This window comes from Trichosurus vulpecula, chromosome 2 (genome assembly GCF_011100635.1).
Source record: "Trichosurus vulpecula isolate mTriVul1 chromosome 2, mTriVul1.pri, whole genome shotgun sequence".
Classification (NCBI taxonomy): Eukaryota; Metazoa; Chordata; class Mammalia; order Diprotodontia; family Phalangeridae; genus Trichosurus; species Trichosurus vulpecula.
Genome location: NC_050574.1, coordinates 41,815,424 through 41,887,512, shown reverse-complemented (window position 1 = coordinate 41,887,512; position 72,089 = coordinate 41,815,424). Strand labels below are relative to the sequence as shown.

At 43.1% G+C, this 72,089-nt stretch overlaps 1 protein-coding gene across 1 annotated transcript; it reads left to right on the top strand.

Annotated features, from left to right (window-relative positions):
- The first annotated feature begins 39,354 nt into the window (after window positions 1–39,354).
- Window positions 39,355–56,014, top strand: LOC118836371 (carcinoembryonic antigen-related cell adhesion molecule 3-like). The gene is made up of 7 exons (XM_036743683.1): window positions 39,355–39,418; window positions 43,235–43,594; window positions 47,704–47,815; window positions 50,795–50,862; window positions 53,162–53,223; window positions 55,360–55,413; window positions 55,946–56,014. The coding sequence occupies exons 1-7, from the start codon at window positions 39,355–39,357 to the stop codon at window positions 56,012–56,014; spliced, it is 789 nt and encodes a 262-aa protein (XP_036599578.1).
- The last annotated feature ends 16,075 nt before the right edge of the window (window positions 56,015–72,089 follow it).

Here is a 72,089-nt window from a genome sequence, read left to right as displayed (position 1 = left end):
TCTTTAGACCTGGCGTCAACCAAGTTCTGGATGCCGGCTTGCTAAAGAGCTGACCTCTTGAATAGGACTCTTAACCTCTTGGGGCAGGAACAGCTCTATGTCCAATTACAGCAGGAAGAAGATATGGAGGATGAGACCTTTTCCCGTTACCCCAAGATTTTGAGCCCCATTTGGTCTATGGGGAATATGACATTGTTTTATATGCTTATCTTGTGATATTCCTGTTATATTGTTCCGTAAAGTCCTGTTGACACTGGTTATTCCAAGACTCCCTTTGTCCTATGTAATGGATAAGAAAGATCTTGGGGCTGAATGTAATAGCAAATTAGATTTGAAGATCTTTCCCACCCATTAAGAGACCATGTGACCTGCTTGCATCACAGGAAGCCTAAGTCACATGTGGTAGGGGGAGCTTACTGAGAGGAAAAGGAAGTTGTGTCACAGGAAATGCTGAGAGAGCTGTTAGGACAGTTATGGCCATTAATGACAGTTGGAGCTGAGGGAAAGAGAGTTCACCTGTGATAGCTGAGAAGAATGTGGTGGCTGTCAGTGAGTGAGTTTTTGGGAAGGCCCCAGCAGGGAGTCAGAGAGGTTTTGGGATATCAAGGATCCATGTTGTGATATTATGTTTTAAGTTCCTTGCTATTATGATAAAGTGGGCTTACTGGTTGTGGGAGCAGATCGCCTCGTTATGGGATATGGTTCTCTGGTGTCTGAATAAATGTTTTAATTCTTCCACCTTCTCTATGGAGAGTCTTTCATACTTTGCAATGCAAAACTACCTAGGCATATTCATGATTATCATTGGTGTTGTGTTTACCGCCTTGCTGTTACACCCACTCATCTTGACTGGCAGGTTCACAGCTCACACTTTCAAAAAAGTTTTTAAAAAATGGACACAAAAGTGAAATTTACTTGAGTAAAAGTTAGAACCATAAGATGTTTCACCCTGTCATTCTGCCTCTGACTGAGCCAGGGCTGCAGTAAAAGTTAGAACAGCTAAAAACATTTTAGCAGATTTCTCTCATCCCAGATCAGATTAAGGGAAGAGAGTGCTGAAGAATGTTAGGGAATTTGAGTTATCCTCCCCCACCTGGCAACAGGGGGAAGACATAGCAGTTTTATCAGGGACCCCACTGGCAACAGCCCTGGGCCCCTGGGCACCCTGAAGCCCACCCTTCTAGGGAAACAGAGGAACCTCTCCACTCAAGCCCCTAAGTCCTTGTTCCCACCCTACTGGAACCTGGAGCTTCTTCACCAAGTTCCCTGAAGCTGAGCAGTCCCTATCAAGAAGCTCATAGGTTCCTCAGGGTCCTTCCTCTTTATCCACCAAATCTCCCTCCTCAATGGCTCCCCGGATCTTCAATTCAGGTGCTGGACTCTACAGCCTCCCAGCACTCTTTGGTCCATAGTCCCTCTTTCTCCCCTCTTCCCAAATCCCTGATTCAGCCACCCCTGAGTCCACAACCAGGCTCTGCAACTGTGGGGAAAGGAGAGAAGCCTCTACAATTGGTAAGCCCAATCTTCTATCAATAATTTTTATATGTAATGATTTGGAAAAGCAATTAATGTCATCTGAAGTTTTCTGTTTGTGTTATTATTGTATTTCTAAATTGTAGTAAAATTTTCCTGTATTGTAAAAACTTGAGTGACCATTGTGAACCAGAAATGGTGTTAGACAAAGCAATTTTTATTCTCAATTATGTTGAAACTAAAAGATGGAAAAAATCATGTAAAATCAGTTATGTTACTTTTTTCATTTTTTTTGGGGGGGGGGAAGACAGGGCAATTAGGGTTAAATGACTCGCTCAAGGTCACACAGGCAATAAAGTGTGTCAAATATATGAGGCCAGATTTGAATTCAGGTCCTCATGACTCCAGGGCCAGTGCTCTACTCACTGAACCAACTAGTTGCCCCCCAGTTATGTTACTTTATCAGCCTTGCTAACCCTGTCTTATAATGTTTTATAGCTGCCATTTAGACAGCTAAAATAACTTGGCTATCACTTATGAAACTTGTGAGATTGTTAAGTGAGTTCTTTGGGGTATTTAATGCTAAAACCTAAAATGGTTAATTGATTACTGTATGTGGAAAGAAGGGAATTGGGTGGAAGCCTTATCGGGTTGGTTCTGCCCATTCAGAACAATCCTCCTGTATCCATGGGGGTCGGCAGGCAGAGGCACCAGTATCAGGCCCTCCCTGGGGTCCAGGTAGATTCTCCTTATTTTATAAAGTTGCCAAGGCCGTTGGAAACCATCTGTGTGGGCAAGGTCATCAGCCCCGGGAAAAGAACTTGTTTGAATTATGTAGGTCCTGAACAATGAAGTTGACCAGCTGAGAAGTTGCAAGTTTGTGTACAATAGATAGAAAGGATTCTAATAACTGGCTTTTATACCAGGACAAGTCTAAATGTGAGAGGGAAGGACATTAAATGGAATCCTTTATGTATGTGAGTATTGGTAAAACTTTATTGCTTGTTGCAACTCCATGAAAGTAAAATCAACTGTGTCTGGCTCTAAGCTGTGATCAGTGAAGCTTGCTGTTTAAGGTTGAAGGCACTTGGGACCATAACTAATTTTGTTTGAGTTTGAATTTGGGTATAGTTGTCTGCATTAAATCAGTATCTGACAGCAATGCCACAAGCTACTCAGAGGGAATGTCATCCTCCACTGTTAACAGGTGAAGTTCTGCATTTAGGAAAAAGCCCTGGGTACAATCTTAGCCTCAGTCTAGGATAGGATCCTCCTGACTCAGTTTCCCCATTGTGTTCCCTTGGAAAGGAATGTTTCCCACCTGACAATTCCCGAGTCTGGCTATGAGGTGGAGCAAATACTACGTTATTGGAGAACTGTAACGCCATCTGAATTTAAACAGAGCCAAGGAGGTTTCATCCTGTCCTATTTGGTATGTCTCATGTCCCTGCTTTTTTGTTTTGTAGCAAATTTCTATGATCAGAGCCAGTAGTCAGTAAAAGATATAAGCTGTTTTGTGTTATTTTATTGGGAAATTTAGTATTAGTTTTAGCTAGAACTAGGACGTGTGCAGAAATTTATGCAAACTACTTAAGACTCACCTTAACATGTTCCCCTTTGTTTAAAGGGATTCTAAGAGCAGTCGTATTTTTCCCTTGATCAGTCTGTTACTGTTACCAATGTGAGATTCCATTACAACACATTTTTGCCTAATAAACTTAGTGATATCTACGAATTCTGCAATAATTAGGAATTTAGGTTGGTATAATATTTTGGGAATTTATGTTACTTAGCAATTTTACACCAAATTAGTTTTAATGAATCTCAATTTTAAAGGTTTCTTTTTGCTTTAAAGTGGAAAAGAAAGCTACCATTTTAAAAGTTTTCAACTAAATTTCTTCTGAAAAGTTTAGTGATTATTTCTGTTAACATCAGGATAAATCTTAAAACTGTTTTAAAAGAAGGGGAAACACTTTTAGAAGAAATGTTCAAAAAATCTTTTTTGTGATTTTTAGAAGGACTAATAAATTTTCATTTGCAACATAATTTATTGGTAAATTAAAGCAATGAGTTGTAAAACAGATCTTGCCATTTTGATCTGAATTTGTCATCATTCCATGGCCTAAGCAACAGTTAAATTAGTGTTTGAACTTATATATAAACGATTCAATTTCTGAAGTATCTTTCTTCCATAGTGAATATAGTCAGAGAAGGATAAACAAGTTTGTGACACAAAGATGTATATCTATTCAGTTGTAAGATTCAAGTCAGGAACCTCTGTTGTTTAAGGCAGTACAGTTTTGTTAGTGAAGAGTAATAACTTATGAGCAATCTTGTCTACGGTAGAAATATATAGGAAAGTGAAGTAATCTGACTAATGGGTTAACAAAGGAAAATTATGTAGCTTGATTTGAAAGTTGATAGTTCAATCCAATTTCTACTAGCCCATACTCACTCCACTTCTGGTCATTTTCCTCTTACTCCTTTTTGGTCCTTGTTTGGTTAATCTCTTTGTCACATTTGTCTCTTATAGGCTCACTGCCCTCCTCTTGCATATAACAGCACGGGCTGGGTACAAACCTCTGTTCAAGGCCATGACCCATCGCTTCCTGGACCTGTGTTCGGCTGTATTCTGGACACTGGCTACAGCCCCAACCTCTTGAATGAAGGACCCTGGGAGGAAGGGACAGCTCTACATATTTTCTCAGCATGAAGCAGTTTCACAATCTGAGATCTTTGTCCTTTATCCCAAATGATTTTGCATCCCATATGTTTAAGGGGGGAATTATGGGGTGCTTGAGTACCTGTGCTTGGACCCCAGTTCCAAAATCACATCTCTCCCTAGCCTCAAAACACAGTCCCTAGCAGTTTCTCTCTAGGAAAACAGGACAACATGCCCTAGCAAAACACTTATCTCTCTTCCTGATACAGTGCTGAGCTGTAACTATAGAATTTATTAGTTTGAACCTGCTGTGTACTGGCTGAACTGGCTTTATACTGGGTCATAGAGATATTTACTACTCACTGACCTATCATATGCATGCTAGACCTATACATATGTATACTTCCTTACATTTATCTTATCTAACAAGATATTGATGCGATCAGCCTGGGTGTTTCCCAGTCAGCCCTGACTGTTAGTTGACTTGGTGATGTTTCAGGCCTAAAACCACACCTCCATGTAGCCCCCCTTTGTTCTAATTCCCAGTGAATTCTGGGTAAGATCACTGCACAGTAGATACGAAAAGTGGATGTTCTTTTAAGAGCTGATCACTCCTTAACCACTCCCTAATAGCACTCTGAATCATCTAATTAACATATTTGGCATATGTCTTACTAAAGTTTAACCTTTATAAATTTTACCTGTACCCCTGTAATGTTGCAAGTTCCCTAAGAACTCTTGGCTGCTGAAAAAAGTAGTAAATTTTTGCCACCTTGACTTCAAGAATGCTTGAGATTGTGAATTCATTCCAGATGGCCGTGACCCTCTCCAGTACTCTGGTTCTTGAGGGGTTACCCCTGCAATGACTCTGTCTGGCAACTCCAGTCTTGGGGTTCCTTGACTTCATCTCAACCTCAACATTTCTATTGTGGAACAAGGAGCATCCCTACATCCCTGACACCACCAGTGAGTAAAAGTGCAAACAGTCCTGGGAAGTGTAATCAGAGATTCCATGTTATCAAGAAGGGGGCAGGTCAAAGTGAAGGCCAGCAGACTGAGGGAAAGACAAAGCTTCAAGAGGAGAGCATGTTTGTTAAATGATACAAGGACACTCTCAAGGTCTCTCTGAAGAACTTTAGTATTGATCATGAGACTTGGACTGCCCAACATGTCATGTGTGCATCAAAGAAGGCACTGGGCTCTCTGAGCGAGGCAGAATTGTATTAGCTCAGAAGAAACATGAGATGCAAAATTCAGAAACATCTCCACTCCAACTGTTTCCACCTACTATTTGTTCCCCACCTGTGATAGTGCATTCTGAGCTCATATTGGTTTGACGGGCCATAGTGGGCAGAGAGCCGGCCTTTAAGTGCCAAAGACCTGGGTTGAGGACCTCCCTAGGACATATCCTTGTTGTGTGATCTGTCCCAGGACGTTTTCCTGCTCAGCACTGTAGGAAGTGCTTGCTCAGATGACAAGCTGGCAGAAAAGGTGCCAGCCTGCAGTGGAGCAGGGAGATTACTCACCTGAGACTTCCCATGCCAGTGAAATCACACAGACCTGATCCTGAACTTGACTATCCTTGTCTTTGCACTTTCATCTAAATTGTCCCATGCTTAGAATGCTCTTTCTCCTTCTGTGCTTCTCAGAATCTCAATCTTTATCCAAGAGTCAGCTGGGGCCAACTGCTCCATGAAGCACTTACGGAGGGTGGGACCTTTTGCCTTCCCCCAGTAGAGTGGAAGCTCCCTGAGGTCAGGGATGCATTGTTTTCCTTTGTATCCCCAGCACCATAGCAGGTGTTTAATGAATTTTTGTTGAATAGTTTAATGTTGTGTATTGAAGTTATCTGCAGGTATCTTTTTTGCCCTCTACTATGGGGTATCACAGGCTTGTGGAGGATTCTAGTGGAAAGAGGAGGGACACTGTGAGGATGGGACCACTGAGGAGAGATGGGAGCAGGGGAATGGTGAGGATGAGACCACTGAGGAGACGTGTGGGGGGATACTGTGAGATTGAGGAGACCACTGAGGAGAGGTGGCGGGGCGAGGGGAAGGCATGGTGAGGATGAGACTACAGAGGAGAGGGGGTCACTGTGATGATAGGAACCACTGCAGGGGGCGCGGTCACTCTGAGGATGAGACCATTAAAGGGAGAGGAGAGGTCCTGGACAAGCCCACTTCAGGTAGCTGGGTGTTCTCTAGAGCAAGTGAGCAGTTGACTCATTGGGCAATCTTTTTATTTTTAAAATGCTGTGATGTAATCTGGGTGGGGAAGTCTCCATGAGGAAATTTCCACTGCAGGGGAAAAATTCCTGGCTCTCAGGGCAAAGGAGCTGGGCTTAAATCCTACTTGTAATGCAGAGTACCAGTGAGACCTTGGGGCATCACCTAACTTTTCCAGGCCTCAGTTTCCTCATCTGAAACCTCCATAGTTCAGACTAAATGGCTCCAATCCTATAAACCAATGCAGGTCAGCACTAGCGGCCAAGAGTAAGTCAGTTGTCCAGGGTCTCACATCCAGGATGGGTCACAGGCCGCCTTGCCCCCAGATCTCCCAGCTCTCTGTCCGTTAAGATGGGGCTATTCTTTGTGGAAAGAGAGCCCATGCACAGTTCACTGGCCTGTCAAGAGCTGAGCTAGCACAAAAGCAGTGTCAGAGAGTGGGGGAAAAGGGGGAGGAGGGGGACGGTCTTTGCTCTCTCCTCCCCCATCGTGCCATACACAGACTGAGACCTCAGATGAGTAGAGCACATTGTATTTTCGAATCTCAATGAATACTTCCACATGCTTCCTGCCAAGTCTCTTCCAGAATCAAGGCACAAGGATATGGGGTGGGGGTACTGGGAGTGAGGAGCCATTTGCATCTAAGCTAATTCTCATAGCAAAATGAGTCACGGGGCTTTCCAGATCTTAATGGGTCACAGAAGGGCGAGAGGACCTCAGAGTTGGTGGAGGCACCCCCAGAGGGCCAGGAGCAATCCCGTACCCATTCCCCAGGCTTGCACTGTGGTAGTAGAAACCCCGTTAGAATTGCCCTCATCCTCAGATTGCCCTTCGCACTCCTCAGTCACAGCAATGGGCCCAAAAGCCTGGGTGTTTCCAAGTAGATAGCAGCCTGTGATGGCTTTGGAGGCACAGCCCTGGATGCCCAAGTCAAATGAAATCCCTCCTGTCCCCAGGGAGACACAGAAAGAATTGTCATTCTAGAACTGGGGAACCAGGAGTCCAGATCCCTGGTTACCACCCCCCCAGGGACCCAGGAGTTCAGATCCCCCAGTTACCACCCCCAGGAATGCAGGACTCCAGATCCCCAGTTCTCACCCCCCAGGGACCCAGGAGTCCACACACCCAGTTCCCACCCCACATGGACCCAAGAGTCCAGATCCCCAGCTACCACCCCCAGGGATGCAGGAGTCCAGATCTCCCAGTTCCCACCCCACAAGGGACCCAGGAATCCAGATCCCCCAGGTCTCACTCCCCAGGGACACAGGGGTCCAGATCCCCCAAGTCCCACCCCCCTGATGAACCCAGGAGTCCAGACCCTCCAGTTCCCACCTCCTCCCCATGGACCCAGGCTTCCTGATTTGACTGCTTACAGTCCAATTTCCCAGCCCTCCTGATCCCCTAGCCTCTGTTCCTTCAGGATCCCAGGTGTTCTAATCCTCCAGCCCCAACTCCAGAAGGCGCCAGGTCTGGCGGTTACCTCCACTGAGCTGCAACAGTCCCTGGTAACAGCGGGAGGTGCCCTCTGGGCACAGGGAAAGAGTGTTACTTGAACAGGAGGAACCCAAGGCCACACACATTGGACACTGGAGACCATCAGAGGAAGGGGCAGCTGTTTGAGGAGGAAGAGGGTCAGGGGCTTATTGGGGGATCAGGGGCCCCCATGGTTCCCCCTACTCCCTCTGTCTCTGTCTCTCTCTGGGTCCTCATCTTCATGGTGATTGTGATGGAAAGACCCCAGGATCTACTTCCTTATCTTGGCTCTGTTCTGGGCTGATCTGTGTGACTGCTTCTCCTCCCTGAGCAACAACAGCTCTAAGATGGGAATAAAAATCTTTGTTCATTGGCTTGTGGATGTGAGGATTGAGTAATGATGTAGAATGAATGGTGAAGTACTTGGAATGCTATAGAACAGGGGATGTCAGGGCTGGGAGGGGCCTGAGGACAGGCAATATGGAACATATGAGCCAGAAAAAAATCTTAGTAATCGTCCAGTTTAATAGTGTCATTTCCCATATGATGAAACTGAGGCTTGGGAAGGGGCCAGAAATGGCCTAAATTTGCAGAGGACCAGAGTCAGGGCTCCTGAGGTCTCTCTTTGGTGATTGGCTCCCCTCCCTCAGGCCCTGGGTTACCTGTAGGAGCTGGACTCAGGATGGAAGCCGTGCTGTTGATGTCATTACACAGGTCAGAAGAGCAGACTTTCCTGTAGAAGATGATAGTCACCCCAAAAGCCGCAAATGTACTGGGGCCAGAGGAAGTGATCCCATCTGCTGTGCACCCCTTACTGCTCACAATGGTGCCACTGGTCCCTGGAGGTAGAGAGAGGCTGAGAACGGGGGGATCAAGGATCCTACACTGGGTAAGGACTGGGGGCTCAGGATGTGTGGGTCCCTGAGGAGTAGGGGAACTGAGGAATGGGGACTCTCGAATCTCTGAGAGTCTGGAGGCTAGAGGTCAGCACTACCAGGTGCCTTATGAAGTTAGGAGCTAGGGAATGAGGATTTGGGACTCAGGGCGTTTAGGATGCCTGGGTCTCTATGAGTCTTGGAAGGGGATAGAGTCGGGAGCCCCTCACCTGTGAACAGCACAGTCTCCTGACACACCTCCCCGTCCTGACAGGTGATGGTATTTTCACTTATTAGGCTTTGTAGTTGCTCTGTCTGGTTTTGTAGAATGTTAAAAAGCACCCCATTATAACAATCCAAGGCCCCAGTGCCTGGAAGAGGAAGGGTCTGGCTCAGCACCAGTGTCTCTTTCCCTTTGAGGATCCAGGTCCTCTAGCCATTATCTCCTACCCCAGGCTGACCCCCTGGGAGCCCTCCTGAGGGAAATACTGGCATTAGCCAGGAGAAGGTGGCTCTGTGGGAAATACCAGCCACTTCCATTTCTGGACTGCTCTGATGTGGATTTTCTCACACCAGCCCTGAGTCTGGGCCACTGTTATCCCCACTTCACAGATGAGGAAATGGAGATCACACAGGGAATGAGTGCCTGAGCCAAGATTCAAAGCCTGTCCCTCTGAATCTGGGCATATTGCACTAGATGACTATCTGGGGCAAGGTTGTGCCACCCTGTCCCCCCAGTCAGGGATCAGTATTCCCCAGTGGCTGTCCTGCAGAGGACTCTGAGGATCCTCTTTATTCTCCAGGGATCCAGACTCCTGCTCCTGCATCCCTCCCTGCTCCCTCTCCCTCCAACCTCTCCCCAAAGGACTAAGGCATTGAGGTCCCCAGCCTCCATCCTATCTGGAGTCAAGGAGTCCTGATTTACCAGTTCTTGCCTCCCACACAAACTAACCCACGTGCCTGGATCTGCAGCTCTACACTTTTAGGCACCAGAGGTCTAGCTCTCCTCCCCTTTTCCCTACAACAAGGATGACTTCACTCTCCAGAATCCATCTCCCTCCCCCTTCCAGGATTTTGCAGTTTCAGCTCCAGGTCTTTGCCAAAGGACCCGGGGGACCATTGATCCCGACAACATACAAGGAAGCTCAAAGGCTGCTCCAAGGAGCCAGAACAGCAGCTGGAGTCTCATGGTCTTGGAGCCTTGGTCTGGTTGGGAGCTGAAGGTTATTCTGTCACCTTCCAAGCGATCCAACTTCTCTTCTTATGTCCCTCTGCTCAGCAAACTTCCACCTCAGGGTAGGGAAAGAGAACTCAAAATAACTTAACCATTGAGTCAAAGGAAAGGCATGCCAGTGTAGAGCACCTTAGGAGCCAGGCTTCTGGTTCTTTAGGGAAATTTCATCCTCCATCCCCCACAATCCTCAGAGACCCAGGTACCCAGCCACTCCCCAGAGACTTGGGGAATCCCATTCCCTAGACCCTGCCCCCTCAGGGGAATCTAACAGCGTTCCTGGTCCTTAGTTTCCTCATCAGGTGAGGACATCTCTGCTCCAGACTTGCCTCAACTCAGAATGTGTCGATCATTTATTAAGACAGCCCATGGGTGGGGGGGAGGGAGAAAAGTTGCACAGCTTGACATTGACTTTGACCCCCCCCCCCCGGCTTTAACACAACTTTCTTCCTGTCTAGCCCTCCTTCTATCCCCATGCTTTCTCCTCATCTTTCCCAATCCTCTTTCCTTCCTTAGGTTGACTTAAAAGAATAATGATTTAGAAACAGAGAATTTTATCAGTTACCTATTGGAACCAAGGCCTGTGCTTAGTATACAAAGAAAGATGGGAAGGGAGTGAAGAACTGTACTAAGTACTTTTACGAAGATTCTCTCATTCCACCTTCACAACCACCCTGGGAAGTGGGTGCTACTATTATCCCCACTTGATGGTCGAGGAGATGGTTTACACATCTAGTAAGTGTCTGAGGTTGGATTTGAACTCAGGTCTTCCTGACCCCAAGCCCAGCACTATCTACTGTACCACCAGCTGTCTCCAAAGTGTGCGTGGGGCATCTAGACACAAGTAAGATCCATACATGATAAATGGAAAGTGATGTCAGAGGGAAGGGATAAGGGGCTGAGGGACCAGGAAAAGCTTCTCACAAAAGGTGGTATGTCAGCTGAGTCTTACAGAATGCCAAAGGAGCCTGGAGGCAGAAGGGAGGAGGTAGAGCCTTCCACATGTCAGGGACAGACAGTGAAAATGCCAGCTCTGGGGCATTTTGTGTGAGGAACAGCCAGGAGCCCAGCCACTGGACTGCAGCATGTGGAGGAGAGTCAGGTGTGAGAAGCCTGGAAAGGGAGGAGGGGGCCAGGTTGTGAAGAACTTGAAAAGCCAAGCTGGAGGCCATAGGGAGCCATTGAAGTTTATTGAGCAGGAGATGACATGATCTGACCTGTGCTTTAGGAAAATTCCTTTGGTGGCTGAATGAAGGTTGGACTGGGGTGGGCAGAGGCCAAGGGCAGGTGGGGCACCCTCCTGTTCACCAGAGGCGATCGATAATCCAGGCACAAGTTGATGAGGGAATAGATCACTATGAGGGCAGCGACAGAGCAGAGAAGCGCATTTCAAGATAGAAATGATAGGCCCTGGCAGCTGAGTGAGACAGATGGAGGAGCTGAAGATGCCATCAGAAGTGTGAGCCTAGGGGACTGGGACCCTGGACAAGAGTAGGGAAATTTGTCACAAGTTTGGGATGAAAGACAATGAGTGTGTCTTACCCTCTTTTCTCTCTCTTCGCCTCCCTCTCCCTTTCCCTCCTATGGCACAAACATCTAACCCTAACCATTCCCCAGCGGCCTTTCCACCATGTCCTGGACTTCTGAACAGAGAGACCAGACAAGCACATTGGGGAAAGGATCTGATGGGCAGATGTCATAAGGAAATAACAAGGATGGGGGGGGGGGAGTAACATCAGCTGGATCTCAAATATAGAGAAGGAACATGGCCAAGGATGATGGGAGCTTCCTCACCCAAACCAGTATCACTGAGGATCTGTGAACCCCAAGTGGGGAAATTCCTGCAAGAATCACTGGGAGTTGTGCTATGACCTGGTGAGACAATGTTAGAACTGCAAAGGATCTTAGACCTAGAACCTAGAATGAGAGAAGTAGAAGAGAGCTTAGAACACAGGATGCCATAACTAGGAAGAACCTTAGAATGTGGGATGTCAGAGCTGGGAGGGTTTTGGAACAGAGAATATCAGAGCTGGGAGGGGCCTTAGAATATTGGATGTCAGAGCTATAAGCAAAGCTAGAAGGAATCTTGAAACAGAGAATGGCTGAGCTTAAGGTAACATTATTACACAGGGTGTCAGAGCTGGGAAAATACATTAGAATATGGCATGTCAGAGCTGGGAGGGACCTTAGAACAAAGACTGTCAGAATACAGAAGGAGAATGGGGACCAGGAGGCACTTTAGTGGTAAGGGGGTTGCATCCAATGGACAATCCATTGACTTTGAAATCAGAGTAATGGGTTTCAGATCTCAGCTTTAGCAACAAGTTGTGTGACCTTGGGCAAGTGTCCTAATCTCTCTGGGCCTCATTTTGCTCATCTTTAAAATGAGGCAGTCTGATTAGATTATTTCTGAAGCTCCCTCTAGCTCCAAATCTGTGACTCTAGAATCTAGTCCAGTTTTACAGATGGGCATCTTTGGCCCAGAGGGGAATTATCCAGGGCTAGGCAGTGAGTTCTGGGAAGACCTGTGACCAGGACTCAAGCCTCTGGAACCCCAGCCCAGTTCTCCTTCTGCTCTGCCAATGGCAGCTCTGATCTTACTCCCCAGATTCAGGAGACTTGGGTGAAAATTGTGAGGGTCTTGACAGATACCATCCCCAATCCTTCAAAGGTTTTCTGTGTCTCTTGAATTGACCATGGGCTCAATAAAGCAACCTAAAACCCACTGAGATGCTGTCTAACCTCCCAGGGAAGAGAGATAGGAGAGGAGAATCCATGGGCATGGTGGACTTCCAATCCACACACTCCCCAGGGTTCCAAGAATCCTGATTCCCCCACCCCGGGACGCCATCCTCTCACATACCAGTCAAGGTCCAGGTGGTTCCCAGGACACAGAATAGTAGCAGTACACCACTCAGACGGTCCTCTTGAATTGGCTGACCTAGGGCTTCTGTCTCTGCCTGCCTCTGACTGACTTTGGACTGTTACTTTTCTTGACCCCACCTTAGAGCAATTCCCTTGAGATTATATTGATTTAAGAGCTCTGTGGAGGAAAACAGAGTAATAGGATTGCAGAATGGTACCTAAAACCCCAGAACTGAACTCTGAGTCTGATGGCACACCCACCTTTACCTCCCAGGATATAACCTCCTATTTATCCTGAATATCTTTTGCATGTTCACTGGAAAGAGACAAGCATTTATTCATTAAGCACCTACTATGTGCCAGGCACTGTGGCAAGCACTTTACAAAAGTGACCTCATTTGATCCTTACAACAATCATGTTGTTTTCTAAGGGATAAGGTCTGGAATTCTCCCTGGCTGGAGAACCCTGTACCTCTCCCATAACCATGAGGTATTATTTTGATACCAAAGAAAGAGGCCAAAGAGTTCCAGATTAAGTATAGGTAGTAGTTTATATTTTTTTATTTTTTTGGTCAGGGGGAGTTCTCTGGAGTTCTTCTTTTTTAATTTTTTAAAATTTATTTAATATATTTAGTTTTCAGCATTGATTTTCACAAAAGTTGGAATTACAAATTTTTTCCCCATTTCTACCGTCCCCCCACTCCAAGATGGCATATATTCTGGTTGCCCCATTCTCCAGTCAGCCCTCCCATCTGTCACCCCACTCCCCTCCCATTCCCCTTTCCCTTCTTCTCTTGTAGGGCAAGATAAATTTTTATGCCCCATTGCCTGTGTATCTTATTTCCTAGTTGCATGAAAAAACTTTTTTGTTGTTGTTGTTGTTGTTTTTCAAACATCTGTTTTTAAAAGTTTGAATTCCAAATTCTCTCCCCTCTTCCCTCCCCACACACCCTCCCTAACAATGCAAGCAATTCAACATAGACAACATGCGTATCATTATGTAAAACCCTTCCACAATACTCATGTTGTGAAAGATTAACTATGTTTTGCTCCTTCCTAACCTATCCCCCTTTATTGAATTTTCTCCCTTGACCCTGTCCCTTTTCAAAAGTGTTTGTTTTTGATTACCTCCTCCCCCCATCTGCCCTCCCTTCTATCATCCCCCCCTTTTTTGTCTTCTTCCTCCTTCTTTCCTGTGGGGTAAGATACCCAACTGAGTGTGTATGGTATTCCCTCCTCAGGTCAAATCTGATGAGAGTAAGATTTACTCATTCCCCCTTACCTGCCCCCTCTTCCCTTCCTACAGAACCACTTTTTCTTGCCACTTTTATGTGAGATAATTTACCCCATTCTATCTCTCCCTTTCTCCCTCTCTCAATATATTCCTCTCTTATCCCTTAAATTGATTTTATTTTTGATATCATCCCTTCATATTCAACTCACCCTGTGCCCTTTGTGTGTGTATATATATATTTATATATGCCTACATATGTACATACATAGACACACACATATGTATATATATGTATACACACACATATATATATGCATATTCCTTTCAGTTACTATGATATTGAGGTCTCATGAATCATACACATCATCTTTCTATGTAGGCATGTAAACAAAACAGTTCAACTTTAGTAAGTTCCTTATGATTTCTCTTTCTTGTTTACCTTTTCATGCTTCTCTTGATTCTTGTGTTTGAAAGTCAAATTTTCTATTCAGCTCTGGTCTTTTCACTGAGAACATTTGAAAGTCCTCTGTTTTATTGAAAATCCATATTTTGCCTTGGAGCATGATACTCAGTTTTGCTGGGTAGGTGATTCTAGGTTTTAATCCTAGCTCCAGTGACCTCCGGAATATCATATTCCAAGCCCTTCGGTCCCTTAATGTGGAAGCTGCCAGATCCTGTGTTATCCTGATTGTTTTTCCACAATATTCAAATTGTTTCTTTCTGGCTGCCTGCAGTATTTTCTCCTTGACCTGGGAGCTCTGGAATTTGGCAACAATGTTCCTAGGAGTTTTCTTTTTGGGATCTATTTGAAGAGGCGATCTGTGGATTCTTTCAATTTCTATTTTACCCTCTGGCTCTAGAATATCAGGGCAGTTCTCCTTGATAATTTCTTGAAAGATGATATCTAGGCTCTTTTTTGATCATGGCTTTCAGGTAGTCCAATAATTTTTAAATTATCTCTCCTGCATCTATTTTCCAGAAGAGTGATTTTTCCAATGAGATATTTGACATTGTATTCCATTTTTTCATTCCTTTGGTTCTGTTTTATAATATCTTGATTTCTCACCAAGTCACTAGCTTCCACTTGCTCCAATCTTGTTTTTAAGGTAGTATTTTCTTCAGTGGTCTTTTGGACCTCCTTTTCCATTTGGCTAATTCTGCCTTTCAAGGCATTCTTCTCCTCATTGGCTTTTTGGAGCTCTTTTGACATTCGAGTTAGTCTATTTTTATAAGTGTTGTTTTCTTCAATATTTTTTAAGTATTTTTTGGGTCTCCTTTAGCAAGTCATTGACTTGTTTTTCTTGGTTTTCTCGCATCCTTCTCATTTCTCGTCCCAATTTTTCCTCTACTAATCTGACTTGCTTTTCCAACTCCTTTTTGAAGTTTTCCATGGCCTGAGACCAGTTCAGGTTTTTCTTGGAGGCCTTTGGTGTAGGCTTTTGGACTTTGTTGACTTCTTCAGGTGGTATGTTTTGGCCTTCTTTGTCACCAAAGAAAGATTCCAAAGTCTGAGGCTGAATCTGAGTGCGTTTTCACTGCCTGACCATGTTCCCAGCCAACTTACTTGACCCTTGAGTTTTTTTGTGGGGGTATGACTGCTTGTAGAGCAAAGAGTACTTTGTTCCAAGCTTGAGGGGATGCACTGTTGATTTCAGAGCTATTTCTATACAGCCAGCTCTGCCACCCCAGCACTCCTCCTTCCTCAAGAGTCACCAACCCAGACCTGATGCAAATCTTCAGCAGGCTCTGCACTCCTGCTCTGATGCGCCACTTAATTCCTCCCACCACGTGAGCCTGGGGCCGGAAGTAACTGCAGCTGTAGTTCTGTAGCTGCACCTCCCTCGCTGCCCCTGGGGCAGTGGCCGAACCATGAACTCTGTGCCCCGCAGCTTTTTCCACTAACCTTCTCTGTTGTCTTTGGTGTTTGTGGGTTGAGAAGTCTGGCAACTGCCACAGCTCACTGATTCAGGGTGCTAAGGCCTGTCCTGCCCTGCTCCTGGTCTGGTTGGTCCTGCTGCCTCCCATGCTGAGCTCTGCTCCCCTCCATTCCAGTATGCCACCTAGTCTGTACTGGGCTGGATCCCTGCTTCCCTCTGCTATTTTGTGGGTTCTGCAGTTCTAGAATTTGTTCAGAGCCATTTTTATAGGTTTTTGGATGTACCTGGCGGGGAGCTCACACAAGTCCCTGCTTTCCAGCCATCATCTTGGCTCCACCCCCAGAAGTCTAGGTAGTAGTTTAATCAGTTGGGTTACTTCTCTTGGGGGCCAGTGTGATCTATCCCTGCCAAGAGTTCAGATAATCAGTGGTCTGGGGTGGCAGCCAGAACAGTGGTGGATCCCTTCAAAACAACTACCAAAATCCCCATGGTAATTATAGAAACAGACAAAGCAAAAAGGAACTAGGAGTGTATTACTATTGATCATTGGACATTTGGGGTTCTCTGCTTAATAATAAGCCTCAGAAGTGGTCCAGGATCAGGGAAGCAGGTAACCAGCCCAGAAGTGGGAAGGGATAAAGGTTGAAGAGCAGCAGCAGCCAGCCTCACAGCAAGGGGCCTGCAGCAAGGCCCCAAACCTGGGGCAGTTCACCAACAAGGCCTTGACCTCATTGCTGACCTGTATTGAAGCCCCTCCTGCCAGCAGAGAGATCTTGTTTCCATAGCAACCCAGTATCAGGGCCCCCATCCCTGGGGCAGACCAGTAATAAGAGTCCTCCCCCAGGGCCTGCTGGCAGAGAGACCCTGGTTTTTTCTTTTCTTTTTGTAAATAGTATTTCATTTTTTTCCAATTACACATAAAGATAGTTTTCAACACTCATTTTAATAAGATTTTGAGTTCCAAATTTTTCTCCCTCTCTACCTCTCCCCCTTCCCACCCCTCAAGAAGGCAGGCAATCTGATACAGGTAACATGTGTGCAATCATGGGAACATATTTCCGCATTAGTCATGCTGTGAAAAAAGAAACAGAACAAAAGGGAAAAGCTACAAAAACCAACCCCCCCCCAAAGTGAAAAAGTGTGCTTCAGTCTGCATTCAGACTCCCTAGTTCTTCCTCTGGATGTGCCCAGCATTTTCCATCATGAGTCTTATGGAGTTGTCTTGGATCATTGTATTGCTCAGAAGAGCTAAGTCTATCAAAGTTGATCATAGAACACTGTTGCTGTTACTGTGTACAATGTTCTCCTGCTTTTGCTCACTTCACACAGTGTCAATTCATGAATCCTTTTCAGATCATAATGCATAAAAATTACATTCAATAATCGACAGTGGAAAGAGAGATTATAAATTAATTGGAAATTAAATAATCTAATCCTGAAAAATAAGTGGGTCAAAGAACAAATCGTAGAAACAGGTGATAATTTCATTAGATAATTTCATTTTTTAAAATGGCAAAAATGAGACAACATCCTGAACTTCATGGGATGCAGCCAAAGCAGCACTTATGGGAAAATTTGTATCTCTAAATGTTTACACAAGTAAGATAGAGAAAAAGCAACTCGATAAATTGGGCGTGCAACTAAAAAAAACTTGAAGAAGAACAAATGAAAAATCCCTAATTAAACACCAAATTAGAAATCTTGAAAATCAAAGAAGAAATTAATAAAATTGAAAGTAAGAAAATCACTGAATTAATAAACAAACAAGCTGGTTTTATAAAAAAAACAATAAAATAGATAAAGCATTGATTAGTTTGACTGAAAAAAGGAAACAATAAAACCAAATTACTAGTATCAAAAGGAGTGAATTCACCATCAATAAAGAGGAAATTGAGACAATTGTCAGGAGCAATTTTGCCCAACTATACACCAAAAAATTTGACAATCTAATTGAAATGGATGAATATCTACAAAAATATAAACTACCCAAATTAACAGAAGAAATAAAATACTTAAACGAATCTCAGAAAAAGATATCGAAGAAGCCATCAACGAACTTTCTAAGAAAAAATCCCCAGGACCAGATGGATTCACAAGCAAGTTCTACCAAACATTAAAGAACAATCAATCTCAATGCTATATAAACTGTTTGGAAAAATAGGTGAAGGAATCCTACCAAATTCGTTTTATGACTCAAATATGGTGCTGATACCTAAATCAGGAAAAGCCAAATCAGAGAAAATTATAGACCAATTTCCCTCATGAATATTGATGCAAAAATCTTAATAAAATACTAGCAAGTAGATTACAGCAATATATCACAAGGATCATACACTATGACGAGGTGGGATTTATGCCAGGAATGCAGGGCTGGTTCAGTATTAGGAAAATCATCAGCATAATGGGCCATAGCAATAATAAAACCAACAGAAATCATATGATTATCTCAATAGATGCGGGAAAAGCCTCTGACAAAACATAGCACTCATTCCTATTAAAAACACTAGAGGGCATAGGAAAAAATGGAGCTTACCAGGCTTAAAACGGTAAGTAATACTTATCCAGAACCGTCAGCAAGCACTATCTGTAATGGGGATAAGCTAGAAGTCTTCCCAGTACAATCAAGGGTGAAGCCAGGATGTCCATCATTGCCTCTATTATGTAATATTGTACTGGAAATGTTAGCTATAGCAATAAGAGAAGAAAAGGAAATGAAAGGAATTAGAATAAGCAACAAGGAAATGAAACTATCACTCTTTGCAGCTGATATGATGTCATAGATGATATGATGTCATACTGAGAAAATCTTCAAGAATTAACAAAAAAAATACTTGAATATTAACAACTTTAGCAAAGTTGCAAGATACAAAATAAATCTACATAAATCATTTACATTTCTATATATTAGCAACAAAGTCCAGCAGCCAGAGATAGAAAGAGAAATTCTATTTAAAATAACTGTAGACATTATAAAATACTTGGGAGTCTATCTGCCAAGATAAACTGAGAAACTATATGAACAAAGCTATAAAATACTTTTCACACAAATAAAGTTAAATCTAAACAGTCGGAAAAATATTAATTGCTCGTGGGTAGGCTGAGTTATAAGAAAAATGACAATTCTATGTAAATTAATCTATTTATTCAGTGCCACCCCAGTCAAACTAAAAACAATTGCAGAATTCATCTGGAAGAACAAAAGCTCAAGGATCGCTAGGGAATCAATGGAAAAAAATGCAAAAGAAAGTGGTCTAGCTGAACCAGATCTCACACTGTATTCAAAAGTGGTAATTATCAAAACAGTCTGGTGCTGGCTAAGAAATAGAATAGTGGATAGGTGGAATAGGTTAGGCACAAATTACATTGTAGTAAATAGCTATAGTAATCCAATATATGATAAACCCAAAGACGCAAGTTTTAGGAACAAAAATTTACTTGTATGATCTCTTTAGGACATAGCCCTAGAAGTGTTATTGATGGGTCAAAGCATATGCACATTTTTATAGCCCTTTGCAAATAGTTCCAAATTGTTCTCTGGAATGGCTGGATCAGTTCACAACTCCAACATTGTAATGTTCCAATTTTCCCACATCTTCTCCATCATTTATCATTTTCCTGTTTTGTCATATTAGCCGGTCTGACAGGAGAGATATGGTACCTAAGAGTTGTTTTGATTTGCATTTCTCTAATAAATAGCAATTTAGAACATTTTTTCATGTAACTATAGATATCTTTAATTTCTTCCTCTAACTGCCTGTTCATATCCTTTGACCTTTTCTCATGGTATGAAGATTTATAACCCATGGTGCATAGTTCCAAATTGTTTTCTGGAATGGGTGGATCAATTCACAACTCCACAAACAAGCTTACAATACCTTTAGCAATATAGTGTTGGTTCAGCATAGTTCATGTGATTTTATGCACAAATGTTTCTATGTTGGAAGGTTATATAATGACACGCAAGGATAGTAAAACTGTTTTTAGGTCAGGAAGCTGGGAATTGTTATTTAAAAAGAATAATAAAAATCCACCTTACACAAACTAAAAATCCACCTTACATACATTCCACACCGCCAGGATCCTGGCCCTTACTTTTCCTTGTCAACTGTAGTACATATTCCCTTTTTGCTCCATATGTTTTCAGCCTCTCCTAGATTTGAACTGTGCCGGTCACCACAATGATAGGCTGTCCCACATACAGGGCTAATATAGCCATTAAGGGACCCAAATGGTGGGAGGGTGCAGCAGCACATGCCGGCTGTAAAAATCTCCTCTGGTGTTCAAATTATATACAGTATTTTCCATACCGAGTTCCCTTATCACCTGCTGTAGGTCAGCATAACCCTGCCATCAGCTAGGAGCCAAAGGCAAATTCTGATTTCACCAAGCTGCCTGAGTAGCTGCCATCACCCATTCCAGCAGGGAATGATTCTCTTGGGTGTGGAGAGTTTCCTGTAAATCCTGGTACAGGGTGAGGTGAGTAGTTAACAGAAGCTAATTTAGCCATCACCATTCCAGACAAAAAATATCATTAACAGTCCAGTAGCCACATCAACACGTGAAAACACACTGATACCCCTGAGAAAGTGGGAGTGGCCCAATATAATCAATTTGTCATCTTGCCAGGGGTCAGATTCCCCATGTCCCGGTGCCATCCACCTGCAGTATGTACTAGGGGCCCTGTTTAGAACAGGCCATCACATTTAGCCACAACAATTTCTTCATAAGTCAAGGGCAAGCCCCATTGCTTAACAATCTTCCACATGGCATGGGACCCCACATGTTGCAATCTACAATGCAACCATCGTGCTACATCTGAGGCTAGGGCATCTTCAAGCCACCATACTAGTGCCTCATCATTCCCTAGGGAAGCCAGGGGATCATGCCCAGTTACATGATACATGGTTATCACCTTCTGCTGTCCTACAGACCACAAGTCTTTCCACATGTCCATGCCCCACAATGGCCAATGGCTCACTAACCATTGGGAAGAATACATATTGTTAGGCCACAGAATACTGCCCAACTGTCAGTATATATAGTTAAAGGGCCTTTCTCATGGGTCCCTGCAAGCCACATGGCTTGTAACTCAGCCCTCTGACTGTTTTGCCCTTCTCCCACCTCCATCCATGTAGTTTCAGTCTCTGGGTGGAAGGCCACAGCTCTCTACTTCAGGGAATGCCCCCTGATGGACCCAGCCATGTACCAGGTGGTAGGGGATGTAGGTCCCTTGCCATCTTTATAGGGGCTTTCCAACACACTCAAATCAATAGCCTCTTCTGCCTTATCAGACAGATAGGTAACAGATCCCAAAACTGCCTAAAGCTCAGGGCTCCGCAGACTGGTGGACATTGAGCTTCGCTGCTGGAGGTGGTAATCTCGCTGAGCCAAGGTTGGGGTCTGTGCTACACCACTTCTTGGCTTTTGATTCCAATCATGCACCAGCTATGGCGTAAGTGGTGCACACTGTAACCGGTGCCCCTTCTGTGATAGGTTCTGTTGCAAGAAGGTGTGGTACCCAGCACTTGACTGCTTTTGAATCAAAGAACATCGCACCTCTGCTCCCTTCCATAATTGTGACCAAAACCATATTGGTTGCCAGGTTCTCTCCATTTTTTTGCCAAAATAGGCAACCATTTCCCTCTGGGGTTATGTGAACATCCAATTTACAAGCACATGAAGGATGAAAGACACTTGTAGCCTGTACACCATAATGGCCATCTTGGCAGTAGTAAAGGCTTGGGTACACTCCACATCCCAGTCCCACTGTATACCTTTATGTGTCACACCATATAGGAGCTTCAGGATCTAAGCTAAGTGAGGGATGTGTGGCACAGATGACTAGTTGAAGTCAGAGGCATCTCAGGTAGAAAGTAGAAAGGAAATTTTATTACCATCCCGTGGGAAAGGGCAACTCAGGCACCAAGAGCACCTAGGGTCCCCTCAGGGTCAGAGCGCACTGGACACAGAAAATTCAGGTGTTTTTATAGGCCCTGAACCACAATTCCCCTTCCCAACCTCTTTCCTCTCAGCTTGAAGACACAAGCTTTCAGGATACAATGTGGACGTGATAAATCTACCCCAGTGACAATGGCAAAGAACAAATGGTATGGTTATTTTTGACAAGCAGGTGATGCACCATTCTTACATCTTAAGTGATAAATCTACCTCAGTGACAATGACAATGAACAAATGGTTTGGTTATCTTTGACAAGCAGAAGCCAGTTGTTGGTTACCTCACCTTCACATCTGTGGCAAACTAGCCTTTCCCACCACCCTTGCTTCTACAACAGATGCCTTCTATCACCCTTACATCTGTGATGGATATCTCCCAGCACCCTTACATTTGTCTCCCATCATTCTTATACCTAACTGGCCTTTCTGACCAGGTCTTGCACAGCTACATTGCACCTGGCTTTCCAGCTTTTCATCCATTCCTCTTTCAGAAGCCCCTTGCACTTGGGTAAATACACAGGATGTGAGCATCCTGTGTCCTATTTTTATTCTTGGGGCATCCTATGGTTAGTAACTTGTCTTCCCACAGTCACTAACTTGTCTTACAGAAAAACTTAAGTAGGAAGCTGAAGATTAGATTTCATGAGAGGCCTTACCATCTTCCTTATTTTCTACTTATTCAATTTGTCCTTTTTATGGGAGGTCCTCACTCCTTCCACTCAGGGAAGAACACTTTCCAAAATCCCAATAAACCTTAAAAATTCCTGTAATTGCTTTGCAGTTCTAGGGGTGGGGTAGGATTCTATCTTATCAATAACTGCAGAAGGCATGATCTTCTGCCAAACAACACCCAAGAATCTGACACATAAGCCAGGCCCTTGGACCTTGTCTTGATTGACTGCCCATCCTTTCTCATGTAGACGAGCCACCAAGGTAGGGGCAGCCAAGTCAGTGGCCACCAGGCCATGACACAAAGTGGGGCTGTGCAAATGGTCTTGGGATAACACTTGAAATATCCACTGTCACCCTTCCCCTGAAAAGGCAAACTGTTCTTGACTTTCTGGGGCAAAATTGAGATTTTGAATGTTACTATTTGTGATTGTAAATCCACATTCGATTTAGTTGAAGTTTTTCCTGAAACGAAATCATGACATGGTCTCATTAACATTGAGGTATGTTTTTCTATTGGGGTAATTGCAGTAAATCTGAACTTAGTGCAAAATACGTTTGATATTTGGCATTAAGGTGATGTGCTTGGAAACTGCACGGATCAGAAAAATAGAAGTTCAAATCTGCTTTCAGAAATCTATTAGCTGTATGAACTTGAGCAAGTCACTTAACTTCTGTTTGCCTCAGTTTCCTTATCTGTAACATGAAATAATAGCAGTCACTGTCTTCTGGGTTTGTTGGGAGGACCAAATGAGATAATTGTAAAGAGCTTAGCATAGGGCCTTGAACGTGGTGAGCATTATATAAATGTTAGCTATTATTATTTTGAAGAAGTGTAATTACTCTATGCTCTTTTTTGAATATGCTTGGCACAGAAAGCCAAATTGATAGTTATCTAACGGGATTTGGAGATGCGTCCAAATGAATTGGTATTATTTAACTGGCAAAAAAGTATTCTGTTATAAAACTCCAAATATTATTTATGTTATTGTTAGGCTTCTAATTTTTCTTGTATTGTGATTTTGGAGAAATAAGATATAAGAAATACTGTTAATTTGAAAATGATACCCAAGAGGGAGACAATTGTATTATTACAAAAGTAACTTCTCCTTTAAACTGATGTGTTTAGATTATTAATTGAGTTGTTGAAGAATATTGTAATAAAGTTTAAAAGTGAAGTATCTAATTATATATTGCATTATGATGTATTTTAATAACAATAGCTTACTGTTGACAAGTGCATGGGGGTGGGGGAAGAGCACCACAGGCCACTTAAGTTGTCCTTATCTTGGAGGCTCCTTGGGACCCTCTTTTTTGTGGAGGGAGTCATAAGATTTTATCAAATCTGAGAGAAGAGGCTGACAGCAGCTTGTGAAGTTCTAAAGAATTTATAAGTTTCTTTAAGAGTGAGTTTGATCTGATAGATTGTTTGACTGTCACTTATGAATATCATGAAATTGTATCTGTTAATAAATAATATGTATTGAAGTTATATCATCGAGCCAACTTAGAAACAATAAGCCTTAGATTCGAAGATTTCAGTTTTGCCTTAGGAGTTAATAGGCAATACAGACACATGTTAGTCTGGAGGCCTACAGTAGCCACGATTTTTCTAGGGTTTTGGATCAACTATCATGTATTCACTATATGTGCAAAATTCCAAAATGTAAGTTTTAATGATGGATTTCTGCTCCAGGATGGATGTAAATTAGAAAGGATGAATAAGATAAGGCCTTATTTATGTGTGTGGGTTGGGTTTTTTTTGAGACAACTGGGGTTAAGTGACTTGCCCAAGGTCACACAGCTATTAAGTGTCTGAGGCTGGGTTTGAATTCAGGTCCTCTTGACTCCTGGCCTTATACTCTATCCACTGTACCACATAGCTGTCTGTATGTATACTTATTGCTAATGGTTATTGCAACACGAGAAAAATAAAAATAATAGTCCTAAGCTGGGATTAGTGAAATTTTGCTATTTGACATAAAATCTTTTGGTACTCTAATCTGATATCATTCTGAGTTTTGATTTCAGGTAGGATTGTCTGGAGTGTCATTAAACAAATAGTCCACTATTCAAGGGGAATGCTATGTGCTGCCCAAAGGAGTTCCATTTGAGAACTGCTACAAGGGGATAACTGTTTCTGGCAAAGTGGAAGGGACAATATTGCATAGACAAAAGTAAGATCCTCTTGACTCAGTTTCCCCATTGTGCTATTTCCTTTCTAAACAGGAAAATTTCCCACCTGGTTAATTCTGAGCCTGGCTATGATACACTGTGAATAATGTAGAACTTTGCTTCATAATTGACTGTTAACTATCACAATTACCGAGAATCAAACAGAGCTATGGGAGCTCCCCCCCATCCCCCGCCCCTGTTCATATCAGGTCAGCCCATTCCCTTGGAGGGATCTTGAAGATTATTTTTATATCCATGACCCTCCTTTTTCCTGTCAGAACAAATTTCTATATTTAAGGAAGGTGAACTATAGAAGTTTTTTGTCATTTCCACATTTAAATCTATTAATTAATACATTAACACTAAAACATCTCTGAGTTACTATAGTAGCATGCAAATATAAAAGATGTTACCATTTTTAATCTGAATTTGTGATCAACTCCATATCCTAACCAATTAGGCAAATGGGTTCTTAAGCTTTCCATCTACAAGATTAGGTCCTTAAAGTATCTTGTTCTTTCAGGATGATATGAACATAATATATATTCTCAAAAGAGGGGGATAAGATAAAGATGTAAAAGTTGTTAAATTTAATGGAGTAGTAAACTTGGACAAAGCAACAAGATTAAAGTGTTTTCTCTAAAAACATATGTGTGTGTCTATACATCTATGATTAGTTTCCAAATGTTTCTAATGGGATATACAAGTTTTGAGTATGTTTTAGTAATAAGTTCTCAAAATTGAATTAAGGATTTTATGTACAAAATTGCATTAATAATTGTAAAGAACTTTAAAATAATGAGTTTTTCATGTTTTGAAGTCTTCAATAATATTAAGTGACAGAAGGACTCATTTCACAAGTCTGGCTCTCATTGATCCTTTTTTTTCTTTTTTGAAGATTTTTCCTTCAGCCTGTTGATGGCATCGTCCATATCAGGCAAAGGTTCAAGTAAAGCTGGGAAGAGCAAGTGGTATATAAAAACTGAAATTCTCAGAAATTTCAGGTGACTTATAGGTTTCTAATTTAATGCTCCTCTTATAGCTCTGTCATTAATAGGATTATCTCCATAAGGTTTAACATGGTTTTCACTGCATGAACTAGTTACTGGAAAATCAAATTTAGGAGGTTGTACTAAATTGTATTGAGTCTTGTTACTTGCAGATTTTAGGAACATTAAATAGGGAATCTCTGCAAGTGACTCGTGACCAGAAAAGTCAATCTGCTAAGAGGAGCCCCCTCCAGAGTTGCCCTGTGAATGAGGCTTTTTCAAGAACTTCCCAGGGAAGATGTTTCCAGGGATCAGATGACTACATGGGACAATTGGTACCCAACATGTAGTTTCTGATCAAATGGACATTGGAACTGAGTAACCAGGAACAAGGAGATGATGTTATTTAATATTAAAGATCATTATTATTAGTTTCATGGTGTTTATATTTGCCTGGAAGTGGCAAATGTTCTAATTTCTTCTATTTACTGTTCCAGCATCAGGACTATTCCTCTGGCAACTTTTGGTCAATTGAAAGCCTGTCTTGTGTTTCTATTAGCCTACCAAAACTTGACTTAGGGAATAATACTGTTAATTGTTTGACAAGGGGAACTTTGATCTTCCTAAAGCAATTTCATTATTTCTCAGCAGCCCTAATTGGTAATATATAAATCTCTTCTCTCAAAACTATTTATTGGAACCTTGTTAAGTAGTTTAAGCTTTAACCTCACCTGGCTTACCTATAGAGTCTGTTTAACAAGATGTGTCTCTTTAAGGGATATATGAGGTTATAACTCTGCTGACCTAGGTTTGCTCAAGAAAACACGGGATTATGATTTTTGTGATACTCATGGCCACAGCAGATGCACTTCCCAGTGTATGTTTAAGTCTCTTGACTTACAGCCACTGAGACTTTCTCAAATTGATCCCTCTGGCTATAGGACAATAGGATAAAGTTTTTTCACCACTCTGGCCCTATCCCTCCTTAAAGGAATTTTATCAAGCCTTGGACAAAGTAGATGAGGAAGACATTTTGATTGATTCAAATTATTTTAATAAACTCCATTTGAATCCATAACCTAGCTTTCTGCTTCTGCAATTATGCTTTTGCTAGTATGAGAATGTTGGACAAGCCCAAAAATGGGGATTGTGCATTATTATTTATCACCTATCAATATCATTTGAACCTAACTTTATGTGACTAAAGATTGTTTCAACTCAGAATGTTACCTTGACATCAGTAACTCCCCACAAATGCTAGAGATGACTACAAGGTATTTTAGGCTCCACCAAGTCCTGGATCCACCCAAAACATTCTTATTTTCAGTCCCACACCCACATACTGTTTTGGGTTCAATCAAGCTTGTGTTTTGGGCTCCTTTGTGTTTTGGCTTCACCCAAATTTTATCGAATGCTTATATTCACTTATGTCTATCTCAATCTACCTTCCTTTCAAGTTGCTCAACTGTGAATGTGTGGTTGTGTGTAGAGAACCTTATGTACATCCCATATAAAATAAACTCTCAGATGCGCGGACAAGATGGAACCACACCTCCTCTCTGGCTCACTCTTCTTTACCAAGTGAACTAATCAATTTCTTTCTCAAACTCTTTTAGATTTTGGCGTTTGTTCTTGCAAATGACACGTTTTAGAGTCTTCGGTGAGCAGCATCTATGTCTTGAGTGTCCCTGACACCATAATAACTCATTATGATGGAGTTCTTTTTCTATTTGCCCATCTTTGCAGCCAACTTTCTGATGTGAAATTTGGTGTTAGGGCTGGGCTCTGTCACACTTCTGGAGGGAAGATCTGGACTGGTCCTGTTGCTACTTTCTTGAGTACTCAGTACGAGTGTTGTGCTATTCCAGAATTTCAGGGGCAGCCTGGGCACTTGAAAGACTTCAACACTTCCAAAGTGATCTGATCCAGGGCAAAATCTGATCACTACCCTCTTTGTCTGAGCTCTGTAAGTTCCTGACCTGGGTTTGGGCTTAAGCAGGAGTAGATGCTGCTGGACTCTACCCCTATCAGCCTGCTGGGAAGTTCTGTTGTTTCAAAGGGGCAGAATTGTAGGCTTCTCTTTGGTCTGAGATTCTTGCGTTGGTTATTCCTCTGTAGCCTGGACTATGGGCTGGACAATGAATGTGAAGAATTCAGAGAGACTTAGGGAGACCTGTATTTGAACTGGTGTGGAACAAGGCAGACAGCTTGCACAATGACCACAGTAATGTAAAGGAAAATAACATTGAGAGACATCAGAATTCAAATAATGAGGGACAAAGCTTGGCTCCAAAGAATGGCAGTGCTCTCCTTTTTGACATCAAAGAGGTGGTGGGCTACAGGTGCTGAATGAGGAATACACTACCAACATGGTCAGTATGCTGGCTTGTTTTGCTTAATGATTCTTCCTTGTTATAAGGGATGTTTCTATGTGGAGGTAGATAGGCTGTGGGTGGGGGAGATCGCTGTGAAGTGCCAGCAATGTACATCTTTAAATATTTCTTTTTTTATAATTACTTTAATTGTTAACAAACTAAAACATTTCAATATACAAAGAAGAACAAAAAAGGGGACTTGTGAACTGTTTCAGGGCTTTTAAGTGTTTATGAAATTTAATGCAGACACTTTAATACAACAAATTCAGCATTATTTTTAAAAGCACAACTAAAGGATTTCTTTTTAAAAGTTTACATAAGAAAGTCGTTGAATGATAAAACTAAAAATCATTTCCAATACCAGGGTTGGGGAATCTGCCACCTATGGGCCTCATTTCAGTCAAAGGGCCACACTTGAGGACCTAGAGGGACACATGTGGCCTTGAAGCTACAGGTTCCCCACTCCTGTCTAGTAGTGAGGTGGTGTTGTTCTTTGTTTTTTATCGTTAATGCCTTCTGAATGCCCTCTTGACATATCTGACTGTACTTTCATGTGGCTTTTTAAGTCATCAAGTCAATTTTAAACAGTTCTTTGGAAGGCTATGAGATCCTAATCCCAACTCTCACTTTCACAGACAACTTGGATGCCCAGAGCTATTGTTCCTCTCCAGGGTTCTCTGGGTACTGGATAATAAGATTTTTCTCTCATGCTATCAGTTTGAGCTCCCATCCCAATGTATTCTCCTCAGCATCAATTACTGATTATGGTTTACCATTTCTTTTACAAAATAGCTACCTTCCAGGGATTGTTCCTCAAGTTTCATTCAACCAATTAAGAACAATTCGTTTTTACAAAGTGGTATTTATTGAGGAGGTATAGGAAGATAAGAAGTACAAATCATCATTCTGAATACACTCCCTATACCACCTTAGTCCTTAGGGGGGAGTGGGTTCACACTAAAGCTAGAGAGGCAAAGAATGGAGTCTGGAATTCAGGGACTACTTGCAGACTCTCTCTTCAACCAAAGGCTTGCAGCACATTTTTCTCACTCAAAACGTTGAGGCCAGAAAGAGAAGCTTGAGTTGCCCCTATGGAAGTCTTTCGTCTGCCTGTTGTTTCAGCGACCAACCAAAAAAGTCACTCTTCAACACAAAGCAAATAGCCTGGAAACAATGCCTGCTCATGCTCTGAAATCTGCATGGCGAATTCCATGGTGTTACAGAAGCACCTTGTTATTTAAGATTCCATTTTGGGCTGAAATGGGTCACTTACAGGTCATTGAACTGTTAAGGAAAGGAGGTTATCTTAGCCCTAACATAACAAGCATAGCCAATTTAGTTTTGATAAAGATGGGGCCCTCCCTGCCTTCTTCTAGATAAGGAACTATATTTAGTCATCAGGACAGGTGTGGTGACTGCCTTAGTCTTGGGATAGCCACCAAGTCTGAAGGGTGCTGATCCCACATGGGTGGCTCTCTTGATGTCCTTAAGCAACAGGAAGCTATCTCAATACAGTCAAGGAAGCATGATTTGAGCCCTGCCCAATTCCTCCTCCCCCCAATCATATCCCAACTTTGTTACCTTTTAGGAAAAATCTAGTCTCTATTAGGGAATGAACATTTATTAACCATCTATTATGTGCCAGGTACTATGCTAAGCACCTTATAAATATTATTTCATTTGACCATAGACCTAGAGCTGAAGAACTTTAGAGGTCATCTAGTCAAGCTTCCTCATTTTGCATGTGAGGAAACTGAGGCCCAGAGAGAGAGAAAAAAATGATTTTACATAGGTCACACTGGTGATGATCAGCAGAGGCTGGATCTGAACCCAGATCCTCTGACTTTTACATAAGTGTTCTTTCCCCTGAGACTCAGAAAAGTAAAGGGAAGACCACGAAGATAGTGGAGAGATGAGTCAGGATTCAAACCCAGTTCTTCTGGTCCTCAAACCCAGTGCTTTTCCTTGTGAACCACTCTGCTTTATGGAGGGATCATTCTTGTTGCAACCTTGCTTAATCCAGATTTGGGTGTTGACTTGAGTTTACAAAGCACTTTCTTCACAACTACTCCTTTGAAGTAGAAAGTGAAAGTAATAAATTTCCATTTTACAGAAATGGAAACTGAATCTCAAGGAGAGGGAGTGACCTGTACAAAGTTATGTCACTTGTAAGAGGTAGAGTGGGGATTTGAACCCAGGGTTCTTGACCATGGCACTCCTTCTGCTGTATATATAACCTGTCTCCCAAGTCTGCTGTTTGTTCAGTTACTTCCTAAGAGCCTCCTGAGAGAATTTACATGATTTCTGGGGTTTTCTTTTTTTGCTATTACAAGTACATGTAACTGCAAACATACATGTCCTGATTATTATTTTGTGCTTCGTTGTTACCATAATGAGGCTGTCCCCACGTGTAGCATAAGGATGTCTTCCTGAAGCAGAATAGACACATGTAGCCTCTTTTCCCACCACCCTTTTCCAAAGGAGATGTCAATTCCTGCCAGGAGGGGAAGCAGGAGGGTGGGGCCTCTCCTCAGAAACAGGGGGTACTGGGCTAGAGTTATATCTATCTGATCCCTCCAATATATTAGCCTAGAAGATGTAGTTTTCATCATTGGTAGATGGATAAAGGATGACCTCAAGCTTCACATACAAGGCTTAACTCTCTTCTCACCTAATACCAGTTTCACAATGAACACAACGTAGCAAAGAGCAAGGAAGCTCATTTACAGAAATAAGTAGCAAAATAGAAATCAGTGAAGATATACATAGGAGAATATGTACCAGATATATACCGTAGAGGAGGACCTGTCCCATCGGGAGCAAGAAAACTCAGTTCAGTCGAGAGAAAGAATCCTAGATCTTACGCAAGGGGAGAGAATTCCCTGAAGTCTCCAGTGCAGGAAGCTATAAATAAGGACCTGGTTGAGTTGTACATGTCTGCTTTTTTCCACAGTCATTGCTTCCCTTAGTCAACCTCAAATGCAATTGGCATCATCCATTTTCTCTGTCAACACTGGAAGCCAGAAGATGAATGAACCCAAAGGAACTGAGGAGCCCAAAGAGATGGAATCTCTTTTCTCTCCGCTCTCCCCAACACTACCTTGTTCCCCATGCAGATATGCGACACTGATCTCCACCAGTGAGGAGAGAGACCTATACAATAGAATTTGAGGTGTTGGGGTACATTACTCTATTGGGATAAGTTTCTGATACTGTGGCTATGGGGGTCATGGATTCAACTATCCTCTCTATACAGATGTCTCTCAACTCAACATACATGATCCTCATCTAGTGCCGTGATCACTAACTGTTGGACAGTTCTACCTGGATGTTCCCATAGCACCTTAAACTCAACATAGCCAAAACAGAATGCATTGTCTTGAGAGGAGGCTACCAGCACAGCGGATGGGATGCTGAACCAGGAGTAAGAAAGACTGAATCCAAATCTGGCCTCAGACACTTCCTAGCTGTGTGACCCTGGGCAAGTTGCTTCACCCTGTTTGCCTCAGTTTCCTTATCTGTAAAATTGGGATAATAACAGCTTCCCAGGGTTGTTGTGAAGATCAAATGAAGTGGTAATTGTAAAGCAGTTAGGACAGTGCCTGGCAAACAGTAAGTGCTTATAAATATCAAGTATTATTATTTGCTGTTGTTCCAGTCATTTTCAGTTGTATTTGACTCTTTGTATCCCCATCTGAGGTTTCCTCGGCAAGGATACTGGAGTGGTTTGCCAAACAGGGTAAAGTGATTTGCCCAGGGTCACACAGCTAGGAAGTATCTGAGGCCAGATTTGAACTCAGGAAGATAAGTGTTCCTGATTCCAAGCCTGGCACTCTATCCACTGAGCTGCCTAGCTTCCCGCTATTATTATTACTACTAATAATAGTACTTGCCTCCCACATTTAGGAAATGGTATTCGTACAGTGCGTTATAAACCTTACAATACTGTATAAATGCTAGCTGTTGGTATTATTCCCCTCCCCCAAACCATTACTCTTCCTAACTTCTCATTTTCTTTCAAGGACACCATCATCCTTTCACCTCCTCAGGTCCACAACTGTGGGGTCATCCTCCGCTTTTCACCCTTCCCACTTCCTTTTGTATCCAATCTGCTGCCTCCTCCTTCATGTTGTCTAGTTACTTCATTGGTGTCTGACTCTTTGTGACCCTACTTGAGGTTTTCTTGGCAGAGACCCTGGAGTGGTTTGCCATTTCCTTCTCCAGCTCCATTTACAAACGAGGGTACTGAGGCAAACAGTGTTGAGCAATTTGCCTAAGATCATACAGCTAGTAAGTGTCTAAGACCAGTAAGTTTCTGGTCCTCACTTGAACTAAACTGCCAAGCATTCAAACTCTGCTTCACAGAGCGTAACTCCAATGGGCTGGCCATGTTGTTCCAATGCAAAATGTATACTTGCCAAAAAGACTATTTTATGGAGAACTCACACAGGGCAAGCATTCATATAGTGGTCAGAAGAAGTGATACAAGGACACTCGAGATCTCTCTCAAGAACTTTGGAATTGATTGTGTGACATGGGAGATATTGGCACAAGACCGTTCAGCATGGCATGCCCACATCAGAGAAGGTGCTGTGCTCTATGACCAAAGCAGAATCGAGACAGCTCAAGGCAAACGGAGCATGAGCAAGTGTAGAGAATCTACCTCAAATGTTCACCTGGACTGTTTGAGCCCAACCCACTGTAGAGCATTCCAAGCTCATATTGGTCTGATCAGCCACAGTCGGACACATTGAAACTTGACTCCAGAGTAGGGATGTCATTCTGGTCCTCCTCAAGAGCAAGGACAGCAACCAACCAAATGATAATGGTACTTACCTCCCAGCTGTGTTCTGAGGATAAAATGGATCTATATTCGTAAAGTGCTTTGCAAACCTTAAAATACTATATAAATGCGAGCTATTGGTATTCTAGCCCCGCCCCCCAAGCCATTACTCTTCCTATTTTCTTCAAGGACACCATCATCCTTTCAGTTTCCCGAGGAACTCCACAACTCTGAGGCCATCCTCCACTTTCCACTCTTTCCCCTTTCTTTCATATCCTATCTGCTGCCTTGTTGTTGTTCAGTCATTTCAGTGGTATATGACTTGGCATGACCCGACTTGGGGTTTTCTTGGCAGAGGCACTGGGGTGGTTTGCCATTTCCTTCTCCAACTCATTTTAGAAATGAGGAAACTGAGGCAAATAGGGTGAAGTGACTTGCTTAGGGTCACATAGCTAGTAAGTACATAAGGTCAGATTTGAGCTTATGTCTTCCTGATTCCAGGCCCAGCACCCCATCCACTGTACCACCCAGTGCCCTAATCTGCTGCCTAGTTTTGCCATTTCCCACAATCCCATCTCTTGCACCTGGCCCCCATTTTCTCATCCCCTCTGCCAGCCAATTGACATCCTCACCTCCAGCCTCTCCTCTCGTTAATCCACCCTGCCTGCCTGATTTTCCTAAAACGTAGGTCTAACCATTTCACTTCCTTGCTCAAGAATGGATTCCTGCTTGCCTCTAGGATAATATACAAACACATCTGCTTTGCACAGAGAGCCTTTCACAGTCTGGCTCCAACCTCCTTTTCTTAGTCAAAATTGTATTATGGCCCCCATCCCCCACTCTTTCTTTCAGTTGAACTGCTCTGCATCTACTCCCTGCATGTGGCTTTTCGTCTCCCGCCTCTGTCATTTTGCACAAGCTGTGCCCCCTGCCTGAAGTGCCCTCCTTCTTCACCTTTGCCTCTTGAAACACCTGGCTCCATTGGAGACTCAGCTCAGGTGCTCCCTCCTACAGGGGTTTTTTTCTAATTTCCTCGGTCTCTTCTCAATGGCCTCCTCCTCTTCCCACAATGCTCTGCTTCTCTGTAAATAGCTTTGTATTTATTCTGTTTTTCTCCAGTAGGATGTGAGTTCCCTGAGTGAAGGCTTTTTGTCTTGTCTTATTCCAAGGGCTATGACATTGCCTTATACAAAGTAGGTGTTTGTTGAAATGAACGTTGAACTTGTCCTTGCTGCCACCTTGTGGCCACAAAGGGAGAGTGCATGTCCCTAAATCTTCCAGGAGGTGGACATTCATCCCTTTAAGGAAAATACCTGAGGTAGAAGGCAGAATCTCTGGGCCTTCACTGACACCCTGTGTTTGGCTGATTCAGAATCTGGATTTCTGGCTGGACTGGAATATTTGTAGGGTGATATTGATGCCACTTCTTAGCTGGGTACTCCAGTGGCCAAGCTCTAAAAATCCGAAGGGATTAGAAGGCAGGGGAAGAGGGGAGTGATTCCAGGTCACAGATTTGGGGAGCTGAAATCCCCTTCCTTTGATCCCCCGAGAGACAGAGGGAGAGAGAGAAAGAGAGAAAAAGAGAGAGAGAGAGAGAGAGAGAGAGAGAGCGCGCTGTCAGCTTTCCCTCTTCCTCCTGGACTTTGTCTGCTGCCCCGTCTTGGGCTCTATGGCCCCCATCTGTCTCTGCCTCTTTCCCTCTCATCTCCCAAAGTCCTAGGCTTCTACATTTTTCTGCTTCTGGCCCAAGATCAAACACTTCCCTCCCTTGCTTTGCTTCCTTGCTGCAAGCATTCGAGGCCCCATGCCATGGCCTCAGCCTTCCCACCTTACCTCGTTCCCCATGCCTGCTTCTCCATAACCCAGCTGAGATGGACAGTGGGCCACTGTTGAATACACTGGGCTGTTGGCTTTGGTGATGCTAGGCTAGGACTGACGGAGGTCAATGACTCTGTGTAGACAGGAAGACAGAATTTCCCTCTCTGTCTATAATTATTCATCACGCCTCCCCCCTGTATCATTAATTTGTATCTGAATGCTCTTAATGTTGACATTAGTGGAGTAGGTGAGGCTAGGAAATTAGTTCTCTTTGTGTGTGGCAGAGTATGGAGTGATTGTGACTAAGTCCAGGAAGTATGAGTAGGGAAGGGAACAAGCATTTATTAAGCACCTACTGAATGCCGGGTATTTTACTGGTGTTATATTATTTCATTCTCACAACAGCCCTTTGCTATTATTGTCACTGTCTTACAATTGAAGAAACTGAGGCAGACAGGTATTAAGTGACTTGCCCAGGGTCACACAGCTAGTAAATATCTGAGGCTAGATTTGAACGTGGTCATCCTGATTCCAGGCCCATGGATTTCTCCATTGTGTCCCCAGCAGGCTCAGGTATAGTAGACTCCTAGTACAAGAACATTATAAAATTGTCTTTCTACACAGGTCCTTGGCCCCAAAGGATGTTCAGTCCTCCTTTTAACATTTCTACCACTCAAAAGTTTCTTCTTACCTTTTCTCTGAAGGTCCTCTCTTGAGGTGCCCCTACAACCAACTGAGATAAGTCTATGTTGTGCTCACCATTCTCTTAGCCAATCAGGAGTCACATTTCCCTTCACATACCCAGCCCACTGATGCACCCCCAGGCACTGAATAAAGGGGTGTATTGGATAAGTAGCAGCTTCTTTACAGAAATGAGGAGTCTGTGGGATAGAAATTTAAGTAACTTAAGTAACTGGTTTGTTGTTTCCAAGCTAGTGGAAAAAGAACATTAGATTTGCTGTCTGAGGCTTGGGTTTGAATCCTGACTCTGTGTAACCAGGGACTTGGTTTCTTCCCCTGCAAAATGGCTCAGCTGACCTCTCACACCCCTTCCAGACCTTAGACCTTTATTCTGGATTCACTGTTACTGGGTTTTCTTAAGGCTATCACCTGAATTGAAGCATTTTTATCTCTTTCTTTTTATTTTTTGGAACAGTAGCTAATGTGGAAATTTGTCTTACATGAATATATATGTATATGTGTATATATACATACACGTGTACACAAATATACATACATATGAATATACATATGTGTGTACGTATATATATGTATATTTATATATATAAATATATGAATAATAATTTGTAGGGCAGTTAGGTGGTGCAATGGGGAGAATGCTGGGCCTGAAGTAGGAAGACCCATCTTCCTGAATTCAAATTCACACTTTTGCTAGCTGTGTGACCCTGGGCAAGTCACTTCATCTTGTTTGCCTCAGTTTCCTCATCTGAGGATAATGAGCTGGAGAAGGAAATGGCAAGCCATTCTAATATCTTTGCCAAGAAAAACCCAAAATGGGTCACAGAGTCAGACATGGCTGAACAACAACACATATTTCTAATGAGCTTTGTTTTTCTTGCTTAATCAACGAGTAGGGGAGGGGGAAGGGGAAGGTAAAGAATTTGAAACTGAAAATAAAATAAAATTGAATTTTAAAAAAGGATATTGTGTGGCTATTATTACAAACAGGGGTAGCTAGGTGGCGCAGTGAGTAGAGTCCGGGCCCTGGAGTCAGGAAGACCTAAGTTCAAATCCAACCTCAGATACTTGACACACTCGCTAGCTGTGTGACCTTGGGCAAGTCACTTAACCCCAATTGCCTTGCCTTCCCCCCTCCAAAAAAAAACCCAACCTTACAAACAGAATCCAGTCTAGGTGACTTCTTGCCCTTAGGAAAAAAGTCTCCGCTCTTGGGACCTTCCATTAGAATTTAGCTTAGGAGTGGAAAAGCAGCCAGAGCAGTCTGGGTTGACATATATTCTTTTGTCTACATTGCTAGAGGCAGCTAAGTCCCATGATTAGGTCATGTTCTTTTCAGGAGGAAATGAACAATTTTTGCCCATCTCCTCATTAATATGTCCTCCCCATCATTGATTGTTAACCAGTCAAAGTTGATGGAAATCCTCAGGGACACCCACTTTTCCACAAGTATTTAAACATTCAAGCAGCCTCCATGAGGGTCTTTGGTTTATGAGAGGTAGCCACTGACCACATTTTATTAATTATTTGCTAGCTATAATTAATGAAATGATTGTTAATTACCCAGAAATCATGTCTTTTGGACTTTTCCTTTGTCACACTGGTAACCTGGATAAAGACTTAACCAGCCACACCTACAGTAGGGGCCCAGGTGTAGAACACAAGGGTTAATAGGGAAATCCTATGTTCTCTCAGGTGGGGACTCCCTTATGTCAGAGGACTGTCACAGAACACTAGCAGAGTGATATTCTGAAAGTGCAGCTCAGACTGTGTCACTCCCCTGCTCAGGAAGCTCCACTGAGTTCCTATTGCCTCTAAGAAAAAATACAAATGCCTTTGTTTGATATTAAGGCCCCTTTTCACCCTGGCTCTAAGTTAATTTCCCAACATTATTATTCATTCCCCCTAACAAACTCTTCAGTTCTGCCAAACTGGTCTTCTTGCCATTCTTCATACGTGATACTCCGTTTCCCACCTCCATGTGTTTGCATGGACTGTCTCCTCTGCCTGGAATGTTCTCTCTCCTAATCTTTACCTCTTAGAACCCTTCAAAGGTCAGTTCAAAATCTGCGTTCTTTAAGAGGCCTTCCCCTAGTTGTCAGGCACTACTCTCCCCCAAAACAAATCACTGTGTATTGATTTTGTAAATATCCTCAAGAAGCACCTACCATGGTACCTGGCACGTAATGATGATGGTGATGAAAACAATTATCAAAAACAATCGTATTTTGGGATTTGCAAAGCACTTTACATATGTTAATTCACTTGCTCCTCAAAACAATATCAGGACATCGGTGCTAGTATTATCTGTGTTTTACAGATGAGGAAACTGAGGCACAGAGAGGTCAAGTGACTTTCCCAGATGACACAGCCAGTGAGTTTCTGGCACTTAACAAATGCTTGTTGACTGACTGACTGATCAGCCACATCCAATGACGCCAAATGTAACCAACCCACCCCTTTCTGTGTGCTCACGTCCATTTGGAGAACTCTTCCCTACTTTCTTCATACTTGAGACCTTCCCTGGGTTCCCTTAACATCCATTGCTTGGTTACCAATGGAGGGCATGGTCATATGACCAGCCCACATTTGTGGTTGGTAGCACTTTTCTTTGTTGATGTCCATCCCACCATTTCCCCAGTTGGATCCCTTTTTGAATGTGTCATTACCTGCTCACTCTCTCCGTGCACCCCTCTGTGGTTGTTTGTGGGGATCCCCAACTTCAATTGGGTGGAGGCTGTCCTGTTCCATGTCTCATAGCCTTGTAAGGTCACTGGAAGAGTACCAGTTTTGAAAAGATGGGCCATTTGTTTCAGGGAAAAGGTGGAGGTTATTTGGTGAGCATTGTAACATCCCCAAAGCAGGCCATTCCTACCCTCCTCCTTCTGGTCAATGCTGGGCCTGATTCATTGTCCATGGGCACTCTGTTTGAGATAGGCTGATGGACAAGGTGGTGTTTTAGCCAAGTGCACATAACTGTGTGTGGTAGGATAAGCATTCTTCATGCACTGGGTGAGAACACACTGAGAGAAACTGGAGAAAACACATGGGGAGAACCTAGAGAGAGAAGTCACAGAGGGAATCAATGGATGGACCCATGGAAGAAAGATGGTGGTGAAGCCTAATCCTGGCAGCTCCTCTAGTCATGACTCTAGATGACTCCTGGTCGTCATCATGACCGTCTCCTCCCGGTCCCCCCAGAAGCATCTATATCCCCTCCCAGGTGCCAAGGGGGAGAGAAAATTCTCTACTCGGCCCTGCTGTTGGGGAAGGGAGCCAAGTCTCCTTCTCCTTCAGACTCACAGGGAAGTCCCCAAGAAAGCCCATCCATGGTGCCCTCTGACCCAGATGGGTGTCTATCCTAGCACTAGGGATCAGTATAGGCCCCAAGCCTTAGCCTCACAGAAGCATCTTTGTCAGCCCTGAGGCCTCAGACCCAAAGGAAAGAACAGATATCAAGGCCAGGAGGGGAGGGAAGGAACCCATTCTGTTCTGGGCAAGGAGGCTTCTTTATCCTCTGAGGAGGAACTCAGAATGAGAATTTAGGAATGGGCATCACCCCCTGCCTCCTGGATCTCTCCAGGTCTGAGGGGCAGTCAGGAGAAGAGGTAGTAGTGGGGTCATACCTGTGGGAAGTCCTGGGTGACCATGGGGCACTTGCTTCCCTCCTTTTCTGTGGGTGGAGGGAAGAGAACATTTCTTAGGGGAGGCAAGAAGCCACTGTACCCATCCAACAGCGTGGGCAGAACCTAAGCCTTTTTCTTAAAGAGCCCATGTGATCTGACCTTGAGGAATTAAACAAGTGGGGGAGTGAACCAGAGGCAAGAACGGTCCCAGAGAGTCAGAGGCAGAGTTAGAGTCTGAGGTGGAGTTGAAGGCAGAGCCAGAGGCAGAGACAGAGCCAGAGGCAGAGGACCATCTGCTCTGTGGGCAGGGTAGGAGAGAAATCTCAGCGTGGGGAGGAGAGCACAGGCCCATGGAGATGCCCTGGGACCTTCTCCGTGACTGGTCCAGCTGTTGGAAAAGATTCCTGTTCACAGGTGAGAGAGAAGCTGTGGGACGGTTCCCTGAGATATGGGCTAGGACTCAGGAGACCCCGACCCCAGTTCCTGCCTGGCTTGTGACCTGAGGTAGGAGACAATGGTCTTCCCTTCCCTGGACTTCTGTTTTCTTAAGGCTGTACAATAAGGGGTAAAGGTGAAGAGGTGGGGAGCTTTAGGATTTTGAATGAATCGATTAAGGAAGGAAGGAATGATAGAAATAGCATTTAGTAACTACCTATGTACCAGAAAGGGCTGCTAGGTGGTGCCATAGTGCACAGAGCATCAGGCCTGGAGTCAGGAAGACTCATCTTCTTGAGTTCAAATTTGACCTCAGATATTTACTAGGTGTATGACCTTGGGCAAGGCCCAATTTGCCTCAGTTTCCTCATCTGTCAAATAAGCTGGAGAAGGAAATGGCAAACCACTCCAGTATCTTTGCCAAGAAAACCTGAAATGGGGTCACAAAGAGTCAGACACAACTGAAAAACAGCAACATGTACCAGGCACTGTGCTAATTGCTGGCAATACAAATACAAAAAGACAAGACAGTGCCTTCCCTCAAGAAGCTTTCATTCTAATAGGAGAAGACAACATATAGAGGCTCCCGGTGGCCAGGAAGGGATTTTGCTCAGGGCAGCCACAGGGACGGAGAGGGGAGTCATGGAATAACTGATGGCTTGTCCTTTCCAGGAGTTGTGGTGTCCATTCAGTGACTGTCCCCACAACTAGAGTCAGAAGCCATGGGTGGAGGAAGGAGTATAAAGGTGGCTTGGGAGCATCGTGGTGGTCCGGGTTAAGAAGTGATGAAGGAAGCCTTGGGCAGGAGCTGGAGGGCCATTGGTCAAAGACGCACAAGAATCTGGGTTTAAATTTTAGTTCTGCTATTTACTAGCCCTGTGATATTGGGGGTTTGGTCACTATTCCTCTCTGGGCCTCAGTTTCCCCATCTGTGAAACAAGAGGTTTAGACCAGATAGTCTTAAGGGTCTTTCCAATTCTAGTGCATAGAATGCCAGCCTTGGAGTTAGGAAGACAAGGTTAAGTGCTGCCTTTCACACATAGAGCTAAGTGACACTGGGAAAGTCGCTACCTCTCAGTGCCCTGCTCAACTCTCTAAGACTATAAATGGCAGAGAATGGGCTTGCCTGTCTCAGCGAAGGGAATTTTCTCACTAGGAAGTTCCCTAGACCAGTGAAGTCACAAGTGTAGACCCCATGTGTATCGACAGACTCTAAATCCTGGGGTCCTGTTCATAAGCTCTTATCTAAGGGCCTTGGATCACAGGGAGGAAAGCCATCTCTGGGTCTTGAAGGGGCTGTTGGAGGGCCCCAGGCTCTGGGGAAGTTGGGTCCTAGGCTTGAGGAGGACCTGGCGAACCCAAGTCTTCTTGATTTGGGGGCAGAGAGGAGAAGAGAATGGAAGGGAAGGAGGAGGGAATAGAAGACAGGTCAAGGATGCCCTGAGGTAACTGCCACTGGAAAGGTAAAAGACACCCAGAAATCTGGAGTCGGGAAAAAGACAGGGTTCTTAAGATGCTCTTGTCTAACCTCCTCATTTTACAGGTGGAAAAAATGGATTTATAGATGGGAAATGGCATGCCCCAGGTCCCATAGGTAATAATAGGGAAAATGACCATCCCAAGCGGGATTATTCATGGCTATATATAATATTACTATATTTTTGCAAATATGGGGTTGTTTATGTTATTAATTTATATATAATTTATATATTATTGATATTAATTAATAAATTATTATATTATACATGTTAATATGTAAAATAATTTATATTATTACTTATATTGTATATTATTAATTATGCTATGTATATTGTTAATTACTCATCTATTTATTATTAGTATATTGCTAATACATTATAAATAATGTAAATGGTATTATTTCTATTTTATATAGTATTTCTATTTAGATATCATTTATAAATATAAGATTATGTATATTTATCTATCATTAATAACAGGTGAAATAATGAACCCAGATCCTCTGCTGAGTGAAGGCTTTCTCTCCCATTCCACTGCTCCTTTAAGGGGAGGCCTTGGATGTGAACCTCATTAAGAAGAGCAGGAAGACGGGGAGGGGGTTAATGATCCCTCCCTGTCCCTCCCTCTGGCTCTCTGTTACCTTCTAGTTCTTTGAAGTGAGATAGCTGGGCTATCCCACCCAGCAGGGTCACTCAGAGATGCCCAAGGGGGTCAGGCATTTCATAAGGAGGAGCGGGGGTGTCTCCCTCAGGTACTTCTGATGGGAGTCCCACCTCTGAGGTCACAGGCTTGGGGGTAGTGGTGTGCCACTTATTGAGGTTGGGATGGGAGATCAAGTTTTTGGAGAAGGAAGATCCCAGGTTTGGGGATTCAGATTGGGGATGGGGTCCAGAGGATGAGTGAGGGGATATCGGAGAAAAGGAGGGGGCATCTCTAGATACAAGAGATACCAGAGATTTTCCTGGGTCACTTCAATAACCTTAGACAAATCACTGAACTTCTGGCCCTGAGTCTCCTCCCCTGTATAAGGAGGGTACTGAAGGAGGTATCTCTAAAGGCCTTGGCAGCCTGAAATCCTCAGTGCAAACCCTGGGCTCATGATCTCTCTGGCCAAGTGTCAGGGAGGGAGAGAAGAAAGGAGAGAAAGAGGGAGATGGAGAGAGAAGGAAAGGAGCAGAGAGAGAGGGAGAGAAGGAAAGAGGGAAGAATAGGGAGAAAGGGAAGGAGGGGGGGAGGGAAAGAGTAAAAGAAGGAAGAAGGGAGAAAAAGAGGGAGAGAGGGAAAGGAAGAAGGAGGGAGGGAGAGAGAGAGAGAGAGAGAGAGAGAGAGAGAGAGAGAGAGAGAGAGAGAGAGAGAGAGAGAGAGAGAGAGAGAGAAAGGAAGGAAGGGACCAGCTCAAAGACAGTGAAGCTGAGAATGAGGAACTCCTTGGGCTTCAGTTATAGCTAGGCAATGATCTTCAGGGAAAGTCCTGGGTCTCATTTTCCTCCCCTGCAAGATGTAGAAGCTGGACAAAAGCATCTTAAAGGATCCTAGCCCTAGGGCTGGGCCAGCCCTGACAGGCTATCTAGTCCACCCCCCTCATTTTACAGATGAGGAAACAGAGGCTCAGAGAAGTTACACAGCCAGTCAGGGTAGGGCATGAGGCATGCCACCCTCAGTCATCTTACAATTTTTTTATAATCCTTTCCTTTGGACTTGAACTAGACCCAAGAGAGCAGTTCTAGAACCCTGATCCATGATTGGCTGAGGGCCCAGAGCCCAAGTGCTCATCTCCATGTCTTGCCCAGGGTGACACAGTAAATGTCAGAGGCACATTTGAACCCTGGTCTTCCTAATTCCTAATCAAGACATTTAATTAGAACCAGATCACCAGCACAGGTCTTTTCCATACCAGGAAGTGTCAGAGCTGGAATTTGAACCCAGGGCTTCTGGCTACAAGTTCTCAGCCCAGGTGAAAGGTAGACCAATCAGGGTTGGTTCTAAAGAGATGGCTTTCCCTGAGAGAAGCCCCAAGGACAGGTGGCAGGTCCCACCCTTCTCTGGGCTGGGGACGGGGCATAATTCTGCCCTGTGTCCATCCTTGTCTCCTGGGTATCTACTTTCATCAGTCCCAAAATATCTGAGCAAAGTCACATGGCTGATTAGTGACAATTAGTGATAGTCATGTAATTGTCAAACTATCTCCTTTCCCCTGGTCCCTTAGGAAGTTAAAGGAATGAATGAAAAACATTTATTAAACACTTGCTACAAGCCAAGCACATGCTTAGGAGGGGGTCAGTGGTGCTGACCTTGTCTTTCTCCCTTCCTTCTCAGCCACAATCCTCAGCTCTTCTATCCAGCTAGCTTCTTTGGCCCAACTGAGCATAGCACCCATTCCTTCCTATGGGTCAATCGGAAGCAACGCTACCCTGTCTGTCCGTGGGATCCCAAAGGAGCCTCAGAGTTATTCCTGGTTCCGGCAGATGATGGAGGAGTCCAACAAGATTGTTAGCTATGCAGTCCAGTCAGGAGAGCAGACTCGAGGACTCAACCACACTGGCCGGGAGAGTATTTTCCCAAACGGCTCCCTATTTATCACCAATCTTACTTCCAATGATAATGGTGTTTACATCATAGAAGTCACCACCACAGATTTGAAGCCAGTATTGGGACGGGGGCATTTGCAAATCAATGGTAAGACCATTCCCAAAGACTAAGGTCATCCAACCCACTTCTGGAAAATTTTCTCTTCTTCTCTCCCAGTGTCTGGGGGTAGGAGTGGATTTCAGAACCATGGAGATGTGTCCTGTGGATTCCTGACAAACTCCTGGAATGCGCCTATTCTGATGGAATGTAAATTCCTTGAGGGGAAGGGTTGTTCCAATTTTGCCTTCTCATCTTTAGTGCCTAGCGCAGTGCTTGGCACAGAGTAAGTCCATAATAAATGTTTTTTAATTGACTGGCTTATTCATCTGAGGATGAAGCCAAGAATTAAGAAAGGGTAGGGGAACCTCTTGTTCCTCTTTACACTTCAATTAAAAGAATTATTAAGCACCTATGGTGACTCGAGGCGGGATGGGGGTGGGGGCTAGAGGACTTCCTTTCCAGCTACAGCAGGAAGGAATAAGAGTGAGCCCAGAGAACCAAAGGACATGAAACTGGAGATTTGCCTTTTCCGTTCCCTACCCCAGGGGAGAAACATCTCCTGTCTTTATAAAGATACACCAATAGAGTACAAATCCTTGTGTCTGGGCACTAGGGCAGCTGGGGCCAGGCAGCCCAGGCCATGTCTTAGGGTCTCTCTCAGAGAAAGGGCACATCTCAGCCCAGAGGAGCCAACTAAAGCTGGGGTGGGGGTAGGGCATGAGGCATGCCACCCTCAGTCATCTTACAATTTTTTTATAATCCTTTCCTTTGGACTTGAACTAGACCCAAGGCCTCATCTGCCCCCTGGATTGTGATGGGATCTGAGCAAGTCCAGGAACTTAGAGGGTCCTTGAACCATAGATTTAGAGTCAGGAGGGACCGCAGAGGCCCTTTTATTTTACGGATGAAGAAACTGAGGCACACATGTGACGACCTTATCAGGGTCACACAGTTAGTAGGTGTCCGAAGTAGGAGTTGGACCCTGGTCTTCATAATTCCTAGGTCCAGTGTCCTAAGGCTTCTTTTCAGTACTTCAGGACATCAAAACTGGAAGGAGCCTTAACACAAAGAATTATGGTGCTGGGAGAGTCAGAGACTCAGATAATAACAATAGCTAGTGTTTAGAGAGCGCTTTAGAAATATTTCATTTGATCCTCACAAGAACTCTGAAAGGCTGTTGTTGGTGGTTGTTGTTCAGTTGTTTCTGTCATGTCTGACTCTCCATGACCCCATTTGGGTTTTTTTTTTTTTGGCAAAGATACTGGAGTGGTTTGCCATTTCTTTCCACCAATCATTTTACAGATGAGAAAACTGAGGCAAACAGGGTTAAATAGCTAGTAAGTGTCTGAGTCCAAGTTTGAATTCAGGAAGATAAGTCTTCCTAACTCCAGGTCTGGCGCTCTATCCATGCCACCACCTAGCTGCACTAACTCTGGAAGGTAGGTTCTATTATTATCCCCCTTTTTACAGATGAGGAAATTGAGGCAAAGTGATTTGTTAAGGGTTAGACAGCTAAGTAACTGTCAGAGGCAGGATTTAAACCCTGACCTTTAGGCTAGAAGTTCATCACTCTATCCATGCCACTTATGGGTGGCTCTGTGTGTGTGTGTGTGTGTGTGTGTGTGTGTGTGTGTGTACAAGTACAGGTAGCTAGGACTTTGTCTCAGGCACTACTATCTGATGATTTGAGGGTGCCATTTCCTCAGGATGGAGGATGAAGGCAATCTCAGTATAGAAAATGGGGTCACTAGTAGTGGCAGAAGTGGGGACTGGAACTGGAAACTCTGGAAGCAGAAACCTTGACTGCCCCCCTAAGTTGGGGGGCACCCTGAAAGCAAGCCTTTCTCTCCTTTCTTACAGCCATCTCCCCACAGTTTCTAGCACAGGGTGCTCTCTTGGAGGTACCTTAGAGAATGTGAGAGATGAGAAGAGCCTTAGAACAGAAAACATCCAAGTTGGGAGGGTACTTAGAAAATACATAGAATGCAGAGGTAAGAGGGTCCTTAGTATTTTGAGTGTCAGAACTGGGAAGGACCTTAGGACAAAGAATGTCTGATCTGGGAAAAATGTGGAGTTCATTTAATCCTAAATTTGAACATAAGAAACTGAGGATAAAGGAAGACAAGGGCATTTACCCAAGAGAGGAAGTTTAGTCCATACAGGGTTGGCCTCCAACCCAGTAAGGACTGGGTTCAAATATTACCTCTGAACCATCCTGGCTGTGTGACTCTGGTAAATCATTTCAATTCAGAGTGGTCCAAGCAACTCTCTAAGAGTGTAAGTTGGAGAGAAGGTGCTGACCTGCACTGGTAGAAGGAGTTCTCTCTGCCAGTGAAATGATTGGTCTGGTCCTATCCCACACAGCTGGCCAAAGTAGAACGGTTCCTCCAAATCAGGTTCTCTCCATCCAGTCCCAAGCTCTTAAAGTAGATACACCTAAAGAGTATTGGAATTTAACTTGGCCCTCTCTCCCCTGAAGCCAAGCCTTATCTTTTCTTGAGTGGATTCTGCCCCTAGCCTGTTCACTGGCTTCTTGGTCTCTGGTCTCTCATTTTCTTGTCTCCTCTGCCCAGGTGCTCAATCCTTCCCTTCTGGCCTCTGCTCAGAGCCCTCTGGCCACCAACTTCCTGTTATTTTCATCTATAGCTTTAACGAGGGAGGGGCAGATGGGGCTTTTCCCTAGGGTAGTGATACTGGGGTGGCCACTGCTTCTTTCCATCAGTTTTCCCACACTTGCTGGTCCTCCATCAGCCCCATGCCATACAGCATGGTGAGGGACCTGAACCTTTCCTATAGCCTGCATTCTACCACAAGTTTCTCACTCCTCTCAAACCTCACTACTCTGCTCCCTTCCTCCTGCCTCTTTGATGTGGTATCCGCACCCCCCCCCCTCCCGCCCGGCCCCTAGAGCAAAAGCCATAGGATTATAAATTTATAGCTGGGAGGGACCTTCAAGACCATGAAGTCCCACACCTTCATTTTAGAGACAGGGAAAATGAAGCACAGAGAGATTTTGGTGACTTCACTGGGGTCAGACCTCTAGTAACAGTCAATCAAGAAGCATTTATTAAGCAGTTACTGGTAAAAGTGTCTGAGGTGGGATTTGAACCAAGGTCTTTCTGACTTTAAGTTCCATCATCTGTCCACCACACTGTGGTGCTGCTCAAGTGTTGCCTTGCATGACCACACCTGAGACTTGGAATAGAGTGTTATTTGCATACCTCCCCTCCCACTCCTCCTGGGTGCCAGGATTCCTAGCTACATCTCTGTTAACAACAACCAGAACCACCACTTATATAGTACTTACTATGTGCCAGGAGCTTTGAAACAGCCCTGGGAGGTAGGTACTATTACTACCTCCATTCTAGAGGTAAGTAAACTGAGGCAGACAGAAGTTAAGTGACTTGTCCAGGATCAGAGCTTGGAAATATCTGAGGCTGATTTGGTCTTCCTGACTCCAGACTGTCTACTGTCCTATGTCAGATTCTAGCTGCCGTGTTCTGCTTGTGCTATTTATCCTGATGTATAGAAGCTGCCAAGACATGTCCCAGACCCTCCTCCCAAGCCCTGTTCTCCAGCCATTCTTTACATTTCTTTTGCTGGAGAAAACAGCTCAGTCTTTGTTTCTCCCCTCCCTTCAACCCTCTTCCATGCACTTCCCTGCCTCTCCCTGACTTTCTGGTTTCTCCAAGGTTCAAGTCAAATGCCACCTTCTCCAGGAAGCCTCACCTCTGACCACCTTAGTGTCCAGGGTACTCTCCCTTCCCTGTCATTCAAAGCCCATCTGAAGACCTGTATCCCCTAGGAGCCTCACCCTGAGCACTCTCCCACGGGGAACTCTCCTTGCTCTGAACTGATAATACTAGCAGCTCTCCCACAGGCCCTTGTACCTAGTTATCTGCAGTCCTGCCTTTCTTCCACCTCACAGAACATGAGTTCCCTCGGTTTAAAGTCTTAGCCTTCACTGCCCACAGGGCTGAGAACAAAGGGTCCTCCAGACACCAGCGTTCAAGTCTCAGCTCAGTTGGACTTGCTGTGAGACATTGACTGAGTCCCTGCCTCTCTTTGGGCCTCAGGGTTGGATACCATAACCCTAAATTCAGGGACTTGGGTCTTCAGGCTTCAGTCTCAGGGTGCCCCCTCTCTTCTCTTGGCAGATTCTCCCAAGACCTCCCACTTTGGGTTAGTCGCCAGTATTGTCCTTGGAGCCCTGGCTGGTGGGATTGTCATGGGTGTCCTGGGCTACTTTCTCTTCAAGCGGACTCGAGGGTAAGGATTCTTTAGAAAATGGACTCTGCTGGGACCCATTCTTTTCTCAGGCACAAGGATGAGCCCAGCCGTGTGTGTGTGTGTGTGTGTGTGTGTGTGTGTGTGTGTGTGTGTGTGTGAGTGTGTGTGTGTGTGTGTGTGTGAATATGAAGAACCTTAATGATGAAAACCTTGGAGGGCTCAATCAAACTCTCTGGAGGTCTCTGACCTCACAGCCAAGTGCTAAGGATAAGGCTCACCTTGTTACCCCAAGTCACAATCCTGGACTGGCATCCACTTTCTAGAAAGTTGGAACCTTGCCTTGTTCCCACCCATCCTCTTGGGGAATGGAGTCTTGCCCTGGGCCCCATCCTTTGCCTTGGTTTCTGAGTCCCAGTTCTAAATCACTGTGCTGCTGTGGCTTGTGCTTCCCCATAGGGTCCCCATTGGGACACCTCTCCCTTAGTCGGTCAGAGAGATCCCCTGGCTGAGCCTTACTGATGGGCTTGCTCTGACTTTGCACTTCCAACCGGGACCATGTTGCTCCCACTTGTAGTCTTGGCCTTGATGTGCTGCCTGGAACCTGGTTTTTGGACTGTCCCCTCCATTTCTCCTGGAGTCCTGCTCCTAAACACCAGTCCTCCCTACCCCACACCCCAAGCTGGTTTTTATTCTAAAAGGAACATTTTTTTTCTAAAGGCCTGCATGCCTCATCCCACATGCCTGTTGAGGCTCCCTTCCCCTCCTCCCTCTAGCCCCCATGGTTTCCCTGTTTCCAGTTACCTACAGATGGACTCCCATGATGCCATAGTCAATACACCTACTACACCCCATGTGTTGTTCCCCGCCCCACCCCCGCCTCATTTTCTCAATGCTGACTGGCCACTAGCTAGACCTTGTCCTTTTTCCTGCTGCCTGATTTCTTAATGTGAGCTGCTTAGATTTCAGCCTACATATTTATGTGAAGTGTTTAATATACATGTGTATATACATATATACACATAAATATATAAAACAATATATATTTATAATATATGTAATTCCAAATTTAACCAAAAAATGAACATTTTCCTATTCAAAGTAGAATACAGAGAGAGTTATTTGTGAAACTGTACATCTCTACTACACACAGTCTGCTGTTTTAAAAAAGTAAATTTGTATTGGTATTGTTTGCTCTGACCTTGCCTAAAATTCCTGCTATATTTCTTGGGGAGTATATCCCTATTATGTTATATCCCTTATAACAAAGAATTTTTCTTTTAAGAAAAAGGAAAGCAGACAAAAACAGTCAAATTGATTGATACTGAAAAAAAAAACAACCAACAACCAACACTATGTATGTAGTGTTCCACTGACCCCGCAGTGGCCCTTCTCCCCCTATCCCCATCTCTACAGAGAAATGGGTGGGAAAGTGTCTTCTGCTATCTCTTCTTTGGGAATCATGGGTTGATTTTTTTTAAAGTATCTAATAAAATCATCATGTTACTTCCAAAGCTATACTCTTTTGTGTATTTTTAAAAATGTTTCCAAGACTCTCTTCTCTATTTTTTTGGCAACACTATCTCCTCCCGTCATTCCCTGATGAAGAAGAAAAGCTCTTTGTAACAAATTAGCAGAGTCAAGCAAAATACTCACACATGAGTTAAGTCTGAAAAAATCTGCCCCTGTTGGTGGCTGAGTAACAAGCTGTACCAGCAATCCTCCAGAATCACGGTTGGTCATTACATGGATTAGAGTTCCCAAGTCTTTCAAAGTTGTTTGTCTTTACCAGATTGTTATTGCATAAGTTGGTCTCCTGGTTTGACTCACTTTACTCTGTGTCAGTTCATGCAGGTCTTCTCAAGTTTCTCTGAAATCTCCTTATTCGTCATTTTCTGCATTCCTCCTAACGTGCCTTTCTCATATCCACTACTGACTGTTTCTTTCCTGACCATCCCAATGCCTTACCTCTGCATGCCTACCAGGCTTCCATGCTGCCAATTGCCTCCTCTCAATTGATTCCTCTCATGACTTACCCTCCACCCCATACTCCTTCCAGGATATACCCTGGTGACCGTTCTTATATTGGCACTACCTACTGTAATGGCAAGCAAAGTGGGACTTTTCACTGTTTTTTTCTTTTGGAGTGCTTCTCAGCACTCCAAGGCAATCAAGTGCCTTTTATTAAATCTTACCTTTGTTTGAATCAAGAGTCTTTGATTGAATCAAGAGTCTTTGATGACCTACTTAAGTCACATGGTTGTGACACCCTCTGACCCTGAAGAAGTGTATACACTGTGAGGTTAGTATTTTGCTTGGAGGCTCACTCATTGGAAGAAAGTTCCTGTGATTTCACCAGACGAGACTCTGGGTAGCTGTTAAAGAGCACCTCACCCCCCCCCCCACCCCAGGCTTTGAAAACACAGGTGTTGGTGCTTCTCTTTCTGGTATATGTATTGCTATGGACAGACAATTAGAAGCCCTGTCTGCCAATTTGTGTTATTTGTTCTGTTTGTGTCTTCTCTGAAGTTCAGGGTTCTGACTTTTTCCCCTCAACTAAGTGAATGATATATGTATGTTTAATTAAAGTGAGATTGTAAAATCCCTCAAAGTTGCTTTCCTTAGAAAAGCAGATCAAAGAACCTGTACTAGCAGCCCTCCTGTGTGCTGGTGTTATTGGCCTTACACCTCCACAGCAGCTAGTAATAACATTGTTGTTATACCTACTCCCAGACTCTCCAGAATTCTACCCACCTGTTAGAAATTCCTCCCACCTCCTACTGCCAGGATGCCCACTTGTTTTCCTGATTACATGCTCACTCCAGGAAGTCTTCTCCTCCCAGGGTTGGCCTATGTCATTGCCAACCAACTGTTGGCGATGATAAGATCTCTCACTGACCCACTGGCTTGGCTATGCCCCTTTGGCTTTGGCAGTTATCAGCATGGGAATTGGAGTGTGGCTGGGAATAGAGAGTTGTTTTCATACTGGCACCAGTGCTCTGCCCCTTCCTGTATCCTCAGGTCTTCACAGAGAGTGAGAGAAAATTCTGTCCGAAGACGAAGGCGTCATCCTGTAATTCAGAATAATGGTGAGTTTCTGAGTTTGGGAAGGGAAGGATCTGTTGGGGCTGTCCCTTCCCTATCGGAGAGTAACCAAGGTGGCTTAGTGGGAGGAATACTTTAATTAGAGTCAGGACTTTGAGATCTGAGTCCCAGCTCTAATGCTCACTGTGAGCTCTCTGAACCCTATTTTCATTGTCTATAAAATGGGGGTGCTCATACATGTCCCACCTTCCTTCAGATTTTTGTTGCATCTTTGAACTCACTTGGTTGTACTTTTCCTGTATATAGGTCACAACAGGAAAATTCACAAGTCATTGGAGAATATTCCCATAGTTAAGATACTCATGGCAGGCTTAATGCAGATATGTCAAGTTGAATGAATCTATGTTCTCATTGATAAGGGTGTTTCCTACAGGGATACAAGCCCCAGCCTCTCTGTGGACTCTCTTCTAGGATCAGCTCACCACAAGAGAGGTCCACCCAACATATGGAGGAGGGGGGTGTCTCCTTGAACTTCTTTCCTCATCCAAGATGTCCCCATGAAATATGAGAGTTGTCACTGAACCACAGAGTTGGAAAGGACCTCGGTGGCCATCTAGTCTAGCCCACATGAGAAAAAAAGACCCAGTATAACATACCTTGACAGGTGGTCCTCCAGCCTTGATTAGAAGACCTCCAGTCAATGGCAACGCAATACATCCCAAGGTATCATCATCATTCCACTCTGGACAACTCTTACTGGTAGGAAGCTGTCTCCTGACCTCATACCTCAATCTGCCTCTGGGCATCTTCTACCTATGGCTCCTGATCCTGCCCTCTTGGGGGTCAAACAGGTCAAACAGCCCTTCAAATACCTAAAGATAATTCTCATGTTCCACCCCGCCTCACCCATCAGTCTTCTGTTCTCCAGTCTAAACAACCAATCCTTGTATGACATGGACTCCAGGCCCTTTGCCATCTGGTTATCTTCCGCTAGACACTTGTGTCCTTTCTAACCTTTGTCAGTCAGAATTGAGCACAACACTCCAGTCAGTACGTCCACCAATAACTATATATTAAGTATCTACTATGAGCTAGTCACTGTGCTAAGTGCTAGGGATACAAATATGAAAAAGAAAGTCCCTGCCCTCCAGAAATTCACAGTCTTTTCTTTTCTTTTCTTTCTTCCTTCCTTCCTTCCTTCCTTCCTTTCTTCCCTCCTTTCTTTCTTTCTTTCTTTTTCTTTCTTTCTTTCTTGGAAATCAGAGTGAAGTGACTTGCCCAGGGTCACACAGTTTGTAGGTGTCTGAGGCAGGATTTTGAACTTGGGTTCTCCTGATTCCAGGGCCAGTGCTCTATCCAGTGTGCCACCTAGCTGCCTCAGGAGCTTCCAATCTAATAGGGGAAAGAGAACACTCAAAAAGAATACGATCTGACTGGGTCAGAGTCCATACAGCACAATCACTATTTTCCCCCTCATTCTTGAAGGTTGTGCCTCTCTCAATGCAACCCAAGATGCCATTCATGCTTTTGGCCACCACATCACCTTGATGACTTGAGGTCCACAGAAACCCTTAGATCTTGTTTAGACAAGCTATTGTCTATCCATCTTTCTCTTGAAAAGTTGATCGTACCCAAATGCAAGACTTTTCATTTATCCCTATGATAGTTCATCTTATTAGCTTTCACATAATGCTTGAGCCCACCAAGATCTTTTCTGGATACTGACTCTGTCACCTAATTTGTTCCATTTCCTGGCTCTTGGATTCTATGATCTTGTTCTTGGGTCATTAGCCCTCATTCTTGCTATCTAAGAGAATAAAAGATGTGTCTATGAAGCACTCTTTAAAATAGCATGGAAATCCAGTTATCATTGTCGCTGTTTTGTTCTGTACTTGTGCTTTTATCGATGGTCCAGGCAAGGGAAAAACCCTTTCCCAATGCAGACTGGTACCCACTCCACAGCTGAGAAGCTTAGAGAGCTGTCTGGGACACTGAGACTTGCAGAGAGTCACACAGCCAGGCTGCATCTAAGGCTGGACTAGAACCCTGATCTTCCTGACTCTGAGGTCAACTCTCCAGCCACCACATCAGTGTACCACTCAGACTCATTGCTACTGATGACAATGACAAGCAGCTGCCAGTCTCCATGACTATTTTCACATCTCAGATATGTTCCCTCCCTCCTCTAACAGCCTAGAAGAGAGGAGGTATGTCCAGTGGCCTTGCTCCCTGGGGTCCTCTCCCCATTCAGCAGTTTACATCTCACCTTGGAGGGAGAGATAGAGACAGTTCTGGTCCTTGAGGTTCAGAGAGGACTTCCTGTCTGGGTTTCTCCCCCTCCAGGTAGAGAAGATATCGTGTATGAAAATCACCAGTGGTATCGATGCAAGATCTTGACTGGCCAGGTGAGAACACTCCCATTCTTAGCCCCAGGTCCCTGGCTGTGCTCAATCCCTCCTCTCCCTTTCTCTCTGACAGAGATTCCCCAACCCAGGCCTCATAGAGCAGGGTGTCCTCATTAAAAATACCCATGGACTCTAGAGTACTAGAACTGGGATGGTTCTCAAAGCATAGACTGTCAGAGCTGTCTTTAGAATAGGAAAGGGCAGCACTGGGAGGGACCTTAGAATGGAGAATGTAGGCTCTGGAAAGAAGCTTAGAATACAGATTGTCAGAGCTGAGATATACCTTAGAAGAGGGAATTCTAGAGCTGAGAGGGACTTGGAAGTTATCTCATACAATCCCTTCATTTTACCATCGAGAGAGCTGAGATCCAAAAAGTGGAAGTGACTTGCTCAAGGTATCACAGACAGCGAGTAGGAGAGTCAGAGTTCTGTTCCCACTCCCTCACCTTGGAGCTTTCCCAGGTAAATAAGTGATGCTTTATCCAAACAGAATAGCCCTCAACCTCATCCCCCACCAGGAAAACCGACCCCTCCTCCCTGGAACATCTGTATGTCACAGAGTCCTAAGCACATGAGGAAAGCATATCTTGTGAAAAGAGTCTGCCATGAAAGCAACCAGACAGGCCTACTAACTATATACAGTGTTTTTACTCATAGCCATAGACTCAACAAAAGGGAAAAAAATCACAACATATTTAAACATTGTCTACAGCTTTTCCCACGACCAAGCAACCAATCAATAAACATTATTAAATGACTACTGTCTGCTAAGCACTTTGTTAGGATCTGGGAATACAAAAACAAAATTGAAACAGTTCCTGCCCTCAAAGTGCTTACATTCTAAGGAGGAAGACAACGTATAAACATAAATATATGCATATAAAAAGTGTATTTAGGAGGAATAAATATATGGCACACATAATATATATATTTATGGAATAAATATGTGCATATACAATATTCATATAGACAAAAAACAGGAGAGTTCTTTCCCTCAGGAAACTTACCTTTTTGGGTGGATGGAGGGTAGGAAACAAAGAGTCTAAACAAAGAGTCTAACATGTAGATAGACTATTTAGGAAGACATAATGTGTATACATACATATATTTTATGTATACTTATATGAATATGTAGCACTCTGAACACTGTGTACATGTATTAAAATATTATATATGTTCATGTACAATACATATCAATATATATGCATATATAAATGTTGTCTCACCATTAGAGGGAATGAATATTCTGATATATGCAAAATGGATTCAAAATGGATAGAGGGTAATTTCAGGAGGGAGGGGGAAGAGAATAAGTATGTATGTATCACCTACTGGGTGCCAGTCACTGCTAAGTGGAAGCTGAGTCCTTTAAAAATGCTCAACTCTCAGAAGTTTTAGGAAAGCTGAAGGCCAATTGTTCAATCCCATCAACCATCTCTGCCACCCTTCCACAAGGAGGGAGCAAAGTGAATTCAACCAATAAAACATGCATCCTAAATGCTGTTCTACTCACAGACTTCAGGTGGATCATTGTCAAGTTCCTGAGGGACTCAGGAGCTCAAGGTGATCCTTCAGCTCTTGCCCCTCACCGTGTGAACCAGCTGCCAACCTAAAGGCCACAGTCTCACAAGGGAAAACTGGAGTTGAGGCTAGAGAATTGTCTTCTTATCTCCACCACCATCTCGCTTTTTCTTACCTCAACATTGAATCATAGATCTAGGTCTCAGAATTCATCCCAAGGGTTAATATAATGCATTTCCTTTGTAAGCTTGTGTATCTTATTTTATACATTTAAAATCACATTTCTGGACTTCACTAGATTGTCAGTGGCATCCATCACACCAAAAAGGTTAAGCAACCCCCCAATTCTAGTTTGTCTCCATCATTTTACATTCCAGGACAGTGAGAGTCCAGAGAGATTGAGTGACTTACCCAATGCCACACAGGCAGTATCAGAAGTGAGATTTGAACTCAGCTCCTTTGACTGAGGAGCCAGTGCTCTTCCCACCATGCCACACTGCCCATTATCACATTGGTGCTCCTTGGTGCTCTTTTTCTTCTCCATCCCTGAAGTCTCAGTGAGATGATGGGATGGAGAGAGGGTAAAGCTACCCGTGTCTCTTATTTTTTTCACAGGGAGGAGGCTTGTCATCCATTTCCTCTCCAGAGATTTTGGAGGCCCCCCACCAGGTACTGTGGGTGTGAGAAAGTGAAGGATCATGGATTTGGAGCTGGAAAGGGCCTTAGAGATCTTATAGTTCAGCCGCATCTTTTTATTTCCAGTCAGTCCGTAAACATTTTTAAGCCCCTACTATGTGCTAGGCATTGTGCTAAGAGCAGGGGTATACATGAAAAACAAAAAGTCTTTGACCTTGAGGAGCTTAAAATTTAATGAGAGAAGACCACACACAAAGGAATGTTGAAAAGGGGTGGGGGGAGAGGTACCTGGGATGGGGGTGGGGGTCATGATGGAAAGGTCAAAGGAGTACAGCTGGGTAGGAAATAAAGAGATGCCTGGCCTGGACTCTCTCCTTCAATGGAGGTTTTGGGAGGAACTCATTGTCCTGCCCACCAATCAGAGGGGCAGAAGGCATCAGGAGGAAATGGAAGCTGAGAGAGGTCATCAATTTGTCCATAGTTATAACAGAAGCAATCAGCAAAGCTGAGACTCAAGTCTGGGTCTTACGACTGCCAGTCTCACCTGTCTCTCCTTTCTTCACAGGCATTGGACGTCAGCAAAATGGATGTTTATGATGAAGTCATGGTCTGGCCAACAGTCCAAGCCCCTTAGGGGAGAAGGGAGCTCCCTGAGACAATGAGTCTGTCCTGTTTTTCCCTTCTGGGATGACCTCCTTCACTTGGGATCCAGGAACATTCCACAGAGACAGTGTGCATTTCGTGGTGGAAAAGAGCATTTATTCAGCAAACCTCAGGAGAGCCTCCACCTGAACCCCAAAGAGTACCTGCCTCTAGTGTGTCAATGAGCCTGAGTCCCTCCTAGAGATCCTGCCACAGCCTTGGGCTTCAGATTGAGAGCTTGTTGTCCAGTGGCAATGAGGACGATGTAAAATGAGAGCATCAGAAAAGGGGAGACCAGGGAAGGGCCTTAGGATATAGAACATGGGATGGCAGAACTGGGAGGAACCTTAGAAAAAGAGAACATGAGACCTCCAAAGGAATTGTAATGTTCTAGGTTTTGTTTTCAAGGGCTACCTCCTCCCTCCCCAGCACTGATTGTCTATGTCTGTGCCTGTGTCTAAGGTCCTTCCCAGCTCTAGAACTCTAGATTCTAGATTCCAAATACAATCTGATTAATGCAGACTGTTATCTCCCTTGTTCTAGACACTTTATTTTTATGAATTCAGCACAAAGATGGCATAAATTTAATTCCACTCAATAAGCATTTAAGTACCTACTACATGACAGATATTGTCTATTTGTCACATAGTAGATACTTAGGTGTTGGGGTAGAGTACTAGGTGCTGGGACCACAAAGACAAAAAAACAGAAGAGTTCCTGCCCTCAGGAAGTTTACCTTTTCTTGGGTGGGTGAGGGGCACGCAACATGTACATAGACAAAAATAAATACAAAATGATGAGGGTGGAGGAAGGAGAGAGCACAAGCAACTGAGGTGGGGGGAGGGGCAGGGCGGGGTGGGTTGGGAAATGCCCTGTGAGCAGAGCCTGAATAGGAATTTGGGATTCAGAGGCAGAGATGAGGAGAGGTGAGGGCAGATGAAGTGGGGGCATCACTCCAGGGTCAGGTCAGGACAGCGAGCTGGGCAAAGACTCAGGTATATCATCCTCTCTCCCGCCTGCCACAACTCACTCTGGTGGTTTCCTCTTTCACTGACTGACACCTGTCAGTGTTTTCTCCATATGACCTGCTGTTAATGTGATGCTTGCTTGGCTGTTTGTCCAGTTTCCTTTTTTTAGCCTAAGTACAAGACTTCACATTCATATCTATTAAATTTTGTCTTGTTCACTTGGTAATCCTTTGCAAAGATCTCTTTTTAAAAAAAAATTATCTTGATACCTTCTTTTTTACATTGCATTAATTTTTCTTGAAAGCTGTGGTCCAAAACTCTTTGCAAATGAACTTCACGATATCTAACTCATCCTTGAACCTTGCAGTGTCCTTTATAAACCTTTGTATCAAACCTTGTCCTGCTCTAAAATGCATGTTTTCCAACTTAGTGATGCACTTCCACTTTCCAAAATTTGGGGAATGTAACCAAAGCAGTCCATAGGGAACATGTTTTTTTTTCTATCTCCATTTTACAGATGAGGAAACTGAGGCAGACAAAGATTAAATGGCTTGCCCAGAGTCTTCCTGACTCCAAGCCCGGCACTCTACTGCATATCTGCCCCAAGGTTAAGTGTCTTACCCAGGGCCACACAAGTGGTAAAACTGAGATTTGAACTCTGTCTTCTGACTCCAAATCATGCTACCCCCAAAGCAAGAGAGTAAGCAGACTGGAGATTATATCATAGAAGGATTATTTGAAGGACCTGGGGTTGGCTAGCCTGGAAAAGAGAATACTGTGCTGGTTGCAAGTGGGTTATTCTGAGGAAGCGAATTTAAACATAGCCTGTTTGGTACCACAAGTCAGGACTAGGAGCTGTCCAAGGGTCCAAATGGGTTGCCTCAGGAGAGATTGGAGGAGAGATAGACTTGCAGTCTTCAAGCAAAGGCTTGTTGGTGAAATTGTGATGGGGATTCTTGGCAAAGCATAGGTTGGGCTAATTGGCCTCCAAGGTCCCTTCCCACCGAGATTCTGTTGCTCTGTGATACTATTTTTCATCCTAGATTTTTCCATCTTGCCCACAAGTTTCCCATCAATGACAGCTGGCAACAGAGTGGTTAGAGCACTGGACCAGGAGTCAGGAAGACTTGAGTTCAAATCAAGCTGCAAACACTTACTAGCTGTGTGACCCTGGGCAAGTCACTTGACCCCTTTGTCTCAGTTTCCTCAACTGTAAGGCATAATAATAGCATGTAACTCACTGGATAGTTGTGAGGCACAGTACTTGTAAAGTGTTTAGGCACAGTGCCTGGCACATAGTAGGCTCTGTATAAATGCATATTCCCTTCTCTTTACCTATCTGTATAATGAGGTACCTCAATTAGATTATCTCTAATGTCTCTCCTTGCGCTTCATGGTTTTTGTTCTATTTTTTCTGTTATAAGACCTGGAGCCAGAAGGAACATCAGAGACCATTAATTCCAATGCACTCATTTTAAAGATAAATAAAATGAGGCCTGGAGAGGGGAGGGGATTGGCCAGGGTCACATAGATAGTATCAAGAGTCCAGACTTGAACCCAAGACTCTAAATCCTCTGTTGTTGTTGTTGTTAAGTCATTTCGATTGTAACAGATTCTCTGTGACCCCATTTGGGGTTTTCTTGGCAAAGATATGGGAGTGGTTTGCTCTTCTCTTCTCCAGTCATTTTCCAGATGAGGAAACTGAGGCAAATACAGGAAATGACTTGCCCAGAGTCACACAGCTAGTAAATGTCTGAAGCTGGATTTGAACTCATGAAGATGAGTCTGATTCCAAGCCCAGTGCTCTATCCACTGAGCCACTTAGCTGCCCTGAAAATCCTACGTACTTTCCATTGTGCTAATGCTCGTAGGTCCTCATTCATGTAGTCCTGTGTTTGTCCCTTTGTTACTCCTACTATCCATTTCATGGGATCATGGGATTTAATACTGGAAGTGACTTTGGACCTCACTTAATCCAACCTTCTCATTTTCCAGATGGAAAAACTGAAGGGTCAAAGAATTTAAAGAAAGTAACCAGGTGGTGCAATAGATAGAGTACCATTTGTAGTGTCAGGAAGACCCAAGTTCAAATCTGGTCTCAGACCAGATTTGATTACTAGCCGTGTGACCCCAGGTAAGTCACTTAACCTCTGATTGTCTCAGTTTCCTCATATGTAAATTGGAGATAATAAGAACACCTACTTTCAGGGTACTTGTAAGGCTCAAACAAGATAATATTTGTAAAGCTCATAGTAGGCACTTAATAAATCTTGTTTCCATCTTTCCTTCCTTAAAAGTCATGCTCCAGGTCACATAGATAGTAATCAGCAAAGTTGGGATTTGTGAACAGCCCAATTCCATCCCGTAGAAATACGAGTTATTATTATTCTTTTTGGTTCAATTGATCTGGGTCCTACAAAAGGGAAAATGAAGGGGTGGGAGCTGGGATTCTACCTCTGTCGAACTAAGATTAGCATTAGGCTCTAGCAGCCTGTGTCTTTGTTCCCAGTTCCTGGTCCCTGGCCAAAGATTTCCTAGAGTCCTCTGGGAGCAAGAGCAGGACACCCAGAACCATGCGTCCAGCTCTGACTTTCCCTATCCTACGTTCTGAGGTTGCTGCTGTCCTTCCAGCTCTGACGTTCCATGTTCTTTTTTCGAAAGTCCTTCCCATGAAGACATTTTGTGCCATAAGGTCCTTCCTTGCTTTGGCATTGTCATCTATTGTCTAAGATGTCTTCTGAAGCTGACATTTCATGATCTATGCACATATAGCCCTTGCATCAGAGACTCATTCATGACATGGAGGGCAGGTCTGTTACGTAACAGCAACAATAATGACAAAGATAATTATAATAATTTATATTAGTGCTTTAAGATTTCCAAATCTCTTTACACATACATCTGACTTTATCCTTGCAACGACCACGTGATGTAGGTGCTTTCGTTATCTCTGTTTTAGAGTTGAGGAAATTGAACCAGCCGGAGTTAAGATTTGCCCAAAATTTCCTCTCCCTTCTTCCCTTCCTCCTTCCCCAAGATAGCAAGCACTCTGATATAGGCTATTCATGTACAATCATATTAAACGTATTTCCACATTAGTCATGTGCTGAAATAAGAATCAGAACAAAAGGGAAAAACCACGAGAAAGAAAAAAAAACAAAGAAAGATAGTATGATTCGATCTGCATTCAGACTCCATAGTTCTTTCTCCCGGATGTGGACAGGATTTTCCATCATGAATCCCTTGGAATTGTCCTAGATCATTACATTTCTAAGAAGATCTGACTCTATTAAAGCTGGTCATCTCACAATGCACCAACATATTTCCAACAGCCCTTTTTGTGGTAGCAAAGAATCGAAAACAGTAGATATCCGTCAATTGTGTATATGGACTAACTACTCAGAGTGCAATCTCTAAATCAGCCACCAGGTGGCGCCCTCTGCCCTGAGCTACAAGTCTTTCTTGTCCAGGTTCCCTAAGGTATGAAAATTCCTAATGTCATAGTTATAAAATGGCTAATGCCCCCATTACCATAAGTTTCTCATCTCCTTTCCAATTTCATGAGACGTAATGGATTACACGCTCACATTATAGAGTGGAGCGCATTTGCCAAATGGAATCTAAGGCAAAAGTTATACCCTGAAACTTTTGAGCAGCTGACTTTGTTGCTCCTAGAAGAGTTTGAAATCAAAATCTTCCAGCAGCTGAAGGCTCTCCTGGTAGCATCTATTTTTACCAGGGGAACAGATGCCCCAAGAGGCCACTTGTAGAGGGGTGGGTTTCAAGTGTTAACTCTCTCCTTATCAGCATTATAAGGCAGGGAAGGGCAGCCATCCCATTCACCCCGTGGTGGGTATGGTGTTTCAAAAGCTTCGAGAGACATAATTTGGGCATAATTTAATAATTTTATTAATAATGCCAGCATTTTAATAAAAGAATGGGCATTTTTGGTCATCTCTCTCTTAGACCAAAGACAATCCTGGCAGTGGGTTCATGGCTATATATGCCCTTTTGGAAGAGGTGTGTTCCCCAGGGTGGCAATCAACTCTGATTGGCTAGCAATTAAATATTACAATAAGGGGCTGGACCTGAACTTTGATTATGTCATGTACTTAAGTTATCCCCCCCCCCCCCTCCCGGCCCAGCCTTGGGCAATCTATTCAAAGAGTTTAACCCCCACCCAAAACTGAGTAGAATATAATAGCTACCCCACCTGGGTAGCGTCTGAACAAGAAAGTTACACCAATTTCATTATCAGTAACGTCCATCAAGAAACTTTGAAAATCAAGACTTTAGAAAATATTGGTTATTAATAATGATTTCTCTCACAGGAGATGACCTTCACCCCAACTACTGAAGGGAGAGTAATTGCTTTCTGGTTTATCATCAGGTACAAGTTCTTTGCTCCCTATGATCAGCAGGATAGTCAGTGGAAGGTCTCTGGCGTCTCCAATATCATCTGAAACTGCCTGTTGGTTCAAGGTTACTTCCCCACCCCCTGACCTCATGAGGCTGCAAACTCACTATCTATACTCTGACTCTCTGGAGTGGCTTCCTTTGTGTCCTCCTGTGGCATCTTCTAAGGTGTTTCTCCTTAGTTTTGTTAAACCTGAAAATTTGGTTGAAGGAAACAACAGAGCTAGGTGATAGAAAAATCCATGTTGTTTATTATTTTCCCTTAAAGCATAGCGGAGCTAGCTTACTTGTACGTACAAGGAGTCAGAGTATAACTCTGGCTGCTTGAACAAAGCAATGAGAAAACTTATATATGTTATTTTAGCAGAGCTAGCAAGCCTGTATGACCTCATTTCTATGACCCCCATGTATGTTCAACCATGATACAAGAAGAGTATTTTCCTTAATGGAATAGATTGTAAATACAACAAATTAGATAGTTGTCAAAGTGTCAATTGGATTTACAACCCCAGGATCTCTGTGTTTAATTGGCCATTAACATTCCACAACATAGTATATGCCCATAAAATATTAGGATAAGGAAAAGTCACATAATTCAAGATAGTGTCTGGGCTCAAGGTTTCACCCTTAATGGCCATGGACAGAGCAAGGAATACTCCATCTGGATTTGTTGATACAAGATAGAGATGTCTCTGAGCTTACTCAGAGAACAAAGAGACTGTTAGGATCAGGCTTTTCTTCTGGTTAAGTAGTTCAGGCCCTGAGTCTTATTGAAATTACAAAAATGATATAAAATAGTATAATATTTTCCACATTTCCTCCTTTTGGTCAAAGGTAAGCTGAAAGCTTCACCTGAAGACCAATTAAGGTATGGAAAAACCTCTATCTTCCTCAGGGGTAAAGTTGTAAAAATCCTTATCTAGGTGGATTCAGGTTTTTTTTCTCTTTCTGTGTTTGGACATCCCCAGAGATGCACAGTAATTATAAACTACTTGTAAACAAGCAGGGGGAGCAAGTTGCAAGGGGTATCAGTAGGGAGCATAATGGGGAAACTAGAACACCTAAGTAAAATAAGCTAAGACACCAAAGGTACAAGTAAACAGTCTTGGGAACGCAATGGACTCAGAAAGGGAAAGAGCAGTTCTTCGTTCAGGTTCTGGTCCAGGCTCTTGGGAAGGTTGCCTGCGTCTGATGCTGTCCCCTTCAGGCTCTTTGAAACCGGAGGGCAAGGTGTCCTATGGGCTCAGATGTCCACTCAGGAGCACGGGCAATCATCAGATGTGATAGAAGGATCAAGGAGTCCATATCCACAAGTTGGCAGCTATAGAAGTAGTCAGATCTGACAGGAGCTCTCAGAACACATGTAATTTGATAATTGAGAGAAAAACAGCACACCATAGGTCCCAGCCACTCAGGGCTAAGTTCAAACAGTACAAATACAAAGTAGCTTTAAATCCCAGTTACATATTTCCAATGTCCATTTAAAGCAGAAAAAGAATTTTTTTTTTCAGATGCCTGATTTCAGATGTCAGATTTACTATCTAGGTTCCTAGATAGTAAAAGAGAGTTCTGCTTCTCTGGTTCAGATCTAGAAATCCTCAGACAGTTCTAACTTAATATAACTTAATCACTTAAATTTGGCTCTCCTTCTTTTAACTTCAGAGTATTTCAGTTCATATATCATCTACTGTTTCTAACCTTACCTAAATTTTGTACCTGGTGTAAGAGTCCTTTAAAATATAAAGGTCCAACCATAAATTGAATTCATCTTCCATTTTTTTTCTTGTACAAAAATCCACATTTAAGATCTTACTACCTAAACACACTTATTAGCTTGAATTTCCAAGACTGATGAATTTTGGAGCCAATCATACACATCTGTATATAATTTTTAGAGGAATCAATTGATCCTATTGCTTCTTCTCAAAATTTGCTATCCTATTTAATTAGACATTTATCACATTACATCTTTGCCTTATTACTCTGTCTAATCATTTCCTCCTTTTGGAGGATGTTATCTCTATATCCTTCTAATCTTTATTTGGTCATGAGCATAGGTTAAAATTGTAAGCTATTCATTCCTGCATCCTATTATAATAACTCAGAGATATTCCAATATTCATCTATTACCTAATAGATTTAGCATTGTGCTTACAAAACTTCTTGATAATATAAATTTGCTATGAAGAAAAGAGGGACAATTTCATACATCTAGAAGGAAAGAACTTCCTCAGCTCTGTTTGATTCCAGGCATGAGTCATATCTGATAGCCAATCATATAGTCACTAGATGCTGAAAGCAGGGCTTAGGAGTAATCAGGTGGGGATTTTCCTTTTCAGAAAGGAAATAGCAGAATTGGGAAATAGAGTCAGGAAGATCCTACCTAGGTTGTGTCCAAGGTCGTCTTCAAGACTTTCTCCCAGGCATAGACATCCACCTTTAAGAATTCTCAGTCTGTAATGCCTGCCATTCCACTACTGGCTTCATGTGACCTAAACCTGTAATCAGAGCTTAAAACAATATTAAATTGTAGTCCCATAAAATCTTAAATAGCAAATAAATATCCTTCAGATAGGACTGTCCCAGATTTCATGGAGCTAATAATTATCAAATCAAGCTACATAACTTTTCCATCTCCTAAAATACTTTCTCACACTCTCAACTTAACTTAAACCATTTGAAACTATCATTCTCAGGACAGGGGAGGCTTAGCTAACTCCCATTTGTCCCCTAACTTTCTCATCTGCCTTTCGTATCCCCTCAAGCTTTTATTTACCTTTCCAACCTATTACTCAGTGTCCCTTTACGTTTCAACCATAACACAAAACAACTCATAAGTTAGTACCTTTTACTGACATAACTGTGTATACTGGAATCCCATTCCAGCTTGCTTAAACAAACAAAAGAGGTTAATGACTGACCTCACAAGTCAATGGATTTGTCCCTGTTAATTCCTTCTGGAGGGAAAAAAAGAACACTTCAGGAATTGAGTCTTATACACATTGTTAAGCAATAACTCTCGCTTAAAATCACAAAAACATTTTCCAAAATACTTCTAGAATTGTTTACCTAAACTGAAGATGTCTCTGATTTAGTCACAGTAATTAATTACACTATTTGTGTCAATACCCAATTGCTCTTCTATCACTTCACAACATTCAAGAACTCTATCTTGCATAAATACAATACAACTTTAAAATCCCAGCCCTAGTCCATGGGATAATGATTCAACCCTACATCATAAAACTTCTCTTCCCTTTCTAATTATTCTCATTAACACTTTAGAAACCATATTTTCTTTCATTTGACTATACAAGAGTACCAATATAACCAGTCATTTGATTAAAACAACAAGATTTTACATATTTGCATTTATCCAATTTCCCATTTTTTCAAAAAAACAACTTCTTTCACAATGGTAACAGATTCTGGCAGATAATTTCCCTTTTGTCACTACCTGCTTATTTCTGATTAAAGAGATCTGCCACATCATCTCCCCCTGAGGGTGGGTTCTTTCCCATCAGATGGCAAGCTTCACTAATAAGAACTGTATCCTTAAGACCCACATCCTCCTCGAAACCTAATCTTATCCTAAAAACATCACCTTTGCTGACTTTAAAAAGCCAGGTTTTTTTAGCCTTCTGACCCCTACTGTTCTTTCTTTCAGTAAAAACTCAAATCCCAGTAATTGCCTCTCCCCTTTCCTTCCTTTCTGACAGGTGGGCTAAGGTGAATCTTCTTATCTAAACTAAGGGCGGGGAGGAATAAGGAATTCAGACTGTGGTTTCCAACCTCCTTACTCAAAAAAAGAACCTTGAATAAAACATTGAATGAGCGCTTCTATAGATAAGCATTAATTCTAATAATTCTAATTAGGTTCTCACCCAGAAACTCCGAGAACTCACAATAGGTTTGAACTGCAACCAATTGGCTTACAGGTGGAAATTCAGCGGGCCTTCCAAAATTACAAAAAGATTTTACAGAACATTTTCCAAAAGTACTTTCCTTAAAGCAAATTAATCCTTAAATGCTGGAATTCATTAACTAAGTTGGTACCAAATGTCCTCATTCTCAAATATTGCCCAGAATTTCTAGATATTACAAATTCCTTAGTCAAAAAGTGTTATAATGTGAGGACACTTAGTTTCTATAAATTACATACCCAATTAAATTTACCTTATCACAATAATAACTTTTACCAGGACTTTAAAAAAAAGCTTTTCCATAAGAATTCCTCTACACAGAAAACCACACAAGATTGATAAGAATTCATGACTAGATGGTTTCAAAAGTTCTTGTTTCAGTTAAAAACCTCAATTTCTTAAATAACTACAATTCTTAATCTAACAACATCCAGATTATAAGAGAAATTATTCTCTAACAGCACAGGTAATGCGATGTTAACCAATTTGTATATAATAACTATCTTAGAGATAAGTATACCACAAGCAATTATCATGTATCTAAGACTTGAAACAGATTCCAATTAATTACCAATCTAGTGATCATAACTGAGTTGGATAAGCAAATCAAATCTGATTCCTAACCACTGGTGGTAACATTTTAATTTCTAAGGCCCAATACTCTTAGCACTGTAAAAGATTACCACATTTTTCAATATTGCTGTTACATCTGTTTGTCAAATTACACAATTTAGAAATGTAACAGCGCCCTAAACATAATTATGCATTTTAAAACTTGAAACAACCCATTTATCAGTTAGGTGAACATATTTCTAAATCTCCATGCACAGAGAATCTTTCATCTCATCATTTGAAACTATAACTTTAAATCACCAGATATATTCTCATAATAGAAAACTTTTTCACACAGAAACTCTGTTCTCATGGTTAAATATCAGTATTATTAATTATTTACTTGTTATAACCACATATAACAGTTCCAAATTTTATCACATCCCTTTAAAAACCCAATTCACATATATCAAAATCAAAATCAGCTTAAAATTGCTATAATATCATTTCTTACCACACAATGGTCTTCTCAAATTCCACAATCTAAGAGAATTTTGGGAACACAATGCAAGTTTAGAAACACAGAAACAATAATTTTCAAATGACGTCTATTGCATTTCCAGATTACCACATATAGAAATTATTCAGCTTATTACTTCTGGTATTTTAAAAACCACTTCAAAAGTTAACAATTACGTTAAATCAGAGAGAGATAATAATAATAATGTTGTATCTAACATATACCAGACTTTATGTTAAGCATTTTACAATCATTATCATTTTGATCCCGTAAAAACCATCATTATTACGTTCCCTTTAAAACTCAGGAAACAGGTCAAACAGAGATTAAAATACAGTTTTGTAGTTGGAACAAGAAGTGTGAAGTTACCTAGAGCAGAAGCTAGCATCCCAGTGGTAACAATTCTGGGAGTCAGAAAGTCCAAATCCATCTACCTCACCCTTCCCCCACAACTGCAGAAGTTACTGAGCCTAGGGCGGTTTGCAGCTGCTGGGGACAGAGTGGGCAGAATGCATAGGACCTGGTGACAATTCCAAACTTTGCCAACAAGGATGGGCTACAAAGGTACCCAGGGGCACAGGACTGTCAGAATACTGTCAGTCTGTGAATTTCTGTCCTTCTCCTCCTTTTGCCAGGTGGGGAAAGGTGATTTAAGTTTTCCCTACAGTTCTCCTGCATTCTCTCCTAATCTGATTTGGGAGGAAAGGAGTTTGTTTTAGCTGCTCTAACTTTTACTGCAGCTCTGGCTCGGTCAGAGACAAGACAATGGTGAAAGATCTCAATGACTGTAATTCAAGTAACTTCACCTAAGTGATCAGCATTGGGAGGGTGTTTTAGCAAGAGAGAGCTCCTGGAGGGATTTTACAGTCTCAGGAGTTCTCTCCCAAAATTCCAACTAATCAATTTCCAAACTTTTAATGAATAATCAATCCCAGAATATGCTAAAATGTTTCAGCTCTATTTTTTTCTTCAAGTTCGGCTGGCCAGGCCAAACATTGAAAAAGGAAATAGAGTCTCTGTTTCCCTAACTGTAGCCTTAGAATTCTCTGGCTACCTGCGTTTCAGATTTTACACGGTATAGACATTTCACAGCACACGCTCTCACACAGACAGTTAACAGACAATTAACAAAACAAATACAGAACAAATACAGACTGAGCTCAGAGTTTAAACAACAGAGAATTAGAAGCTTTCATGAGTTAGCTATTAGCACCCCTATGGTCTTTGGGGAAGCCTTGGCGTTCCTGATTTTTCTGACTCTCCATATCCTATCCCTCAGGAAGGGGGAAAGGGGAGATGGAGGAGGACTAGGACAGGTAAAGGAAGGCGAGGAGTAAGGATAAAATGCATTTATCCTCCCCATAATCAGAGCCTTCAAGGGAAGGAAGCAGGAATAGGGCAGAAGGAAAAAACAGAGCCCTTAAGGGAAAGGGGGAAAGGGGCGGAGAGGGAAGAGAGAGAGGAGGCAACGGTAGCAGAACAGAGTTACCTCTCTCAGGATCAGAGCCCTTCCTGGGAGGCAGAAGGGGAGGGAAAAACCAAAGTGCAGTTTTTCTCCCCAGGACCAGAGCCTCCAGGCGAAGGAAGATAGGGAGTGGAGGAACAGTTGGACTTCTAATTCTAGTTTTTGACTGATCCATAGTTAATTTTCTAGATCAATCAATGTTTCCAGGGGATCTATGTGCGTTTGACCGCAGATCTGTGTTTTACCACAGATTTGATCCCTGCCCCCAGAGCTAGCTTAAAGGGAATTTCCAGACTTCAACCAATTTTGTGGGAGTTCTTTTTGGAAGCTGGGAAGAGAGACAACTTACCCCACCTTGTCAAGGCCAAAATTCCAGGAAAAATTAATCCTATGGCGCCCAAAAGCGTTGGCAAGGTTGGGCTGCGTTGTCCCGTTTCCATCATTTCCATCCGAAAGTCACGGCACCATAACTGTTAAACCTGAAAATTTGGTTGAAGGAAACAACAGAGCTAGGTGATAGAAAAATCCATGTTGTTTATTATTTTCCCTTAAAGCCTAGCGGAGCTAGCTTACTTGTACGTACAAGGAGTCAGAGTATAACTCTGGCTGCTTGAACAAAGCAATGAGAAAACTTATATATGTTATTTTAGCAGAGCTAGCAAGCCTGTATGACCTCATTTCTATGACCCCCATGTATGTTCAACCATGATACAAGAAGAGTATTTTCCTTAATGGAATAGATTGTAAATACAACAAATTAGATAGTTGTCAAAGTGTCAATTGGATTTACAACCCCAGGATCTCTGTGTTTAATTGGCCATTAACATTCCACAACATAGTATATGCCCATAAAATATTAGGATAAGGAAAAGTCACATAATTCAAGATAGTGTCTGGGCTCAAGGTTTTCACCCTTAATGGCCATGGACAGAGCAAGGAATACTCCATCTGGATTTGTTGATACAAGATAGAGATGTCTCTGAGCTTACTCAGAGAACAAAGAGACTGTTAGGATCAGGCTTTTCTTCTGGTTAAGTAGTTCAGGCCCTGAGTCTTATTGAAATTACAAAAATGATATAAAATAGTATAATATTTTCCACAGTTTTCTCCTCTTGTATCTTTTAGTACACTTCCCTTGTTTATCCTCTGCTGGCATCTTCTGGTGTGTCTCCTTCCTATGCACCCGCTTCAGGTATCTCTTGGTATATTTCCTCAGGCAGATAGGTGGTACATAGGATGGAGTGCTGGACCTGGAGTCAGGAATGTTGTTGTTCAGTCGTGTCCAACTCTCTGTGACCCCGTTAGGGGTTTTCTTGACAAAGATACTGAAGTAGTTTACCATTTCCTTCTCCAGCTCGTTTTACAGATGAGGAAACTGAGCAAACAGGGTTAAGTGACTTGCCCAGAGTCACACAACTAGTATGTGTCTGAGGCTGGATTTGAACTCAGAAAGATGAGTCTTCCTGATTCTAAGCTCAGAATACCTGAGTTCAAATCTAGTAAGTTTACTATGTAAACATGGACAAGTCAGGTCTCTATGTGCCTCAATTTCTTCATCTGTAAAAGGGGGATAATAATAGCATCTACCTTCTAGGCTTGTAAGTGCCATATAAGTGTTAGCTCTTCTTCTTCTTCTTCTTCTTCTTCTTCTTCTTCTTCTTCTTCTTCTTCTTCTTCTTCTTCTTCTTCTTCTTCTTCTTCTTCTTCTTCTTCTTCTTCTTCTTCTTCTTCTTCTTCTTCTTCCCATGTGCCCTCCTTTGGCATGTTTTCCATTAGAAATTTTTTTTTGTTTTTAAAAATCTTATTTTTTATGACATTAAACTAAGCAACTCTCTTTATGTTAGAAACTCTCACTTTCCTTCCCCTACAATCCTACTCTCTAGCACTCTCTGGTACCTAGAGATGATAGGTAAATGGCAGAGAAAACAAGGGGATTTTGTTTGCAAAGGGATGTCTCACCTACATATTACACACAGATAATATATAATTCACAATCCCTTGTGTTTGGGTTGGCATTGGTTTACATGTTTATTTTGCTTCTTTTCCTACAGAAGCAGTGTGATGTGTCAGAGTGGCTAGAATTCTGGGTGCAAATTTCACCTGTCATCTGGGTGACCCTGGGCTATGTAATCTCAGGCAACCTTTCCATGCCTCAAGAAACTCCCTAGGACTCACTGCTAAGACCTTTGTTGTGGAGAGAGTTCCTTCCCATTCGTGAAACCCAAGAGCTTCATACATTCAGTCAATCAAAGGACAATTGTTTAGCAGGCATCCACACAAGTTCAAACAATGAAGCAATCTCTACTTAGAAGGACTTTATGTTCTAACTGGGGAGACAGTGAGGATGCAAAAAAATATCCCCACTCAGATAACATGCAAATGGCTACATATAAACAGGATAAATTGGTACAAACAAGGTCAATGTAAAATAATCTCAATTTATTAAAGGGAATTGGGGAAAGGTTCTTACAAAAGGGAGCATTTTAGCTGGATCTTGACAGGTGTCAGGGAAGCCAAGAGGTGGAGATGAAGGGGGAAGAGTTCCCGGAATGATAGGAAAGTCAGCAAAACCGTGCAGAGCTGGAAAATGGAGTGTCATGGAGTGAAGAACAACAAGGAGGTTATTGTCACTGGATGACAGAGTATGTAGTGTATGAGGGCAACTAGATGGCACCATAGGGAATAGAGTACTGGGCCTGGAATCAAGAACACTCATCTTCTTAATTTCAAATCCAGCCTGAGACACTTACTAGCTGTGTGACCCTGGGCAAGTCATTTCACCCTTCTTGCCTCTGTTTCCTCATCTGGAAAATGAGCTTTAGAAGGAAATGGCAAATCATTCCAATATCTTTGCCAAGAAACCCCAAATGGGGTCACAATGAGTCAAACATGACCCAAACAGCTGAACAACAACAAGGAGAACTAAGGTATAAGAAGACTAGAAGGAGTCAAGTTATAAAGAACTTTGAATGCCAAACAGATTGGATCTTGGAGGTAATAGGGAGTCACTGAAGTTGATTGAATGGGAGGTAACGTGGTCAGACCCGTGCTTTAACGAAGATCACTTTGGCACCTAAATGGAAGATGGATAAGAGCGGGCAGAGACTTGAGAAGGGGAAGCCAACCCGAAGCCTCTTACAGGTGTGAGGTCATGAGGGTGGTGGTAGTGTTAGAAGAGGGAAGCGGGCATGTGAAAGAGATGTCATGAAGGTACAAATGACAGATCTTGGCAACTGAGTGGATGGGTGGGTGGGGAGAAGGGAGAGTGAGGAGTCAAGGTTGACACTTAAGCTATGAGCCTGGTGACTGGGAAGGAAGGTGGCAGTACCCTCAACAGTAGGAGGAAGAGATGAGGATATGGGGGGAAAGATAATGAGTTCAGTTTTGGACATGTTGAGTTTGAGACATCTAGCTTCTTTAGACATCTGATTTTAAATGTCCAAAATGGTAGTTGGAGATGTGTGACTGGAGGTTGGGAGAGCGATTAAGGCCGGACAAATAGATCTGAGAATCCGCCTGCCTCCACTACAGGAGCCCAGAAATAAGGAAGAGATGAGCATAGTGAGCCCTGGTTCTCCTCCTCTCTATAGGCAGATGGTCCGAGACTGGATCTCCCTATCTCAGAGGGCTGCCTTCCCATTCCATTTCTGCTGTGCAGCATTAGCCTCAGCAACAGAAACAGAGCCCTGTGCTAGGCACTGGGGGGAGATACACACTGAGGGAGCAGAGAAGATCCTAGCCTTCGTGAGCTTCCAGTATGATAGAGAAGGCAAGCTCCTCTTACTCAGGCACTTGGTCTCTGAAGTGAAGGACAATTGGCTTTAATTTGCACTCAGAGTTCATCAGCTTTCTCTGGAGGTGAATGACATCTTTCATCATGGAATTGTCCTGGATCATTGTCTCAATCAAAGTAGCCAAGTCTTTCACAATTGACCATTGTTAGAATATCGCTGTTCCTAGTACTGTTGTTAAAAATCAGTCATTGACTATCCATATTGACCTACAATCCCTCCACCCCTCATTTCTCTCCCAGACCATCACCCCTTCACCCCTGCCCTCTTTCTTCCCCATGTTGAGCTCTAGGTGAACCAGTTCAATTCTACACTGTCTTCTTTTCTCTAGTACCTTGCCCCTTTATCCTATCAACGATCTTGTGCTGCCAAGCTCAGCCTTGGGTCACTCCCATCATCCATTGCCTTCTCTCCTACACACATGCTGCTAAA

What these genes read in the sequence shown, in the direction of transcription:
- LOC118836371 (XM_036743683.1), top strand. Translation starts at nt 39,355, where the DNA reads ATGGAGATGCCCTGGGACCTTCTCCGTGACTGGTCCAGCTGTTGGAAA. An exon ending in GAAAAGATTCCTGTTCACAG is followed by an intron (nt 39,419 to 43,234) that starts GTGAGAGAGAAG and finishes CTTCCTTCTCAG; the next exon opens with CCACAATCCTCAGCTCTTCT. An exon ending in TCCTGTAATTCAGAATAATG is followed by an intron (nt 50,863 to 53,161) that starts GTGAGTTTCTGA and finishes CTCCCCCTCCAG; the next exon opens with GTAGAGAAGATATCGTGTAT.